The sequence below is a fragment of the Musa acuminata genome, chromosome BXJ1-8 (genome assembly GCF_036884655.1).
Source record: "Musa acuminata AAA Group cultivar baxijiao chromosome BXJ1-8, Cavendish_Baxijiao_AAA, whole genome shotgun sequence".
NCBI lineage: Eukaryota > Viridiplantae > Streptophyta > Magnoliopsida > Zingiberales > Musaceae > Musa > Musa acuminata.
In genome coordinates, this window is record NC_088334.1 from 9,177,522 (window position 1) to 9,249,116 (window position 71,595).

Below are 71,595 nucleotides of genomic sequence, written 5' to 3' on the forward strand. Positions count from 1 at the left end.
AGATCTTGACCACTCCCGCCTGGCGAGCGACGCCGACGCCGCTCATTCTCTTGCCGATCTCTAGTGAGACGAGTCAACGTTACCTCGACCAAGCGTTCGGCGAGAAGGGAAGGTTCTTGACGACTAACGGATCTCGAGGGGTGTCGCAACGGAGAGGCAAAGAGGAAGAAAGGCCACAAGGCCCATAAACTATCTTCGGAGGGGACAAATCCGTCCAAATGCTACGGGCTGTTTCAAGCAGGCCCTTCAGACGTTGGCCGTTCAATTGGGCGGAAGCCACCACTTCAGCAAACAGTACCAAACTTGAACTTGTTGAGATCGTTATTATTATTGGCGGTGTCGGTGTAGCAGAAGCCCAAGCTTCTTAGAGCGAGTGAGTTCGAGTAGGGGAAGCCAACAAGGCTGCAGGTCTTGCATCATTAGAACTGTTGTACTAGGCAACTGAGTATATATCAGAAAATTCACGTGTACACTGGATGACTCGCTTCGTCACTGCACACTAGCAGGTCATGGGAACTCCCATCTCGAAAGAGAGATGGATGTATACGCTGTGCAGTATCTCCAGGTTGGATTCGTGGACTCCTCGGTCGGCAAGCCAAATCAGATCTTAAACTACTGCTATGGTCTGTCCCCCCTTCGTCCGCTTACAGAACCACCGAGGGAGAAGAGGAGAAGCGGCCAAATGTTAAGCAGGAGCATGCATACCGATACAGACGCTGAAGTGAACGGTAAGGCAAGCTGCAGCCGCTGCTTTAATCACCGGCGTTGGGGACTGTGCTCGTCAACTTCTCTCAGGAGAATCCATGATCCAAGGGGGAGGTGAGAGAGGGAGAAGAACCAGAAGACGACGGTGGAACCAACTGAATCCAGGGAACCATTCATTAAGCTTAGAGGATTTAGCTTGTGAGACCAGCGTTCCCTAAAAGAACAACACTGATGCAGATGTAGGAGTCCTACAGAGATGAATGGATCATATGTTTTCATGTTGATACTACAGCTTCTGCTCGGACTAGACATCCAAGTGTCTTTGCTTGTTCCTTAAGATTGGGTTTCATGAGCATCTCCAATTTTAGACCGTCCACTGCTGCTGGATCCAAAGCAAAAACACCAAGTTGCACCCTGACAAGAGAACAACATGATTGACTCGCAGCAGTCTTGATTTGTCCATCTCTGCAGAACAATCTGCAGAATCCAATAAGAATTTAGTAATTCTATGTATTCGTAGATCTGGTTTTAAATAAAAGCTGCCAGTCCGGTAAAGACGATGATAAATACTGTTCACAAAAGGACAACTACAACTTTGCTCGGAATTGGTACGCAAATATAACTACAAGACAAACCCTTAATCATGTCAATACACATCACTCTGCACACAGAGAAGATGCTTTGCAGGCAGTCTTTGGAACGCAATGGGCGAAAGAAAATTACATGCACTACCATCTAAATCCTTCGGGAACATCCTTAACATGATGTGTTGCCCGTAGCACATAATCTGTTCTTGACATACTCATTATCTTGATACGTATTCTTAGACCGAACGCTCGTTCTGTACCATAATAGTTCCCATCGGATGATCATCAGTGATTTCATCAACATGTACACTATGGTTTGTGTGTTTTCATGTCCCTGTCTCTATGCATGCGTGCATATATGTATGTCTTAGCAACTACGTACAAACCAACTATGATTTCTTTATTATTTTGTAGATGATCTTGTTTAGTGTTGTTTGTCTCTTCTCACCAAAGCAGTACTGTTCCTTATAGTGTTCAAACTGGTAACGACGTCTTTAGCAAAGCAATACAGCAAAGAATTATCTCTTTAATTTATGTTGTTTCTCTTTCCATGTTGATTGAAGAGGTACTTCTCTTTCTCTGAGGAGGTAAACATCACTTTAAATTGCTTAAAATACATAATGCATAATTCTCAGCGTACTAATTAATACTAGTCTATATATTTGTCTATTTCTCACTCCTCTCTCGCACTTCCCTGCTTTGCTCTCTGTCCGACTCGCTCTCTGCATCCTCAGAGGGAGGAGAAGGGTGTATGGAGAAGCTGAAGTCTTCCTTGAAGTCACTCCAAGGAGCCATCACCAACATAAAGCCCAGTCCAACATGCATCCAAGAACCTAAAACCCAGTCCTTCAGAGAAGTAGGCATCCACTCCAGATTCTGTCGCCTGTATTGTGACTTTGCAGCCGCCTCAGCTTCCTCCTCTGATCATCTCAAGCTCAACCATCAGCCACCTATCGGTATACTTGTCCTTCAACCCGACGAGGAAAACGTCTGTAGCGACGCCCCAACCATGTCCTCCTCTTCCTCCACCTCCCCCACCCGAAGCGCTCGAGAGAACGACGACGTGGATAACCTCCCGTTGGGGCCGATAAGCTCCAAGAGGTTCTTCTTCTCCCCGCGAACCACCAACTGCATCATGGAGGAGGCCAAGCCGGGCACAGGTGTACGACAGTTGGCGGACACGAAGAGCCGAAACGCTTCCTTCTGCGATGGAAGCATGACGGTTACGATGGACTCGCAGGACCCCTACTGCGACTTCAGGGCGTCGATGGAGGAGATGGTGGCGGCGCACGAGCTGTGGGACTGGCGTTGCCTTCAGGAACTGTTACATTGCTACCTGAGGTTGAACGAGGAGAAGCAGCACAAGGTCATCGTGCTGGCGTTCATGGATCTGCTAATGCAACCCATGTCCCGAACCAAGGAAGGCCACCCTTCTGCTCCTCGCCATCTTACTTGGTATCCCGGTGAGATGTAAAGCTACCAATCAATATGGTAAGATGTGACTATTATCAAGCACTCCTCTGTGGTTTTCCTTTTCTTGGTGGAAGGGATTTTGCTTCAGGTGACTGCACTCAGAGGAGATAGGTGGTGGATAGGTTTCTAGTTAGTGGTTGGTAGCTGTATCTCCTTGCTGCTGGCTTAAGAAAGCTATTTGCTGCACTCTGCTGCTTCTTTGTATACCTATGTAAATGTCATCTATCTCGCCATGGTTTACTTGCTCTGAAAGGTCCATCAGTAGTCTCGGGTGGACGCCAGTAAACAGCTTCCGGATGAAGGTGGTCCTGCGGGAGTGATGAGGGAGTCTGGCGGCCTGCTGTACTTGATGCTCAATCCCATTGATTTCACGCTTCCGGCATGCATGGAATTTTCCTTTTACCCAAAACTCCATTGTGTGCATGTGTGCTTCGCTTAGTATTGTAGGGGGGAGGGGAGGAGGGGAGGGAATTATACCCGATCGTATCTGTTATTGCCTTGCTTTTACCCAAAACTACCATGTGCTTCGCTTGGTAGTTTTCCTTTTACCCAAAACTACCATGTGCTTCGCTTAGTATTGAAGCCTCACGCAATTATACCCGATCGTATCTGTTATTGCCTTGTCGTTGTTGACTGAGGAGTTACCACAGTTTGATTCTGTTGTGAAGGCTCAAGCTCATCTTGTTTCGTTCACATGGTAGTCACGAGAGGTGGCTGAAGTGGGGGAAAAGTCCGGCTAAAGCAATAATGAGGTATTGCTTGTTCACTTGAGATGGATTCCGCATCGGACCGAGGAAATATAGGTTTGCTCGGGATTATGCGAATGAGCTGATGCGTGTCTTGGCTTCGTCAGGATCCCTACACAAGTGGTGGGGGTTCCTAACTCTATCTTTTGATGATTAAATTAGTTTCTAAAAAGAGTGAAAACAATAGTGCCTCCCCTTTCTTTAGCCTTAGGGATCGATTTTTATACCTAAATGATCAATGAAAAAAGGTCTACAATTGATGTGGATGGGTTTTACATCCATATGGGGCTCATTTATGCACGCAGTCGATGGGTACTATTCCCTGTGGTGTGTTGCCAACGAAGGGCGACTGTAGAGGTGCTGTTTGCCAGGGTTGACGCTTGCTCGGGATAAGCAGATGATGGCCGCTTGTGTCAGGCGACCGGAAATGAGAAATAGGTTTTGTCACCCACATGCTCCCTATGGTCAACCCATGCAGCCTTTCCTTAAGCTACTGTTGGCTAGAGGCGGAAGGTCACTTCCTTATCACTCGTCGTAGAGAAGAAGAGCATGTGGGTTCTTTTGCCCATATCATTGCCTAGGTCCTAGGTAGCGGTGGGTTACTGAGTGAGTCAGGTCAAAGCCGATGTCGTCTTATTCCCTATCGTATATAGAGTTTTGTATCGTTCAGAGTACTTTCACTGTCGATAACAATTATACCCGGACAAATGTTAACATAGAATCTTTAGTTGTGTCATTATCCACATTTATTTTATTCATTTATAGCTCAGAATTATAATGGTTAGATTCACTATCGCGGCCTCCACCCTACTGTCCTGGAGTCCCTCCACCTGTCGACGTCAACACAGATGCTAGTCATAAGTGTTTTGTAAGCTAATCACGTGAGTGATTACACATGACACGCTATACAGTCTTTTTACTTATTATTATTATTGGTATTTTCTCACTTTATGTTGCATATTGCATATATTGTGATGTCCATAGATCTGTGTAATAAAAAATGGATCATGATGAGATCGCGATAATAAGATCGATTTGCCTTTAAACACAGATCATAAATAATTCTAATTGTAGGTAACTCGAGAGAGACATCGAGATAATCAAACAGATTGGCATACTGTATACCCGTCCGAGGTGGCTTATCTCATAGTTACTTATGTGGGGACACTATGATATAGTGCAGGTGCTCATTAGAGAATGAGTTCATTAATTGATCCGCTCACAGAATACTAGATAGTTACTGATATCTTATTATCAAACAGTGATTCTGTGATCCAAGTTGTGTGTCTAGTCCTTAGACTTGAGACACTAAGTATGCATTGTATGAGTACTCCGCTCTTTAATATCGAACTTATATGTTTGGAGGTTCCAGATCTAATACAATTGAATATCAGGAGTGGTAGCCAACCTTATGAGGGTAATTAAGTATCGATAGATGATCATCTACTGTCGATGTCATGAGAGAAATATCTTATATGTTATTACTCAAGCAAATCTCTAGCCATGGTCATTTGGATTAAGAGAGATAGGAGTTCTTTGGAAGAATCTGATTAGGGAGAGACTCGAGTAGGTTCCAAATGGGCCTGATAGTACCATACCCGGTATACGATCTTTGGAATATTAGATGAATGAGGAACTATAGATACATAATAACTAATAATAGATAAGTCTAATTGATTAAATTCTCATGTATCATTTAGGGGCTGCGGCGTAGTGGCATGGTATGTCCGTAGTCGATGAGTTGAGTGAGTTATTGTAAAAGATAATAATTTACTAAGTTAGAAGGAGTTCTGACAGGTATGACTCACGACCGGCTCGATATTGGGCCTAGAGGATAACATACCTATGGTAAGTGTTATGACGAGTATAGGTTCAGATATGAGATATCTACTAGAGCCTATATCTTATTAGATATCCAATAAACTCCTAAATTATTAGATCTTGTGAATAAAATCCAATAAGAGCCAATGAGAGATTATTAGGTAGATATCCACTCATCCAAAAGGCTTGAGTAGTTGGATGGAGACCTAGTACCAAATAGGGTGAGATATATTAGGGTTAAGTTGATCGATACCTCTATAAATAGGAGGGAACCAAAGAAGCATAGGCTAGAACCTTTTTGGTTATCACATCCTATTATTCCTCCCTCCCTCTCTTCCTCAACTAATAGCCCCAACTTGGTGCGTGTAGAGAGCAAGAAGGGTCGATCCCTTCTTGATCACCTGATGTGCATGAAGAGGAAAATTGTACAGCAATTTGAGAAGCGTCTTTGCTACACTGCTAGTCATAGGTACCCTACAAGCTAATCATGTGAGTGATAACACATAGTCTTTTTGTTTATTATTATTATGATATTTTCTCACTTTATATTACTTGATACATACATATATATATATATATATATATATATATATATATATATATATATATATATATATATATATATATATATATATATATATATATATATCACGATAATGATGTCGATTCGCCTTTAAATACAAACCCTAAATAATCCCGATCATAGGTTACTCGAGATGGACATCGAGATAACCAAACAGACTAGTGTGTTGTATACCCATCCATATGATAGAGGTGACTAGTCTCATAGCTGCTTGTGTGGAGACACTGGGGCTATAATGCAGGTGCTCATTGGAGAATGAGTTCACTGATTGATTCGCTCACGGAATGCTGGATAGTTGATGATACCTCATTGTCAGATAACGATTCTATTGTACCAATGGTGTACCTGGTTCTTAGATTTGAGACACCAAGGATGTCCTGTATGAGTACTCCACTCTTTAAAACTAGACTTATAGGTTTGGAAGTTCCAAATCTAGTATAACCAATTATCGGGAGTGGTAGCCAACTTAACAAGGGTTATTAAGTATTTATAAAAGATTATTCACTCTTGATATCATGAGAGGAAATCCTGTGTTCGTACCTAGACAAATCCTTGGCCAAGGTCATTCGGATTGAGAGAGAAAGAGTTATTCGGGAGAATCCGATTAGAGCGAGACTCGAGGAGAAACTATATAGGTCTGATAGCACTATGCCTGATATATGGTCTCTGAGATATTAGATAGATGAGGAACTATAGGTATATAATAATTGAGGACAGATATGTCTAAATGATTGGATTCCCCTATATCATCTAGGGACTACGGCGTAGTGGCCTAATACATCCGCAATTAATGAGTCAAGTGAGTTATTATAGAGATAATAATTTACTAAGCCGGAAAGAGTTCTGACAAGTATGACTCATGACCAGCTCGATATTAGGCCTAGAGGGTCACACACATGTGGTAGGTGTTGCGACGAGTAGATGTTCGAATATGAGATATCCGCTATAGCCCCTATCTTATTGGATATTCATTAAGTCCCGGAATTATTGGATCTTATAGGTGAGATCCAATAAGAGCTAATAAGAGATTATTAGATAAAGATCCACTAATCTAAGAGGCTTGGGTGGATGGAGATACAGTACCCAATAAGGCAGGATCCATTATGGTTAAATTGATAGGGGGCCTCTATAAATAGGAGAGAACCAAAGGGCCATAAGCTAGGTTTTTTGGTTGCCACCTCCTATTCTCCTCTCCCCTCCTCCTTAGCCAATAGGTAAAGAGATTTGAGTAGCAATTTGAGGAGCATCTTCGTAGCCCCTATCATGTAGATCATCGCTAGAGTGGAGGATGCTTGATCTCCTTCATCCTCTCCCTAGGTAATTATCTTATGCGTAATTTATGATTTCATGAGTTTTTGTGCACTAATATTCGTACGATGATAAACACTATTTGAAAATTTTGAGATTTTTATTTTATGTTCTTCCGCTGCGCATGTGATGTCGCCCCTATATTTTCCAACAACATCTACCGTATGGATCACTACTAGAGAGGAGGACAATTGACCTTCTTCATCCACTCCTATAGATTTGGGATTTTATAGGGATATACGATATCCCTAGATAATAAATCTCAGTTGATACACGTGATTTTGATTTTGTATTTTATTTTGGGCACCAATCTTTGCACGATGACGAAACTTTTTCCTTTTGAAAAATATGAGATTTTATTTTTCTGTTCTTTCACTACGCATGTGATTCTCTATCTAGGATTCCCAATAGCAGATACAGAGTGGTGAAAGGGCTAGTCGGTAAGAGATGGTGCTAGAATTGATGCAACAATGGGGGGGGGAGCAGTAGAAGCTCCGGTGACCCCAGCTTTGGGTCAAGGTTAAGATCCACCCAATAGTTTAGCGATGAGGCAACCATCATCTTTGTTATAGATATTATGATGACCACCACCATTTATGTCGATGCGACACAGTTATTGCTCGACAACTACGTCAGTGTCAACACAGATGTAAAGCATCACAGTCTCACAGACTTAGCTGGTTTTGCCTAAGTCATGCGGCACCCTTACATGTCTATCCACAAAGGTCAACCTCCTTGAAACCTTCTATGGTCCATCCTGGTGGAGTCTAGGTGGAACTCTATAAATAGTGATGTAACTATTTTTTTTAAATCAATGAATTAATCAATGAAATATTATTCTAGTTTGTTATGACAAACCCTAGGAGGTCGATCACCTCGAAGCGATCAAGGAGGCTGATCCACTCGAAGTGATCAAGGAGGCAGATCCCCTCGAAGTGATCATCTATTTTCCCTATTTTCTTCCATTTTTTCTATTTCTTTTACGATAAAACCTTAGGGTTCTATCAAACCAATGAAAATTACAAACAAACTTCACAAGCTCTAAACGATCACAAAACAAAGGATCTAAAATAGTCTACTACATACCGAGATCTCTCACAAGTGTTCACATGACACAACATTTATTTACAAGCCTAAAATGGCCACCAAACCCAACTAAATTGAGCTATTAAGCCTTTAACCGTCCATCTACATGTTGTGCAAAGCATGAATATACTAAAAGATACGGACATACATAAGCATTATATTAAACACCTTGTTTACAGTTTTGTTCGTTACATTCTCCCACACTTATTCCTTCGACGTCCTCGTCGAAGCTTTTGTCGATGCTACAACTCCTCACCTTTGCTGAGTCTTTAATCTTTTGCTCCAACTACAATGTGCCTCCTGGCTCCTAGCTGCTCTCCGTCGCTATTGTTGAGTAGTCAAACTTTTGACCCACTATGTTACTTCAACTCGCCAATGACTTTGACTATAGTGTGGGGTTGGTTGAATTGTGTTGATCCTTGTTGATTCATGCGGATCCTTTAAATGAAGGAAAAGACCATCCTTATTATGCGCTAGTCTCTCAAATGTCTCATGCTGCTTGAACTGGTGGATATTTGTTGGAGCTTTAATGAGTATCGCCTCACAAACTTTTGAAGTTTTTGAGTTCTTCCTCCATAAAATTTGCCCATCGACTATTCTTTTACTTAGTTGTCACTTCCAAGTAGTTTTGCATAACTTTCATTTTCGATTGGTATTCTGTTGGGAAATAAAGTGGATAATCTACTCTTAGTAGCACTGATTACCATTGGTGAGGATTTGACAACTATTGTCTTCCATTTTATTTGGTTTCTTCGAATGGTCTTTGAACATATACAAAGCTCCTCTACTGGATAGATAAGAGAAATGAGGTACTCGATTTTGCCCATTGTCTTAAGAGTTGAGAAGACAAAGGTTTCTTGACTTCGCTTGCCTCCTCGAGGGTTGTACTCCATGCATCGAGCTGGTTACTAGCCTTCGCCCGCTCTTTGCTCACACTTCTAGAGCACTCAAAATGTTTGCACTCCTTACGTTGAGTTAGCTATTATGATTCACATTCTCACGAACTTCTAGAATGTAGGAAGTTTTCATCCCAACTTAGAATAAGTCTCCAATAGTTTTGGTCATCTCTGGGATTGTACCGTCTTCTCCATCAATCTTGTCGCCTACTCCACTGAGTAGCAAAGGTACAGCACCATGTATTGTCTGTTTCATTCCTTGGTTGTGTACTCTTGCATGACCCGAAGTCCTTTACTTTCGGCTATCTTGATGAGAAGCTCATTGACACTAGTCTTATGAAGTTCTCTGGCCTCTGCCCTTCAACCTTGTCTTAGTACTTGGAGTTTGCCTCTGCATTCTCCACCTCCTCGGCCCCTTTCATGACCAAGCACTCTCCCCCCCTCATGAGAGCAAGGGATCGATGACTCTATGGAAGTCTCACCTCTACGGTACTATAGCGCTGTCATGCCCATGACCCTACTATCCGTCGCCTTGCATCTACGTCCCTTTCTTCATGATCAATAGATCTACCTCTATGGCATTGTGACATTCCTCCGAGTCCACCTTCATTTTAATCGATGCTTAGTTTTTGGATAGCTAAGTCCCTCTTGACTCGTCATCGCTTCCTCGTCCTTTTCGACCCTCTGCTTCAACACATCTGTGTTCTTCAAGCAGTTCCCCTTGGTCGATGGAAAGACAGTGTCACGCCCCCCCAAATTTAATTTTAATTCAGGAGATGTGAACCTAACTCAAAATTGATAATATTATAATTCAACAAACAATCCAGGATCCAATCATACATTTGAGGTCACTAAGAAAAACATTCAAGTCATTCATCTCTACAATCCACAATTCACAAAACCTGTGTAGTTCATAATCATACATCATGTCACTAGATGATTCTTAAAATCCAAATGTAACTTAACTAAACCATAACCACATCATAAATCCATAGTTGTGAGAATCTATACAATTACAAAACCAATATGTACCACATGTTTATATCATTCATTACATAATTTTAACTTAACATTCTCAAAATCATAACATGAGAGGTACTTTTCAAATATTTACAGGATACATCAATCTAGATTTATCATTGATACACACAAAAGGAACTTATACAACATCAACATATCAAGTACGAAAGATTTGCCCCAAAATCTTCTAGCTTCCCACTGCCTCAACCCAAACTACATATTTTAGCGAGCGATAAGCTATCCTGAAAAATTTATATATCAACGGGGTGCGGGGTGAGCATATAAAGCTCAACAAGCGACTAATATATCCAAAGCAAAGAGGATAGTTTTTTTTTTGTCTAATTTCATATAGAATAGGTTTTGTCTAAATAAGAGTTTATTACAAAATGTTATGACCGAAACATTGCATAGAGGTCAGATTACCGAAAAATTACAGATTCATAGCTTTGTATCAAAACGAAAGAAGGTATGGTTCTCAGTTGAAATCTTTCAAATTTTGCAGAGTAAAAATGAAAACAAAGATTAAGATTACTGTGGGATGGGGTTAGAACACTTGCCTTAAAATTATTTGAATCCAAAATGTGGGAAAATTGATGAAAAAACTCAAGCTCTTCTTCTTCTTCTTCTTCTTCTTCTTCCCTTCTCTTCTCAAACTCACGTTGGCTGCAACTCTTCAGGTTTGTTTTCTTTAACCTTTCATCTAGTTCTTTTTTTTTTTTTTTTGGGTTTTGGCTAATGTAAAAGTTGCAAGGTGTCATGCATGCATGAAAGGAGCTAGGTGTCATCTTTAGAGTAAATATAAGTGGCACCCTTAGGTTAGCTAGTGACACATGTCCATTTTTTTTTTTTTAACTTAAATCTAAATCTTTCATAAATTATATCAAACTTCTAATATTTACTCTTAGGTCACTAGCCATAAATTTTTAATATAATATTATTTAATATAAAATAATTATTAAATAATCCTTATTTTTACACACAAACCTTTTACTAAATTTTAAAAAATGGGGGATGTTACAGACAGACTATAACTCTCAGCATGGTCTCCATTATCATGTTGCGGGGTTCACAATGATTATATTCTCCTTAGCTTCCTTGGTAGCAACGTTCGCTTACTCGGCCTTTGACTTGTTAGGCTCTCTTAAGCGAGTATGAACTCTGGAGCAATCCAACTCTCTAGTTGCTACGATCATTCCTCTGCATGATCAAGTCCCTCCTATGGGACACTCTAGTACTTGCATTCAAACTTTTCCCTTGGTAGTACACAACCCCAATATATTGATAACCAAGGCTTTTATCCGATGCAAAATTCGATGCACGCATGAAAGACCCGCCTCTGCGGTACTATGACCTTCACTCCTTAAATTCATAACTCTTCTTGTCATCATGTTGTTCACCAAAGTAGAGCTCACAGTAGCTCCGGATCATATCTCCATATGATATAGTCCCTCACAGGAATATATTCGTGTGTATCACATTACTACGAACTGTTCCACCATGATCCGCTGCACCATTCGCCTCCTGGTAACATCTTTATTGTATTCTGATCCTCGTGAGATGAACTCGGATCGTGATCCCTCCATGTGTGGCCTTTGCCAACACATCGCAGGGCCTCTTTCACCTTCGATTATGTTCGTTCCTTTTGACCTTCGTCCACCCACTCTTGGGTCACACTTAGACGAAACATCACTCTAGGATAGTTCGTCGCCTAATAGCTCCCGAAGTCTACCGATTTCATTGAAATCGGTGCATCATTGTTTAGGTCATGGGCCTCTGCCCCTATCAACACAATATCCACTGTGCACTACTCCCTTTATGGCAACTTGAATGGCAGCACTGTGGCATATTCATCAAGAGTATCTACCTCTGCATCCTTTTGCCCCATGCCAAGGCCTTCTGAACAACTTCGCCTCCGTAAGTTGAGTCACCTTAGTTCCTCCGTCAAATGCTTCTCTAAGGTAAGGCGCATGTGCCTCGAAGCTCCCTTCATCTTTGGCATCATGCATGATGAGCCCGCTCAATCAGAATGAGAGACATGATCTCGCTCTTGCCTTTGCAAGAGTTCATGTCCTTGACCTCTATCCATGGAAAGCTCTATGCCTCTGCTCTATGTTTCATCTTCTATGCTAGCTCCCTTCATGCGGCTTAGGTACTTCGTCAAGTTACACCCAAGTTACTCCGCTCCTTATTTTTCATTGAGTTAATGGTGGCCCTCGCGCCCACCATTCCACAGGTCAACCCTCCATTGAGTCTGATCTCCATATCGACTCCAAGTGTATCTTCATTTGTATTATCTTGGGTCGCTCCCCCACTTGATCTCGTAATGCATTTCCCTAATGCACTATCTTAAGCCAGATCATGTGACGACTCCTCGCCACTCGCTCGATCCGTTAAGCTTTATGAAGTTATTTTGAGGTACTCCTCAACATGTGCGGTCCATTGCACCTGCCGGGACTTATCCCTCATAGATATTTATCCCATTGGAGCAACTTTTCTCTTTGTATCCTTCTCTTTGAAAGTTTCGGAAACTAACATCCCTTTGGACTACTTCGCCTTGCTGAACAAACTATGCATTGTTCTGCCTCCCGCAAAGACACTTGCTAGATTGTGATTCCACATCAATACAGCCCCTGTTGCACCCCTCAAGGCCTAGCAACATGGTGAACTCGCTACACACTTTAGCCTCCTATAGACGTATCTTTCTCATGCTGAAGAGAATGTTTCAATACTCCATGATGCCAAGTTTCGGTCGGCTTAGGATGGCCATGAACACTCCATCGTTCGCATACAAGCCTTTGCATTAGTACCGAATTCTTTAAGTTAGTAATTCCCCTCACCTTTGTGAGCTTTGCATAACCCTTTCAGTCACTGAATAACTCATTCCACCTTATATGATCACATCTTTTACCAAGCATCTCGCTTGCCTTGAGCACCATCAAGTATAATTGCCAACGTTGAGCCGTAGCTCAAACTCATCTATCCCAACCTTTGTGCGCTACGCATTCTTTCCAGCTTACTTGTCCTCGTGGTGCCTCTTGCGCAAAGGGGTTGGCCATTCCTCTGAATGCTAATCATAGATATTCGCTCCTCTAAGCAACTCCTTTTCCCTATATTTCCATGCTTGTTTTCCCCCAAACGGTTGCGCGTGCTAGTTGCCATCAATGCAGCCCTGCTAGCTCCCCCACGTTTACATGCCAAGTGTTTCTATGAGTGCTTATCCTGCTCCGATACAATCTGTCATAGATTTAGCTGGTTTTGCCTAAGTCATGCGGCACCCTTGCATGTCCGTTTACAAAGGTTAGCCTCCCCGAAACATTCTATGGTCCCTTAGGATCTACAAAAGAGAAAACGGGTTAGAGAAAATGCCCTACTCGAGATCCATAAGGAAACATTTCAAAAAATATTTCATAACCAATGCAAATTATAAACAGACTTCACAAGTTCTGAATGGTCACACAACAAAGGATTAAAAATGGTCCACTACAGACCGAGATCTCCCACAAGTGTCCACATGAAACAATCTTTATTTACAAGCTAAAATAAGCACCAAACCCAACTAAATTGGGGCTGTTAAGCCTTCGACCATTCCTTTATATGCTGTGCAAAGCATGAATAAACTAAAAAACACGGACATACATGAGCATTACATTAAACACCCTATTTACAGTTTTGTCCATGATAACAGGGCAAGCTATGATGAGGTCGACGGTGTGCTCCTCGTGAAGGTAGATGACATTGCTGTTGGGAAATCATGGGGGGCGACATCATATGCGCAGCGGAAGAACAAGAAAACAAAAATCCCCGATTCTCAAAAAGATGTTCGTCGTCGTGCGAAGATTGGTACGCAAAAATCCGCAAAATACAAAACTGCGTATAGAGATTGTGTTACCTAGGGAGATCGTATATCCCTGTTTCCTTGCAGATCCTTAGGAGAGGGTGAAGGAGGTCAAGCGTCCTCCTCTCGAGCGGTGATCCACACAGCAGGGTTGCGACGACGCTCTTCAAAACTCCAGGCCTACTCTAAGGTGGAGAGGGAGAGGAGAATAGGAAGGGCAAGCAAAGACTCTAGCCTATGAGGCTGTGAATCCCTCCTATTTATAGAGATCCCGTGTCAAACCCTAATGGGTCCTTCCCTAGTGGGTATTGGATCTGCATCCAATAAGACAAGGGCTCCGTCGGATATCTCATATCCGAACCTCTACTCATCGCAATGCCTACCATATGTGTGTGACCCTCTAGGCCCAATATCGAGCTGGCCGTGAGTCATACCTATCAGAACTCCTTCTAACTCAGTGAATTATTATCTCTGTAATAATTCACTTGACTCATCGACTACGGACGTACTAGGCCACTACGCCGTAGTCCCCAGACGATACAGGGGAATCCAATCCATTGGACCTGTCTGTCCTCAGTTACCATGTACCTATAGTCCCTCATCCATCTAATATCCCAGAGACCGTATATCGAGCATGGTGCTGTCAGACCCATACGGTTTCTACTCAAGTCTCGCTCTAATCGGATTCTCCCGGAGAACTCTTTCTCTCTCAACCCGAATGACCCTGGCCAGGGATTTGTCTGAGCAAGAACACATGGGATATTCCTCTCATGACGCCGAGAGTAGATGATCCTCTGTCGACACTCAATAGCCCTCGTAAGGTCGACTACCACTCCCAATGACCAGCTGTACTAGATCTGGGACAGCCAAACCTATAAGTCTGGTATCAAAGAGTGGAGCACTCATACAGGACATCCTTGGTGTCTCAAGTCTAAGGACCAGATACACCACTAGGACTACGGAATCGCTGTCTGACAATAAGGCATCATCAACCATCCAACATTCCGTAAGCGGATCAATCAGTGAACTCATTCTCCAATGAGCACCTGTACTGTATCCCTAGTGTCCCTACATGAGCAGCTATGAGACCAGCTGCATCCATCATATGGACGGGTATACAGCACACCAGTCTATCCGGTTATCACGATGTCCCTCTCGAGTAACCTATGACCGGGATTATTTAGGATATGTGTTTAAAGGTGAATCGATCTCATTATCGTGATCTCATCACGATCCGATTCCCATTGTACAAATCTAAGGACATCACAATATATATATGCATTTATGCAATAGTTATAAAGTGATATACGCCAAAATATAATAAGCAAAAAAGATTCTGTATCAAGTCACACGTGCCATCACTCACGTGATTGGCTTGCTGGGCACCTATGACTAGCAATTGCAATGAGAGAAAACCTTATTATTGTCAAAGGCGACCGAGCAACTATGTTGATGTTGACTCCAGCGGAGCCACCGTCGCCACTACTTATGTCGTCTGCTATTGAATGTTAAAATTATTTTTTTACCATTTTTTTTATGTTTTTATCTATAAAACTGATGTTGTTAGGGTAAATGCATCTAGATGTTTCACTTTCGTAATTATAAGAATTCCAATGTAACATTTTAAAGTATAAGGATCGAAACATTAAGGGTAGCTAACTATAAGAGGTAATATGTAATTAACCTCGACTAAACTAAGGTAGTCATAAGCATAAAATGAACCAGATCGACTTCATTAGATAAACTATACTATTAATGGTTCAAATTTATTACATTAATAGTTCAAGTGTACTTTGTATGCAGCGGAAAACTTGTAACATTCTGCCATTGGACTGTATTGTTAAAATGACCAAATTCTGATAAGGAATATTTTTGCATCAATCATAGCCCGCCAACTGACCACCATCGAGGAGCTAATGTGGAAGACATAGGTTACTCGAGAGGGGCATCAAGATACCAGACAAACTAATGTGATGTATACCCATCCATATGATAGATGCGGTTGGTCTCATAGCTGCTCGTGTGGGGACACTAGTGCTACAGTGTAGGTGCTCATTAGAGAATGAGTTCACTAATTGATCCGCTCACGGAATACTAGATGGTTGATGATACCTCATTGTCAGACAGTGATTCCGTCATCCCAGTGGTGTACCTGATCCTTATACTTGAGATACAAAGGATGTCCTATATGAGTACTCAACTCTTTGATACCAGACTTACAGATTTGGAAGTTTCAGATCTAGTGCAATCGGTCATCGGAAGTGGCAACTAACTTTTACAAGGGCTATTGAGTGTTGATAAAAGATCATTCGCTCTCGGTATCATGAGAGGAATATCCCGTATATTCTTACTCAAATAAATCTTTGGCTAAGATCATTCGGATTGAGATAGAAAGAGTTCTCCGGGAGAATCTGATTAAAGCAAGACTCGAGGAGAAACTATATGAGCCCGATAGCACCATGCTCAGTATACGGTCTTTGGGATATTATATGGATGAAGGATTATAGTCCTAGTCATAGGTGCCTTGCAAGCCAATTACGTGAGTGATAGCACGTGTGACTTGACACATAGTATTTTTGCTTATTATTATTATTTAACATTTTATCACTTTATATTGTCTGTTGCTTGAATATATTATGATGTCCATGGATTTGTGCACCAAGAATCAGATCATGATGAGATCATGATAATGAGATCGATTCACCTTTAAACACAGATCATAAATAATCTCGATCATATGTTACTCGAGAGGGACATCGAGAAAACTAGATAGATTGGTGTGCTGTATATCCGTCCATATGATGGATGTAGCTGGTCTTATAATTGCTCGTGTGGGGACACTAAGGATACAATATAGGTCCTCATTGAAGAATGAGTTCACTGATTGATCCATTTATGGAATATTGGATGGTTGATAATGCCTTATTGTCAAATAGTTATTCAGTAGTCATAGTGGTGTATATGGTCCTTAGACTTAAGACACTAAGGATGTCCTATATGAGTACTCCATTTTTTGATATTGGACTTATAGGTCTGGAGGTTCCAGATCTAGCACAATTGGTCATCGGGAGTGGTAGCCAACCTTACAAGGACTATTGAGTATCGATAGAGGATCATCCACTCTCCGTGTCATAAGAAAAATATCCTATGTGTTCTTGCTTAGACAAATCCTTGGTCAGGATCATTCCGATTGTGAGAGAAAAAGTTCTCCCGGAGAATCCAATTAGAGTGAAACTCAAGTAGAAACCGTATGGGTTTGACAGCATCATGCCTAGTATACGATCTCTGGGATATTAGATGGATGAGGAACTATATGTATATGATAATTGAGAACAGATAGATCCAATGGATTGGATTCCCGTGTATCATTTGGGGATTGCGATGTAGTAGTGGCTTAGTACGTCTGCAATCGATGAGTCGAGTGAATTATTATGAAGATAATAATTCACTAAGCCAGAAAGAGTTCTGACAAGCTCATATCTTATTGGATATCCAATAAGCCCTTGAATTATTGGATCTTATAGATGAGATCCAATAAGAGCCAATGAGAGATTATTGGATAAAGATCCACTAATCTAAGAGGCTTTGGTAGTTGGATGGAGATCCAATACCCAATATGGCAAGATCCATTAGGGTTAAGTCGATAGGGAACCTCTATAAATAGGAGGGAACTAATGGTTCATAGACTAGAGCTTTTTGGGTTGTCTTTCCTATTCTCCTCCCCTTCTCCTCCTCAAATAGAAGGCTTGAAGTTTTGAGGAGCATCGTCCTAACCCTACTATGTGGATCACCGCTAGAGAGAAGGACGTTTGACCTTCTTCACCCTCTCCTAGAGATCTATAGGGATTTATGGATATACGGTCTCCTAGGTAACACAATCTTTCATACACATAATTTTAAGTTTTATGATTTTTACGCACTAATCTTCGCATGACGATGAACATATCTTTGGAAAATTAAGGATTTTCTTTTATGTTCTTCCGCTACGCATATGATGTCACGCCCAGATTTCCCTACATATATGTATATGGTAACCGAGAACAGATAGGTCCAAAGGATTAGATTCTCTTATATCGTCTGGGGACTACAGCGTAGTGGCCTAGTATGTCCGTAGTCGATGAGTCGAGTGAATTATTATAGGGATAATAATTCACTGAATCAGAAAGTGTTCCGATAGGTATGACTCATGGCCAGCTCGATATTGAGCCCACACACACATGGTAGATGTTGCGACGAGTAGATATTCAGATATGAGATATCAGTTTGAGCCCCTATCTTATTGGATAGAGATATAGTAATCTAAGAGGCTTGAGTAGTTGGATGTAGATCCAATACCCAATAGGGCAGGATCCATTAGGGTTAAGTTGACAGAAAGCCTCTATAAATATGAGAGAACTAAAGAGTCATAGGCTAGGCTTCTTAGTTGCCACCTCCTATTCTCCTCTCCCCTTCTCCTCCTCAGATAGCAGGTGTAAAGATTTGGGTAACGATTTGAGGAGCATCTTTGTAGCCTCTGTCGTGTAGATCACCACTAGAGATGAGGACACTTGACCTCTTTCATCCTCTCTCACAGGTCTATAGGAATTCAAGGATATATAATCTTCCTAAGTAATACAACAATCTTACATGTAGTTTTCAGTTTCACGGGTTTTACGTATCAATCTTCACATAATAATGAACACATTTTGGGAAATTTGATATTTTTGTTTTATGTTCTTCTGCTGCGTGTGTGATGTCACCCATAGATTTCCCTACAGTCCGACTAAACCTTGTTAGTCGTCAGGGCTGACAAGTGATGCCCCTTATGTTGTCTTCTATTATTGACATACCATAGGGGGTCATATAGATCAGCTGTCCATATAAAATAGGCCACAAAAGGATGTATAGATCAGTTGCAGTCCCCCTCAGGCTTCCCAAGTATAAAAATTGGTCACCGATACTTGAATATGGACTAAGACCCTGCACCCTAAACCCCCTATATTTTCACTACTCTATAAAACTGACTTAATCGTCGAAGGGGTCAGGTGGGAAAATCCCTCCTCCACCAACCCCCCAACCTTTTGTGCAAGACCCCCTGAGGAGACTAGAGCCTACCGTAGCTTAACCTTGGAATGCTTAAGAGGCCACCTGGACGGTCTTATGCCTTTAGGACAAGATCGAGTTGTATCAATCCTCGGTTGATAGCATTCGGGCGATAACAAATCGCTTGTAGAAGTTTCACGATCATTCCATACTACAATTTAAGTGATGGTAGAATGCTTAAGATTTAGGAAAATGGTAGAATCACTTATCGACCTTTTATGCAGGACCCCCGAGGAGACTAGAGCCTGCCCCAGCCCAACCTCGGATACTCAGAGGCCACCTCGGAACTACTTTAGCTAACTTGTCCCCGACACTGACTTCCTCGCCCGACCACCACAAGGGCCACTCGGATGAATTATGTTTTTATGACAAGACCAAGCGGCAACGAAGCCGATTAATGGCATTCAGGCAATAACAATTCACTTGTAGAAGTTTCATGATCATTTCATACTAAGATTTAAGCAATAGTAGAATACTTAAAGATTTATGGTGACATGATCTCGCTTTGAGGAGGTCCCTTTCTCCTTTGTAGTGGAGCTCTAAGGCTTAGAAGTGTGTGTCGAAGGCTTTTGGCTTTTGAACCGCAAGACGAGCAAAAAACGCTTCTAGGCATCGAAAGCTCAACAATAGAGAGCACAAAGCTTCTACCCATTTCGAAGTCACTTTTTATCTTTTTTTGCAATGTGAACCCAATATCAACCCACTAGTTGGAGAAGAGAAGTTTAACAGACCCTTTTTACCATTAACAATTCTTTTACTATTGATAATTTTATTAAAAAATAATAAAATAATATTTATATTATTTATAATATTAATATTACTGATTTTACTTTTTTTCTCATAATTCATTATTTCATCGTCATCGTGTCAATGTTGCTTCCCTTGGTTTGTTGTTGCCTCTCGGTGTCATCCTTCCTCGGAAAAAGAAAGGAGGAGAATAAAAATAAAATATTTATATCTCTTTTTTAAAAAATAATATAAATAATAATCCGTTGGAGCAATGTCGGTGGACCAATCCGTCCCGTTTCGATGATTTCCCAATCATAGCTTAAGAAAACAATCGCCGTTAGATATAAGCTGAAGAATGGCGATTCAGAAGCCGTTCTCCTGCCCTGAAAAAGTCTTTCATAAACTCCCACCGACGCAAAACACAAACCCTTTCGGTTCTCGGCTCCTCTACCCCCGGCGATGGACGAGCTCTCGGATAGCCACCCGATCTCGGGGCCGAATGGCCGGGCCGCGGCGCCTCCGGCGGCGGAGGGCGTGGGGCTTCGCATTGGCCAGAGGGTCCACGCCGTCGGCAATCCCCGGCGGATCGGAACGGTGAGGTACGTGGGAGCGGTCGAGGGGTACGCCGGAGAGTGGGTCGGCGTTGATTGGGACGACGGTGAAGGGAAGCACGACGGGTCCCTCGGTGGGATCCAGTACTTCACAGCGAGGGGCGAGAGATCGGGGTCGTTCGTCCGCCCCAAGAACCTTAGCACCGGGATCTCGTTTTTGGAGGCGCTTCATCGCCGCTACCGAGGCAATTCGACCAAAGAAGAAGAGGGTAAGATCAACCGAGATTTTTTGCTAAGGCAACTCCTCGGTTCATGTAATCTTTGGTTAAAAGACTAAGGCAACTCTTCGGTTCGATATCATAATCATTGTGAAGGAAAGCAAGAGACGAGATAAAAGGAAAGAGAACAAAATTAGGGTTCCATATATTGCTGTCCGGACAATAAGCTCTGAGGTGTTTGAATGGATAAAAAGATGAAACTAGGGGAAAACATGGTTGGAGCATGGTGTTAATCAATAACAAATATATGATAAGTGATGCAATCAAGTGGGAATATTAGGTTGTTAGGGCTTAAGATGTGACGACTGGTATATTCATGAGTCACTCAGACAGGGTGAAAGATTGGAGCAAGCATCCCAATATGGTCCAGACACCCAATAATATTGAGGTAAGTTGAAATTGATTATAACCTTGTTACCTGGTGGTGGTGAACCTTCATATATACACCAATGCCCTGCCACTGAAACTTCATCTTGTCTGACTGGAGCTAAAATAGTTTTAAGTTATATATTTAGAACACTAACAGGTTTAACAAGAAATGAATTGCAAAAATATTGTAGGGAAGAGAAGTAAAAGAGAAAGAGCTTTCTGGATTTAATGCTAATTTGACATATGAACAATTGAGATGGCTTGCAAACATAAGAGGACACACCAGAATAGATTTTAGGGCGAGAAAAAAGAAAATTATCCACTTGTTCATTTGTTTTTGTTAAAGACAAGGAAGAATAACTATGTTTGTAGTCGGACTTAAAATTAGGCAGTAAAAAAATACGAGTAATATGATGGGATTTGAGATATTGAAGCAAGCAAGAAATCTGCAGTTGCTATACATAGCTTATTTTTAGTAGCATATGAAAAACATATGACAAAAGAAAGTAGGTATTATTAGCTTATTTTCAGTAAAGAATAAGCTTCCTTATTAGGACGATATTTTCAATCAAATTCAAGACATATGTCAATTATTATTTTTTCATAATATTTAATCAAACCTAAGATTGTCTCATTTCTTTTTTAGTTGGCTTCTTCATTCTTTCTTAGATTACTTAGATGATGCATCTAATTTTTTCAAAAATTCACAATTCACAGTATCATCTAATCCTTGTTGAGGCCTTAAGCACGTATTAATATTTAATATTTCTTCTCCTAAAACCAAATTTTAGTAATTAAATTCTATTACCAACTCTTTTTATCTTTATGACATAATTCTTAAAATTTTTATCTATAATAATGCCTACCCAAGCATATGTTTAACTTTTCTTGTATACCTTATTTATAATTCCTATGTTTTTTCTTTTTCTTGACTAATTGATTTTCTTTCTTGAATCCTATTCTTGACATGAATTTGGTGGACTTATTTTAAAACCGATGATGTGGTTATGTTTATCATGATTATGCAGATGAGATGTATGTTTTCTCAACCAGCCAAAAGCATGTATCCATTCAACTCGTTGGAAAAAATAAAATCCAGGAGAAGTTAAATCACTTTAAGGAGTTGCTTGGTGCATCTGTATCTTATTTGGGAGTTAGCTCAGCTGAAACTTCTAATGAAATTAATGCTATAGTTCCAAGTAAGTTTGTTGCCCTTGACATTTTTGTATTTCATTTCTTCCTTCGTGTTGCAATTTTAGAAAAATGACTTTTTTTTATTACTAAACATGAAACTCTTTGGAATTTTGGCTTGACATTCTTTATTATGGTAAAACTTATCAGATTAGATATGGGAGTTATACTTCCTTAGTTGGTATATGTACTTATATTTTCAGCAGGATTTGTGTCCAATAAATACGTGTAATAGTATACAAGAATGTTGTCGTAACTGTGGTTCCTCACTCAATGCTGTAATTGCAAGATTACTAACATGATTCCAATTTAGTTCTTACATAAATCCATCTTGAGCATCTCTCTTTAGACTTTTGCTTGTAGTTGTTATTAAAAGTAATAAATATGGCAATTTAACAAATAGTAGGGGCCCAAAGCTTTGCTTTGAAGGTTGACTAAATAAATGTGCGAGACATAAAATAATTATCATAATGTGAATAATTGAAAAAGAGAGGATTAAAGGTTGTTAGTCTTGAGAAATAATCCCCTTATAGTGATTATTATGTTTTCTATAACATAGAGTTAAAATTTTTGGACCATAGTTGAAAAATCATGTTCTAAATGATTGCAACAAATGTTGAAGTTTTGATCTTGCTAAATCGCATGATGATCTTCCATTTCTTCAGGTGTATCATTTAAATAGGATCCTGTTTAAGAATTTACACACAAAATATTACTGTTTCTGTGATTACAATTTTATGTCATTTTCAGTTTATCATAACTGCATCAAAATATCCATAAGCTATCAGGGTCTGATTTGCACATTGTTTTGAGAGGTATTACATGATGGATCAATCATCCTGCTTATAAGCTTTAGATAAAACTTTATATATAATGATTATGCATATTCTATATGAAGATCTTAGCTGCAATTTCTCTGTGTCTCTGTATAATTACCTGCTCGTTCTAATTACTTCTAGATGCCAACTTCAGACTTCATCATGGCTTTTGGAATGAACTTGTGGTTCAGCTTGGAGATTTTAGCTAGTATTTTGTCTACCATTTTCATTGTTGGATTTTTTCCTTCTTTAGCAAATATATGTTCTTTTTCAGATCTTGAGGAACTTGATTTGACAGGAAATCTGGTTTCAAGATGGCAGGTAGTGTTTTTATTTTAATAGCATATTTCAAGAATGCTTTTGTAGTACCCCTGACCTTGTAGTGTCAGGAACTTGATTTGACAGGAAATCTGCTTTCAAGAATGCTTTTGTAGTGTCTTGATCTTGATGAAATCTTATTTTAGACTTTACTCTTCGTACAAATTATCTTGCAAGAATTTCTTGTTTGTGTAAATGTTATCATCTTATTATCTTATTCTTTCTTTTTTTTTCTTTTTAAAGTTGGTAGACATCTCTCCTAGAATGTGTAAGACACATCAGTGTTGTTGTGGAGAAATAAACTCATTATTACAATTCTTCAATGTTCAATCAGAGTCAATGAAAATAACTTATAGCTAGAGGAAGTCTCATTATTTTTTGTCTGTCATTGATGATTGCGAATGGGACTTTCTAGTTTCTAGTCCAAACTCTAGTTTTTTCTCCATATTATAAATAAGTATAATCATATTATATGCCTACTTGTGCTTGGTCCAAATTTTATTATCTGGGCCCATGGTTCCCTTTGTAACCCCAAACTCACATGAAGTTTATTTTCTTACTCGGAAAATTTTTTCTTATCCATCATGCATAAATTATGACAAATATATCATTGGTTTTTTGTTTTGTAGTATAAGAACAGGCTCATTATAGTCATAGCATAAAGAAACATTAGAACTGAGAAGTAACCAAAAAGGATTGAATTTGATATAGTGATACAAGATATTGCCTGCATGGCACTAACATGCTACCTATGTTTGCACTAATGTAATGCCTTAGAAATGCTGATGTGGCATAATAATTGAGGACATAGTTTCTACATGAGTCCCTTATTATTTCACATGGAAACTGCATATGTGCCATGTTAACATCACATGGGATCATATGTTGAGAAACACATGAATGATTCGTGCCTACCATTTCTCATGACATTTAATGTTGCTGTTCTGTGATAACTGGAACCTCATCTGGGTTAAGGGTTACAAAATGAATCAAAGTTGGACAAACAAAAATCATGCTTAAGTACGGCTTGATGTTCATAATTGTAATTAGTCAATCTGTAAATAGTCTGCTGGGTTTTGCTTGATAAAATGGCATTCTCTTTTTCTACAATACTTAGACCATTTCGGAGATTTAGATTTGTTTCTAGATTTCAGCATTGTGCTACTTCTTTGTTATAAATTTGGTGGACATTCATGTCTTGTCACACACCAAAGGATAAGCACAATTAAGGTTTATGTGCGTATCATCCAAGAAACTAAGATGCCTAAAATGTGGTGGAAACCATATGCATATCTTGGTTTTTAGATGGATAACTCTTCTCATTGACTTGTCAGAAACCTACTTACCTTGCCATTTGGTGTCATGTTCTTGCTGTTACTTGAGTTTAGTAATGTGCCTGTACCTCAGTCTATATCAAGGTTCGCCATACCGATGTGTACCGCCCGGTACGGGCGGTACGTACCGGTCCGAGAGGCGATCGGTACGCGGACCGCCCTCTACCGGGCGGTACACCAAAAAAAGCCTGTATCGGGCGGTAACGGTCGAAATTTCGACCGTTACCGCCCGGTACCATTCGGTAACGGTCGATTTCGACCGTTACCGCCCGATACCACTCGGTAACGGTCGAAATCGACCGTTACCACACTGTAGCAGTGCTACAGTGCTCCAACGGTCAAATTGACCGTTGGAGCCATTTCTCCTCCTATTTAAACTAATCTTCTCTCCCCTATTTCATTATACACTCTTAAACTCTCTCTCAAACATTTCTTTTCTCTCATAAACTCTATAAAACAACGATTTGTGAATTCAATCGAGGTAAATTTGGGAAGATTAAGAGGAAGAACTTTCTAATCAAGAGGTATGAGTCAAACTGCTCGAGGAACTACCGATACCCAACGGTCACACTCGTCCGCCCAACGTGCAAAGGCAAAGGGGAAGGCAATAGCATCAGTTGCATCGTTGGAAAGAATCGAGTCGGGCGACGAGACACCTTCACAATCACATTCTCTTTCTCGTTCGGTCCAGAGACATGACAGCAACACGGACAGCAGTGCCTCAACAGATGATGGCGGTGATACCGGGCAGTCGTTGGTCTCGTCTGCACAACTTGAGGGTGGTGAATGGACTGAGGAGCAATATTTTACACATGCCACTCAAGATTCAGATCATGGAACTCGACAAGGTACTGGTTAAGTTTATGCGCGGAAGGGAAAGGAGAAGGGGAAGGCAGTGGATGAATATGAACAAATGCGACAGAGCATACATGATATAGACACAGAAAGAGACTCATCGTATTCACAGCCATCGTATTATGAAGAATCATATGGGCAACAACAGTATGGTGATAGTTGGTCATCCTTCTCTGAGCAACAGCATGATACAGAACAACACCAATATATGCCTCAAGAGCTGCCTCGGACAAATATGATTTATGACGATCAATCTACGATCAGTATCACATTGATGCATCAATGGCATACGGTGTATCAATACACTATGTCATGGGATCAATTTCATGATTGGGTCCAACAAAAGTATCATATTGATATGTATCGGATCGAGGACCCCGATCCACCACCCGTGGAGGCCCGTCGTTCGTTTTGGTGGTAGAATTAACAATCAGGTATATCTAGATATATGATTATTTAATTCATTTGAATTTTAGAGTTTATATTGTAACAAAATAGTCTAACAATTCAACTGATTTTTCTATAGATATTTCAATCTATAACGAGCTGAAATACGAACCTCGAACAAGACTACCTCAAAGCCCGAAAAAGATATGTGATGCTATTTTTACCAAATTTACATTGATTTTGCTAAACTTATACTATTACTATATTTATTTGTAACTTGAAAACTCTATCCTAACTTTTTTTTTAATTTTCAGGTATTTTCGGAGGGATAAATCGGTGAAATCAGGTGTACCGAGCGGTACACCTCGGTATACCGCTCGGTACGCCGTACCGTACCGTACCGAGCCAGCGTCGAAACGCCGGTACGGTACGGTTCGGCGAACCTTGGTCTATATTATAATAATGAACCAAGAATCTCATGTCAAATCATGCCAACATGGTACTGACATTTGGCACTGCACATTGCAGGAGCAGGAGCATATCAACTAGTAACTGCAATGGCATAATGCTTATCCTGATTGCCAAATACAATGTAGCTTATGTTGCAAAACTAAAATCCTTGCAATGAGGAATATAATGGCTTGCATATTGGACTTCATGACAGACTTATAAGTTAAAATGCTTTGTTCTTCTGCAGAAGCACTCCAAATTTACATTTGCAACAGAGCCACATATGATTTGTTCTATCATTAGAATGCTTAAAATACATTTTGTTAAATGACTGTGTCTAAAATGTAAATGGTTTATCATAAGTTTTAAAAAACGAAATTCAGTCCAAGTTACAAATAAAAGTGAGTTCAAACTGCATATTATGCTAAATTCTTTGCTTGATCATGTTGCAAAGGATGACTATGAGTATAATCTTAAGCATGGATTGCCTGATAAATCCCCTTCCAGTCAAAACAATCATGGTATATGACATTTGTCACTGTTGCATAAAGATCCTATAAGGTAGATCTCAAATAGTTGGGACCTCTAGCTTGTTGTTATTGTTGCTCATTCTACTGCTGAGAGTGGACATCGTTAGTGGTGCTGTTGTCTTGGAAAGTAGACAAGTGAAGTTGATTTCTGGATCTTGATTTTTGGTCATACAAATTTTTACTATTACCATAAGCATATCTTGATTGGATGATAAATCAGACATGCAGAATCTGTTAAAGGAAATTTAGGTTGCACTTTGGCTATTTATATAGTTATAATATGTAAATATCCTGTTAATTGTATGTATGGTGCGTTGTGAACCTGATTTTTGTTGCTACATAAATTTGTGGTTATAAAATGCAGAAAACACCAGTAGGTATTGAAGAATCATGTGAATTTGTTATGTTCCGTTTCTTGTGGGTTGTACCATTTGTTTCTCCACTTATTTGTAACACCATATGAAGTGAGAATATCATTGAATTATCTTTTATAAAAAGAGTACAATTTTATGTGGTCATGATTTATGACTATTGGATATTGCCTGGTGGTTGGGAACTGTCTTTTCAGTTAAAGGGATAGGCTCTTTTCTTGTTTCAGGATATTGGTACCCTCTGCGAAGCTCTACCATCTCTAAAAATTCTAAACTTGACAAACAATCTTATGGATTGTGAAATTCCTAAGCTTCTGTCACTTGTGAGCATTCGTGTTCTGGTTCTCAATAATTGCGGCATAACATGGAATCAGGTGATACATATAGTCTAAATCCATGTTTTTTTTCCTTTTCTGGCCATCTTGGTTGGTGACCATTGATATTATTGGTAGCAGGTTGAGAAATTCAAAGAATCACTTCCTGCTATTGAAGAGCTTCATCTAATGGCAAATAATTTAAGCATGATAGGGGTAAGAACTTTTATCTTTTTCTTTTTGATAAATGATTCTTCTTAGAATTAAATTATTTGTAACTTGAAAGCACTTGTTCTAATGCTTATTTTGATTTGTGATATTTCTGCTATTCTATTTGTGATATCAAGAGCTTCATCCTGTTAATGCTTATTTTGAATTAAATTATTTGTGATATTTTAATTTGTGACAATATAATAAGAAAACTTCACATTGCTGGCTATTCTTTTAATTTCTTCATCAATGATCTACCAAGATGTAGCCGAAATACTAGTTAGAAGTCCTATATACCATTTTGGCAGATTTTTATTCATAAAAAGGAGCGAGGCTTGTAAGCAATAGTTGTCTGACAGGCGACATGTAATAGCAACATTTTCATATTCTCTTATATGTTTTCTGATTCCTTATTCTGTGTCCTCTGTACATAATTCAACAATGTGTAGAAAGAAATAACCAAAATCTTATATTCTTAAACAGCCTACGTCTAGTTCTTATGCTCAAGGATTCGACACATTGCGGATTTTAAATTTGGAAGAAAACTGTATCAAATCATGGGATGAAATATTGAAGCTTTCTTATTTAAGAAGGTAAGAACATAGATGGCAAATTTACATGTCAGTCATTGTTATAGTTTTGAGCAGTCATGAAAATAAATGCATGATTGTGCAATTTGTGGTTCCTTTCTTGAAACTCCTTGACTTATTTATGGTTATGATTGCAGTTTGGAACAGCTCCATTTGAACAGGAACAGATTGAAACATATATCCTACCCTCTTGATCATCAAAGGCCAGAGTTACTGAGTGCTTGTGACATGCAAGACACGGTTATTAGGCCTTTTGAAAATTTGCAGTGCCTTCTCCTAGGTAACTTTTGAGTCTCTCTGGCATCTGTTTGTGGATTATGATATCAACTCTTTGTGATGCCTTTTGAAGTTCTTAACACATCTAGAGATCTTAACAATCTTTTTCTGAGCAATCTATGCTCTCTGGTTTTGACTAACCACTGGTAGCACATTCAGGATCCAATGAGATTGACGACTTGGCATCAATAGATTCCTTGAACCTATTCCCTAGATTGATGGTGAGCTCATTTCTTTAAACAATTGTCAATGCACAATATTGTTAGTAAATCTAGAATCATGTTTTGGATTTATATTCTTTACCTTCATTCATCTCTTGTCAAGAGCAAGAATGACCCTTATCAACTGTGCCAAAAATTACTTACCTGCAAGTTTCATGGGCCAAGACATGTACCCCTTCTGATTTATAAAACTAGGTAGCTAATTTTCAATCATGTATTCTTCGCCCAGGGTATCAAAACTTGTGCTTTGCAGGTCATCTAAGCCTTGGCCCGAGAAATATACAATATCTCTATATGAGTTTCTGTCTGCCTACATGTTGGTGAATTAATAGCTCGTCTACTCAGTTGAACATACTGTTAGGTCACTGTATATGCTAGGCTGGTGAAATTTTTATATTATGTTAGAATGGTCAAGTTTAAGGCTTCACATAGACAATTACGGTTCATTCACTCAACACATCATAAATGAAAACATACATTAAACTCTAGTGATGAACCAGTTTAGATGGATTCTTCTAGTTGAATAGTCTTTTTCCTAAATGTGTCACTTTGGTGCCTTATGTTTGTTATCAAGCCTGCTTCCAGATTCTTTTAAGCTTTATAATGATTACAAGTGAAATGTTCAGACAAATGGTCCCATCTGGCGAAAGTGCTCCTTGCTGTTGCTCCCCCCTTGAAAGTTGGAAATAGTTAAAAAAATGTGCTACCTATAGTTTTATTTTTTATTTTTTGTTCGAAGAGAGCTAATAATGCATCATTCTCTAGGAAACCACATGTTGATTCATCAGCAGAATCAACTCCATTCACCTTTTTTTTTTCTAAAAGACAAATAATTACACTTTAAGGGCAATTAAAGTGGCATAGTCTTTTAGTTAGATAAAATGTTTCTGTTTTTCTAGGTCAGTTCATATTTATCAGTTGGTGATTTGATAACCTGAGCCATAAAATAGCAGCTTTTCATTTTCTAGGAAGATCCCTGCTGCTGAAATAGGCTTGAATGGTTTCTGCAAACATCTATATTGTTCTTATTTTTACTAGTCAATGTTACTGAAAACAATGCATATTTATACTAAATAGTAAAAAGTAGCTATTGAAGAATCATATACAGCTTTGATATTGCAGCACCATTCCATGTTCTTTCATAACAGTATGTAACGATGTGTTTTGGCGTTCTTTGAAGGACATCAGGCTTTCTGAGAATCCTATAGTAGATCCAAGTAAAGGTGGCCTCCCAAGATTTGTTTTGATTGCACGTCTTGCAAAAATCAAAATGCTTAATGGGAGTGAGGTAGCATCTAAAACTTGTGTAGTGATGGATTCACAAACCGTCTTTTTTTATTTACATCAGAAATTTATTTATTGTGTACAGGTAAGCCAACGTGAAAGGAAGGAATCAGAAATTCGGTGAGTTGATTTATTTATTGCATATATTGATGCTCTGTCTAACTCTAATTTCTTATTGTTGGCATTTTTGGAAGCGACGACTATGGTTGCTCAATTAAGCAAATCTCTTGATACAATAACATTTATAAGTCAAACAATATACTATATCAGGTGGCATCATCAAGCCTAGTATCTCGATCTGTATAAGAGGGTAATTATAGATCTCGTATGTACTGACTATTTGAAAAAAAAGATGTTATACAGGTACACAATTGTTCATGCCTGCAAAGAGTGGATGTGGTTGCTCTATAATACAAGTTGTCAAATTACCCCTTATTTCTATGCATTAGAAAAAAAAATATATTGTATCATCATTATACTAAGATATGTCAATAAAATATATTATATAGCATATTTGCATCTTATCATTTGTTGCTTAGGTTGCAAAACAACCTGCCATGAGTAATTTTGCAAACAAGTGCTATTTTTTTGTAGTTGTAATGCTGCATTCTTTGGAGTTACAAGTCATCAAGGATTAAATTCTCAATCCAGTACTCGTCTTTGTACCAACATGGCATGGGTTGGTACACACACACACACACTAGAGGTGTGAAAAACTAGACGAGGATAAGTAGCGGCGACATCACGTAGTGATTTTAATAGGCGCTCGGGCGAGGCAAGGCGAGGCGAGGCCCGAGTGCCTCGCTTCATTTCCAGGCGGCGCGCTTCAAAGAGGCGGCGCCTAGGCGCTCGCCCGAGCCCAGGCGCTGGGCGCTTCGGGCGAGCGCCTGTGTTAAACTAAGCGATCAAACCATCATTTTAGGTCTGGTTCGGTCTTCGGTGCTTTAGTTGGTTCAATTGAACCAACTAAAGCACCGATATCAGCGCGACTTCCCCAACCCCAACCCTGCTCGCTGCCGTTGCCGCTGTCGTCGCTCGCCGCTCTCGCTCTTGCTGTTGCTTACTAGTCATAGGTGCCCAGCAAGCCAATCACGTGAGTGATGGCACGTGTGACTTGATATAGAATCTTTTTGCTTATTATATTTTGGCATATATCACTTTATAACTATTGCATATATGCACATATATATTGTGATGTCCTTGGATTTGTGCAATGGGAATCGGATCGTGATGAGATCACAAAAATGAGATCGATTCACCTTTAAACACATATCCTAAATAATCCCGGTTATAGGTTACTCGAGAGGGACATCATGATAACCGGACAGACTGGTGTGCTGTATACCCGTCCATATGATGGATGCAGCTTGTCTCATAGCTGCTCGTGTAGGGACACTAGGGATACAGTATAGGTGCTCATTGGAGAATGAGTTCACTGATTGATCCGCTTACGGAATGTTGGATGGTTGATGATGCCTTATTGTCAGACAGCGATTCCGTAATCCTAGTGGTATATCTGGTCCTTAGACTTGAGACACCAAGGATGTCCTGTATGAGTGCTCCATTCTTTGATACCAGACTTATAGGTTTGGCTGTCCCAGATCTAGTATAGCTGGTCATTGGGAGTGGTAGTCGACCTTACGAAGGCTATTGAGTGTCGATAGAGGATCATCCACTCTCGGCGTCATGAGAGGAATATCCCATGTGTTCTTGCTTAGACAAATCCCTGGCCAGGGTCATTCGGTTTAAGAGAAAAAGAGTTCTCCGGGAGAATCCGATTAGAGCGAGACTGAGTAGAAATCGCATAGGTCTGACAGCACCATACTCGATATACAGTCTCTGGGATATTAGATGGATGAGGGACTATAGGTACACGGTAACTGAGGACAAACAGGTCCAATGGATTGGATTCCCCTGTATCGTCTGGGGACTACGGCGTAGTGGCCTAGTACGTCCGTAGTCGATGAGTCGAGTGAATTATTACAGAGATAATAATTCACTGAGTTAGAAGGAGTTCTAATAGGTATGACTCACGGCCAGCTCAATATTGGGCCTAGAGAATCACACACATATGGTAGGCATTGCGATGAGTAGAGGTTCGGATATGAGATATCCGACGGAGCCCTTGTCTTATTGGATATCCAATAAGCCCCTGAATTATTGGATCCCATGGACGAGATCCAATAAGAGCCCATGAGAGATTATTTGATATAGATCCACTAATCTAAAAGGCTTGGGTTATTGGATGCAGATCTAATACCCGCTAGGGGAGGATCCATTAGGGTTTGACAGGGGACCTCTATAAATAGGAGGGATTCAGAGCCTCATAGGCTAGAGTCTTTGCTTGCCTCTCTTATTCTCCTTCCCCTCTCTACCTCAGAGCAGGCTTTGAGTTTTGAGGAGCGTCGTCGCAACCCTGTTGTGTGAATCACCGCTAGAGAGGAGGACGCTTGACCTCCTTCACCCTCTCGTAAAGATCTACAAGGAAACAGGGATATACGATCTCCCTAGGTAACACAATCTACTCTATACGCAGTTTTTCAGTTTCGTGGATTTTGCGCACCAATCTTCGCACGACGACGAACATCTCTTTGGGAATCGGGGATTTTGTTTTCTTGTTCTTCCGCTGCGCATCTGATGTTGCCCCCAAGATTTCCCAACACTACTGCCACTTTTGTCGCTGTCGCTGCCGCTACTCGCTTTTACCACTGCCACTGTCGTCGCTTTCGTTGGTCGCTGCTGTCGTTGTCGCTGCCATTGTCATTGCTCGCTGTTGCCGCTACCACTACCGTTCCCGATTTTTTCAGTCAGCACCCTCGATCTTCTCTTACACTCTTCTCTTCTCTTTTGCTTCTCTTATCTTTCGATTCTCTTCTCTTTCGAAAGTATACTGTTAACTGTATATTAGTAAAAGTATTTGTATTTATTAGATTAATAATATATTATTTTAATTTTAATACTGTTAATTTTTATTTATTTGAAATTATTGTTAGGTTTCAGGATAAATGACAAGTGTACAGAGCAACTCAATAAAGTCTCCAATGTCATCAAGAAGACGCAAAAGAATGAATTTTACGGGAATTTACCAGAAGACAATGCTGAACATCTCAGGGATGAAGAAGATTATTCTGTGAGTATTAACCTAAGTGGGAAAAAAATATACGACAAAAAAGGAAAAGAAGTTATGAGTACTAAGAAGGGTAAAAAAAGACCGATGGATCTATATATGATTTAAGGATCACAGAAGCAATAAGGGTAAGCAGGAGGCTCAAAATTTAGACAAACAAATATAAGTGATGCTTGTAATAAAAAAATAAGAGGAAGAACAATTCAGTACATTGCTCGCTTATTCTATCAGGCTGGTCTTCCCCTTAGTACAACTCGTTTAGACAGTTTTAAGGAAATGATTGAAGCTATTGGAAAATATGGTGCGTGATTAAAACCTCCAAGTTATTATGAGATGCGAGTTCCATTGTTGCAAAAAGAGTTGAATTATACAAATAACTTACTAAAGGGTCATAAAGAATCATGGGCAACACATATTTGCTCCATTATGTTAGATGTTTGGACTGACAGGAGGCATATATAGATCTTACAAGAGGTAAGCTCAGTTTCAAACTGGATGAGGAAAAATTGCCTGGTCCAGATACTGATTGACTGTCAGATTTGTAAATACCAGTTTCTACTGATAGGTATGGCTGAAACTTAAGTCCATGCATGGTGATCTTACAAGAGGTAAGCTCAGTTTCAAACTGGATGAGGAAAAATTGCCTGGTCCAGATACTGATTGACTGTCAGATTTGTAAATACCAGTTTCTACTGATAGGTATGGCTGAAACTTAAGTCCATGCAGGGTATACACCTTTGCAAAAGATCCAAATGCTGCAAGCACAAAGCTTGGAATCCAAAATGCAGGCAAAAAGTTTGCTTCATATATTTCTCGTAGTTTATAAGATTCTAAAGGTTAAAATTTTATTTGTTATCGGAATCTGAATGTAACTTTTAAAATCATTTTCTGGACAAACTTTCACTCCTATAACCATCGTAATTGTTGTAAAACTTGAGGATATCAGCATGTTTGAATTAATTTTGTGGTGAAGAAGGATGTTTCAGATTTCTTGGTGCTTATTCTAGTGACCCATGCAGGTATGTCCGCCTTGTCATGGCCAAGATGCAATCAGATGATTTGGAAGACTTGAGACATTTGCATCCAAGGTAATCCGTTATATTCTTGTCCGATTTTGTCAATTCAGATATTTTTTGCTGTGTATATGTGTGTGTGTGATAGAGAGAGATGCCAATTTTAGAAATTCTGATACTGTATTTTGATAGATTAACTGTTCATGGCAGAATCACCTAATGAAACCAAATTAAGTTGTGAACACATATTATATTAAGATGGATTTTTTGTATGGATACAAATTAGATTAGTTCATGTGAAGTTGTGAACCAAATATTATTTTGGAGAAATATACTAATGGAATTTGCTGCGATTGTGTTGTTCCCTTCCATTAAGGTTGCATGTTTATTCCAATTAATTCTATATCATGATAGATATAGCATGATTTATCAAAAAGTATCTCAACCCTTAACTACCAAAGCGTTATAAATATTAGGCATCTTGCCCAGAGGAAAAGCAATGTCCAGTATTGGGCCAATAATTTGAGTGATGCATCCTAGGTTTTTTTCTTAAGTGTGGAAACCGTAGGACTAGAAGGGGTAGGATTGGTTCTCATAATTATAATTAAAGTGAAATATGTTGAAAGTTTTTTTTAATAGTGCCATGCGAAGTCGAAAGTAAATGTCCAATAGCAAGTTGATCGGTTAATTCAATAAGAAATAAAGGGGAGTTAGCACTTGATTTAGTTGGTATCACCCAACTGAATACGATTCAATCGTTTAGTCATACAATGAGTCAATTTTCAAGTTTGGCCAATCTTTTTTTTTTCCAAACGAAACATTAAGTACATGAAATCACGAGTAAGTACATAAATGGCAAATGTGCAAATGTCGTGTCAGGAGCGGGGTAAAAAAAAAAGAATTCTGCTTCAAGATATCAGCACTTTTCCATGTGATAGGTTTTACAGCAATAGCAAAAAGCTTGATGCACAAACTTTTGGCATTATAGAGATGCACGTTTCTTAGATCATAGATTAAATAAATACCTCATGGTCTTACCAAATGAATCTAGGAGATAGAAAATTACAATTGAACATTTTTTCTAAGTGGTCATAATACAGGTTTGCGGAGCTGAAGGCACTGCATGGTATCGAATATGAGAGGCCATCATCTGGAATTGCAGGACCCCAAAAAATGTCTTCTGGACTTATTAGTACGAATATAAATGAATACTTGGAAGTATATAATCAGTGGCTGTAGTATTATGCTAAAGTTTCCCTTTGGCTGTGCAGGTGTTACATTGAAGTGTATTGGAGCTTCCATGGGGGAGAAGCAGCCTTTGGCCAAAAAGCTGCCGCCAACTACTACTGTAAATATACCTCTTGATCCTCAATACAGTCAATAGCATTCAAAATTTATAGCACTCATTTTTGTTGAGCAAGTGTTCACGAGTTAGAGAATCATCACTCTACATAAGGTAACAAGAGCTTAGAATCTTAACCTGAATATGTTAAAACAAGATAGGTAGTATGTTTATGCTTACACATGGGTCAGTTAAAATTTAGGGTCAATTGCATATATATCATTGTTAATTTTGGAAATTCATATTTGTCTCTATAAATTTAAAGTTACACATATATCCAGAAAATATTAGGTTCTTCCATATATACCCCTTCAATTTAAACCAAGCTAACCAGTCATGGTGATAAATAAATAAAAAATGATAAGTAAAAGACCAAAATGTTCTTATCTGTTTTGGAGATATCTGACACCCACCCTACAGGGCTGCCCCTGTACATTTTGTTTCTATATAAATTTATGATTGATTATATCTTGATACATTTGATTTTTGGACATTTTTTATTCCTCTTCTATCAGTACTGGATATGTGTCTGTCATCATCAAATGCTAATAAAAAAGCACAATTTTGCTGATCTAACCTGCCTTTCACTTTTTATTGTTGGAAAACATTGCGTAAAGAATCATTTTATTTTCTCTTATAGTATAATGATATATCTACTTGGTGACATCATCAATAATCTCTCTTCTGTTTTGAGTGGGTTTGCAACTCAATTTCACTTGTCTACCTGCAGGTTGGCAAGTTAAAGGTCCTCTGTGAAAGCTTCTTTAAACTGAAAGATATCAGGTTGAGATTGTATATTCAGGAAGAGGTACTTTTCCTTTTATAGCTTCTTTCGAATATTCTTTTCTACCATGTGGCATGTCAGTGCAACATGGCAACTATGCTTACAGCCTAGAATTATTGGTGCATGTGTATTGGTGGTAACTTTTTCATGATTGATGATTATGCTTCATCAAAATATGCAGTCTTTTCTTTTTATGGGTGTCAATTGCTGTGCAAAATGTCCCAATTTGTAAGGACTGGATGATTCTGAGATGAATTGGGGTCTTGATTGATCTGAGTTGAATTGCGGATCAGCTGATAGTTATAAAGAAACTGAAAGATGTATTTACTTTTTTTTTTTTAAAATTTTCCTGATAATGTTTCATTAGGTGAATAGCACAAACCCATGTTTCATACTTAGGTAATTTGTGGGCCTTCGACCATAATCCAGGAATTGATGTTTGAGGTTGGAGGATAACTGCATATTAGAGTTCTTTTTGACTGCATATATCTAATAAAATGAGGGTAACTCTTCTAAGTTTTAGATACATGATTGACCTAATTTTTTGCTTTGCAATAGGGATTGCCACTGCCTCTATTGCTAGAGGATGATATGACTGCCATTGTGGATCTTGGAGTAGGTACCGGGACGACTGTTTTAGTGGATGAAGAAGGTTAGAACCTAAGGTACGGCGATTTTGCTCATTCTTGTGTAAAAACTAACAGAACTATGATTGCTCTTATGAAGCTTGAAAGACTGATCTGTTATGTTGTTCATGGGTTCTTGTATAGACCGGTATCAAGATACCCCGCCGTCGGTTTTGGATACCACGCATTGGACATTGGTTTTGGAACTCCTGCATTGGATCGATCTTAGTTCAGCCTCAAGCATGGCCAGGTTAAAGAATATTAAATCTCTTTGAATTGGATAAGGCACGTCTTACTGATGTTGACTATTACCAGTATCAACAATTAAATCTGTTTTGTTAAGGAATTGGGCTTAATAAGAATACAAGCGATGCACCATCCCAGGAGGATGATGTTTCTTGGCGTCTGGTGTGAATACCTTTATCTCTAGCCATCTTCGGCGGATGAGTTGGGGCAAGACTTGACTACCTCTATGTAATTTGGCCCCGTCATGAATTATCACATTTCTTTATCATTGGTGATTACGAAAAATCTTTGAACATTTTTGATAGGAAATATTTCAGCACTAATCACGGATTGACAATTGGTCGCCATCAAGGAGTCGATGTGGAACGACCTGACACATGTTTGTGTGAAGATTAGCCAACTCAGCGAATGGTGCATCACCACGTTTGCGGATTGTATGGGTCAATGTTGGATAGTGAGGATTCAATTGAGTTGACTCGTGTCATCGGTGGTGACATACAGGTCAATTGCTCGTACAAGCACGTCGAATAAGGCATCGATAACCATTAATGACCTATGTACCCCAAGTCGATTTCGTAGGTATAAATATAGGCTCCTTGACCTAAGATTGAACTTTTTACACCAAAAAATTATTTACTAATTGAAACATTAAAGAGGTCGAGTCGTGAATTCCCCCTTCTGACGTTGAGTTGTCATGTAGGAACGTGACGTAGGTGAGACGATTCAAGTCCTGCCTTAGATCGGCTCGAGAGTTAACCCCTCAACCTGACCTCGCCTGTCTAGCCTCCTCATGTTAAGAAGCCACATTGATAACCTTGTGCTTGCGGAATAGGATCAAGTTGTACCGATCCCGAGGCCACGACATAAAGGTACATAACATTTTTAACGCTAGAAGGAGGGTTGAATATCACAAGAGCATCCACTAGTGAACTCTCTCAATGAGCGCTTCAGCAATGAGGCTCCCTCACCCTCTCACAATGCTTTTGGCCAAGGGGGGCAATTGCCCATCCTCCCACAAGTGGATGCGTCCACCTTAGCCCAGACTCTGGTGCACTACTGACACATATTAAACAATCATGGGTTCTCCCCTCTTGGAACCAACACAGGGCAATTGGTGGTCCCTGTCGAGGCTTTCGTCAATCTCACCCACTAGATGCAAGCACTTGCCGGGATGATGCAAGCCATCACCCTTGTCCTCTCCTAATTTGCCCAACAAGTGCCACCCATTCCACAGCCACAACTAGCAAACCAACTTACACTCCCACACCCCTCCAGGCTACCCTAATCGAACTACCCTCGATGCATTGAGACCATCCTCAACTAGCTAAGGGATAGCTCGAGGGCCCATGCTCCTCGACGGTGTAGTACAATGCTTTTCTTCATTGTCGCTCCCCCTCAACATTCACCGAGTCGAACACTCAAACGACAAGCTCGATGAACGACTCATTCAGAGCGCAATTGCGGCTGGTCAACCAATGCCTTGATAAGGTACAATAAGAGTTTTAACAGTTGAAGGAAGGGGCTGGCGACCACATCTCAGGTAGCTCCCCTTTGCCAAAGATATTCAGGACGAGCCGCTCCCGACTAACTTCCGCCTCCCAACACTAGAAGCTTTTGATGGCAGCTCTGACCTAAGGGAGCACACTATCGCCTTTCGAGCCCATATGGTGTTGTACAACACGTTGGACTCTTTGATGTGTCAGGTATTCCACACCACCCTCAAGGGCTCGGCTCAAGAGTGATACAATCGATTGAAGCCATGTTCGACCTCATCCTTCGCCTAGCTCACGAAGGAGCTTGAGTTGCACTTCCTAGCCAACATACGACCGAGGCCCTCCACGACAATGCTCATTGGGTTGAGGTAGAGGGAGGACGAGTCCCTTTCCCTCTTCGTCACATGCTTTGCCATCAAAATCCAAGGGGTTCCCGACGCCCACCCCGCACTGGCCATATATACTAGTCATAGGTGCCCTACAAACCAATCACGTGAATGATGATACGTGTGACATGATACACATTCTTTTTGCTTATTATTATTATTATGATATTTTCTCACTTTATATTGTTTGATGCATAAATATATTATGATATTCATGGATATATGCAATGTGAATCAGATCGTGATGAGATCACGATAATGAGACCGATTTGTCTTTAAACACAGACCCTAAATAATCTCGGTCATAGGTTACTCGAGAGAGACATCGAGATAACCAGGCAGACTAGTGTGTTGTATACCTGTCCATATAATAGAGACGACTAGTCTTATAGCGCTCGTGTGGGGACACTAGGGTTACAGTACATGTACTCATTGGAGAATTAGTTAATTGATTGATCCGCTCATAAAATACTAGAAGATTGATGATACATTAGTACTAGATAGTAATTTCGTCATCCTAGTGGTGTACTTGGTCCTTAAACTTGAGACACTAAGGATGTCCTATATGAGTACTCAACTCTTTAATATTGGACTTGTAAGTTTGGAAGTTTCAAATCTAGCACAATCGATTAATCGGGAGTGACAGCCAACCTTACGAGGGCTATTGAGTGTTGATAAAGGATCATTCGCTCTCGGTATCATGAGAGGAATATCTTATATGTTCTTGCTTAGACAAATCCCTAGCTAGGGTCATTCAAATTGAGAGAGAAAGAGTTTTCTAGAAGAATCTGATTAGAACGAGACTCGAGTAGAAATCATTTAATTCTGACAACACCATGCCCGATATATATTTATGGGGTATTAGATGAATGAGAAACTATATGTACATGGTAACTGAGGATAGATAGGTCCAATGGATTAGATTCCCTTGTATCGTTTGTGGACTGTAGTGTAGTGGTCTAATACGTTCGTAATCGATAAATCGAGTGAATTATTATGGAGATAATAATTCATTGAGCTAGAAGGAGTTCTGACAGGTTTGACTCATGGTTAGCTCAATATTGGGCATAGAGGGTCATACACATATGATAGGTGTTACGACGAGTAGAGGTTCGGATATAAGCCATTGAATTATTGGATATCCAATAAACCCTTGAATTATTGGATCTTATGGATGTGATCCAATAAGAGTCAATGAGAGATTATTGTATAGAGATCTTCTAATTTAAGAGGCTTTGGTAGTTGGATGAAGATCCAATATCAAATATGATATGATCCATTATAGTTAAGTTGATCTGAGCTTTTATAAATAGGAGAGAACCAAAGGGCCATAGGCTGGGCCTTTTTTATTGCCACCTCCTATTCTCCTCTCCCCTTCTCCTCCTTAGCCAGCAAGTGTGAAGATTTGGGTAGCGATTCGAGGAGCATCTTCACAACCCTTGCTGTGTGGTTCACCACTAGAGAGGAGGACACTTGACCTCCTTTATCCTCTTGCATAAATATGCAGGATCACAAGGATATATGATCTCCCTAGATAACATAATTATCTCATAAGTTATTTTCAATTTTACGGATTTTTGTGCACTAATCTTCGTACAACAAGGAACACCTTTTTAGGAAATCTGAGATTTTTGTTTTCCATTCTTCTATTGTGCATGTGATGTCACCCATAGATTTTTCTACAATAGTATTAGAGCTAGGTTGTTCATGTAAAAGATTAGTTTTGAACTATATGTGTTATATTTTAGAAAACCCTAACCCTCCCCTTTACTGCGTTGCACACGCAACCACCCTACTAGCGATTGGAGAGAGGGGGGAGCACGATTAATTGTGATAGAGATTTAGTACCCAAGGCAGGATCAATTAATGTTAAGTTGATATGAGACCTCTATAAATAGGAGATAACCAAAATGTCATAGGTTGTGCCTTCTTGGTTGTCACCTCTTATTCTCCTCTCCTCTTCTCCTCCTCAGCCAACAAGTGTGAAGATTTGAACAGTGATTCGAGGACCGTCTTTGTAGTCCCTATCGTGTGAAGACACTTGACATCCTTCATCCTCTCTTACAAATTTGTAGGATCACAGGGATATACGATCTCCTTAGGTAATATAACGTGATTTTCAGTTTTGTGGGTTTTTACACACCAATCTTCGTACGATGTTGAATACTTTTTTTAGAAATATGAGATTTTTATTTTATATTCTTCTACTGCACATGTGATGTCGCCCCTAGATTTCCCTATAACATAGGCTTTCATGATAGGTTTAAGAACCACATAATTCTTCTAGTCGCTGGTTGAGAGGCTACCAACGATTATTCTTGAGATGCTCCAACGGGCCAACCAATACACTATGGCAGATACACTAATTAAGGGGTGATATGAGGAATCACATAAAAGACCCTGCCAAGAGCAATCCCAAGGCCAAACCTTAGGATTACTTAGAAGAAAGCATGGTCAACCCGAGCTGTCACTCCTTGTCCTCCCCCACCTCCCGTAAACATGACAAGAATGAAGATCTTTCTCTAAATAAGGAAAAAGGGTTCCTAAAGGAACCCATACCATGGAGAGGCTCACCCGAGGGATCGGTTGAAATACTGTCAGTTCCATCGAGACCACGGCTTTGACAGTGAAGAGTACCGGGATCTAAAATATTATATCGAAGAGCTCATCCGCTGGGGGCTCCATGAACAGTACCTCCATAAACCTCGGGAGCCCTCCCCGCGCCCTCATGCTCTCATCAAGAAGCATAAAGATGTAATCATTGGTGGGCCAACTTCGGAGGGCGACAACACATCTAACATAAAACCTACACCCACTCTACAATGGAGTTAACCACCTGACTCGACCTCATCCCTTCAACCTCCTCGTCCCAAAAATTCATATGGATGACCTTAGTCTTTTGGAACATGATCGGGCTGTATCGATTCTTAAGCCACTATAAAAATACATAATATTTTTGACACTAAAAGGAGGGCTCGAATCCCTTAGCTCCCCTACAGGAGGAGCAATAATAAAAATATTTAGTTCCACAATCAAGGAGTCATAAGTCTATCCGGTTATCTTTACCCTCAAAAGTATCTTTACCCTTAAAATTATGCGGGTACGCAAAAAAACGTGGTGTCGACCGAGTCGCCGAAGCGGGCTCCACTGACACGCCGGCTCGGGGCAACGGTCATACCGCTCCTCCTCCATGTCGGCATGCACCGCGTCGGCAGGCGATCAGCCAATTCCTCGGCGTATTCCTCGTTTTCTCTCACGCGGTGGAAACGTTCCGCCGCCGCAATCTGGCTTGACACAGGACTGCCGTAGTTGAAGTAGGTCACGTCCGCGGTGGGAAATGGAAGTGGCCGCATAACGCAACCTGTTCGAATTGATTATAGTTGAGCCTAATAAATTTATGGAATGTTTATGTTTCACATGTTGGATCCATATTCATGTTTAATATGATAATTCTCATCCATTAAAAAAGACTTCTTTTGTGTTTTTTCTCGAGTGCAGCAGATATAGTCACAGTCACCAAAACTGGACTTCAAAGAATCGCCGATCCTGTGAATTCCCTAGTGCGACCGGTTCCCTTGCCTTGTTGCCTACCACTTCCTTAGCCTCGAAGCGTTCCTCCTCATCAATTACAAGCAAATTGTTCACCGCAGTACCAAATCCTCGGCTTTAACGATACCGCCCCGTTGACGGGTCAAACATCATCACCCAATCATATCAACAAGAAGACTACTCCTCCCCCACCACACACATTTATAATTAGATGCATTCCTTCTCCCTCCATGCCTCCCTCCAAGCCTTAGAGCGCAGTATGCTTAAGAATAGAAAGCCTTTGACCTCATACCTTGGAATAGAAAGTATGATACCCCAATCCAAAAGCAAAATCCCATATCGAGGAGCAGAGGGAGAGGAAGCAAGCAACAATGGTTGATCCGCCTGAGTTCTTATGCTCCTTGTTGTGTTTCCTTGCGCACCTGCAGAAGGTGGTTAGGAAGTACTTTCCCGCCATGGCTCTCTGCTCCAAGTCTCCCGGCCGTGCCTCCCCTGCCCCCGCTTTGTCGTGGAATCGGCTCGCCGAGCTGCCCGCCGTGGCCAGCAAGAGGTCCAAGGACTCTTCCGACCGCAGGGTGCGCCCCGTTGTCGACGTGGTTCCTGGAGGAAGCAAACCGGCAGGGACTTTCGTCGAAAAGGTTTCGTCCCTTCCGAAGCAAGAGAATGTGGAGTGTGAGGAAAACTCCGGTCACCCGATGGTAAAAGTTACGGCGAATAAGATACCAAGGACGAGAAGAAGACCGGCGACGATAGCCATACCAAAGCCTTCAGCTGATGCAACTTTTGGTGTTGCGGATAGGGAGGAGGATGGGGTTGAAAGGGACTTGGAAGTCGAGGGTGGTGAGTATTGTGTTGTCAGCAGGAAAGGACACAGGCATATGATGGAAGATGGCTATGCGGTCATATCCACCGTCCATGGAGACTCCAAACAGGTAATATATAATATATGAATGCATATATGTGTATATCTTTTAAGAACATTTTGAAGCTCGTTGATTGTCATATGAACCACGAGATCCTTTGTCATCTATAACACCTTATGTCCTATGAAAGAAAAGCTTCAAGCTACTTGATTCTATTTTCTCATAAGAATTTACTGTCTTTATCTACAAGTTTAATGACATTATTACTCCCAGTTGCTAGAGGAACAATTGCCTTTTTGTGTTTTTATGATGGAGGAAGCATATACAGATAGAATTTCTCATGATGTCTTAGTCTTGCTGATCTGATAGTGTTGATGCAAATTAAATGGCTTGGACTGATTCAAACATAACTTTACAAGTTGCAGAAGGACCAAGACATGGCCTTTTTTATCTTGTGAAACAGAAGATCCAAATTGTCCATTTCCTTCTCTTGCACTATTATTTGTTGCACAAGTTTGACATGTTCTCCATGTTAAGCTGCTGGTGTTACTCATCTGCAGGCCTTTTTTGGAGTGTTTGATGGGCATGGGGGGCGTGCAGCTGTGGACTTCGTCTCTGAGATGCTTGGGAAGAACATTGTGGCAGCTCTAGATGAGCCAGAGAAGGAAGACAATCAAGCAGACACGGCAATAAAAGCAGGCTATCTGACCACGGACAGAGACTTCCTAAGTCAGGTGTGTGGCTCCCAACTGGGAGATACAAAGCACTTTGAAGCATTCGAACTTGCGTTGATAACCTCAATTGCGTTGACAATATCTTTTAGTTTGAATTCCAACAAGACCTCCTTTATTGCGTTGACCATCAATCAAATGATCAGCATCAAATCAATTTAACATCATAGAAATTAGATCCTTTCACGATGTTAAAATTTCATGGTATTATTTTATTCTTACAATACTATAAAAACACAATTCAACATTTATCCACTGTCCTTAAATCTACAACAAACATTTTACTTGCATGAGATCTGTGTCATTGCTGTGAAGACAACCATTACCAAACTATCATAGTTGACGATGGATGTTTCCTTTCATTTGCAGGGTGTTAGTAGTGGAGTTTGTGCAGCCACTGTGTTGCTAAAAGATGGAGAACTACATGTGGCTAATGTGGGCGACTGCAGGGTGGTTATGAGCAGGAAGGGAGTAGCAGATGCTCTTACTGATGACCACCGAGCTGGTAGAGAAGATGAGCGTATTCGCATTGAGAACTCTGTAAGTTCTTCTTCTTCTCCTCTCTCTCTCTCTCTCTCTCTCTCTCTCTCTGATCTCGTAGCTCAGTGAGCTTACAATATTCTGAACTCTTTCTGTCTCTCCCTGAAAATTAGGGTCTTGATCTTGTAGCTTACTAAGCTTACAATATTCTGAACTTAACATGGGGTTCTCTCTTTCTCATCAATTTAGGGGTCTTCATCTTGTAGCTTAGTGAGCTGACAATATTCTGAACTCCACACAGGGGGGCTATGTGACATGTCACAATGGAATATGGAGGGTGCAGGACTCTCTAGCTGTGTCAAGAGCAATCGGCGACCTGAACATGAAGGAATGGATCATTTCTGAGCCCGAAACAAAGAGTCTTCAGCTAACTCCAGAGTGTGAGTTCTTAATACTGGCCTCAGATGGGTTGTGGGATAAGGTATACATATGACCACTACTGATCTGCTGCACTCATAATTCACATTTACCACCTAAACCTTCAGTGGTGCAACTCTTAACACATTGTGGTACCATTCCATTAGGTCGAAAACCAGGAGGCAGTTGATGTCGTCTCAAGGCAAAGCAACGCCATGAAGTCATGCAGAGACCTCATAGAAATCTCCTGCAGGAGGGGCAACCGAGATGACATTACAGTCATGGTGATAGACCTTCAGAAATTTATACAGCTACCTGGCTCGTGAAACTTCTTCTCGGTACTCCCTGTGAATTAACAACACTTTCGTGGATTCGATCTTGAGGTAGCTGATGACGTGCAGATGATGATCAGCGATACGCTCACTCCAAAGAATGCATCGCATCTTCGTAAATACTGAGATCAAGATGCCATGCTCGATGGAGGCCAATTAATCTTTAGGTTTAGGAGGATGAGAGATAGAGGAGAAGAAAAAGTGGAGATAAAAATGCAGAAGATATGGAGAAAGGGAATACCTGTAAATACACACACTTTGGTTCATTAAATTTGTCTCGATTTCTAGCCATGTCAAGTTCTTGTGAGCATAGTGACGGGTGGATGAATGATTAAGTACCTCAACAAACAAAACTCATGTTCATGTTCTGGTATAGTTTAATTAAGTTATTGATATGGGCTAATTACATATTATCACTGATAGTTAGAACTTTTTAGTATCTCGGTCTTTAGACTTGAAAAATTTACAATAGAATCTCTATAGTTATGAAAATGAAACATCTAACTTCATTTATCGATTTTATCGATAAAAAACGATAGGTAAAAAGATAATTTCAATATCTTAGTTACTTTTTCAATAGTGGCAAATGACGATATCATAGGAGGCAATGAGTGGCTATTGTGGATGAGGGAGAGCGACAACAATAGATGAGGCAAAGAGAGAGAAGAAAGAGAACGATGTAGTTATCGAATGGCCCTTTTGTCGACGCCACTCCGTAACCCCATCTTCTAGCTCTAAAGTACAATAGTCTTCGCCCTCTCCTTAACCTCCTCGTGTCGTCGCTTTATGGCCATCCATCAAGGATCTGTGGGCTTCTCCGCCTGACATGCTGTTGTGGACTCAAAGATGGAGAGGCAAGAGGTAAAGGACGAGGAGGCTATGGAATGCGAAAGAGAGGTAGTAGGATCAAGATCACAGGAAGTGCAAAGTGAGCAAACCCACAATGAACTTGCATTGAAGATGCAACAGCAAGTGTCAAGAGAGTGGTAAGCAGCACAAGTGACCTAGCAGACATAACAAGCCACAAAGAAGTTGGTGCTATGGACAAATGCATCCTAGACCCAACAAAGGAAGGTCAGGTCCAGTTTATAATAGACTGTTACCCTTTCGTCGCTTTGCATCTGTATTAGTGTTGCTTGGTAATTGTATTGACGTCGACGCAGATGCAGAGCGGCAAAAGGACAGCTCGACATCTATGTTGTTCTCTTCCTCCTCTCCCTTTACCTCATCTCTTATCGTCGTTCTCTCTTCTCTTCTACAACAACCACTCGCAGCTCCTAGCGACAATCGTCCACCACCATCGAAACATAATTGGGATATTGAAATCATCTTTTTACTCATTATTCTTGTGCTTTCATCGGTAAAACTAATAACACTAAGGTGAATGGAGATAGATGTTATACTTTCATAATTATAGAGATTCTAATGTAAATTTTTTAAATGAGATGTTAAAAAGGCCTAACTATAGGGGATAATATGTAAGTAGCCATATTTAATTAATTTAGTTTCTTTATTATTTAATAAATTTAAATAATTTAAAAATATTTTAGATATGTAATAAGTTGTCATGTACCAAAATCAATAGGAGATAAAAAAGAAAACAAATTTAAAAAATAAAATTTGATCTTAATTAAAGATTTTAAAATATTAACTATTCATTTCTACGAAATATCTTGATTAGGAATATCATCAAGAAGGAAATTTTTTTCTTCAAGTAAGCCAATAATATTATTTTTAGAGGATAGAACCGATTATATATTTAATTTGATATAATTATAATTTTTTATTTCTATGTTTTACTTGTTTTTTTCTTGTGATTATGCTTATAAAAAGACTAGAACATCAAAATGCATCATCCAAGAATGAATTAGTTAATTAAGTTTTTTCTTCATATAACATATAAAAAAGACTAAAACATTATAATGCATCTTCAAAGAATAATTTAATAAATTAAATTGTTTCTCATATAAGATATAAGTGATAGGAGGCTAAATTCTTCTCCTATTAGGAGTTGGAGGACTTGGAGCGACTCCCCTATCTTTCTTTCCCCTCATCTTCTCTTCCAAATTCAATCATCAATAACCCTGTTGAAGCTCAATCAATCTCAAGCTAACTTGTAAGTAGACTCATAGTTCGATTTGTCAACAACGTGAGCCACAAGAATGATCACTCAAGTGACTTCCTCAACTAAATGAGTGAGCTTTGACTTACCATACTTCAATATTTTTATTGCTCAAGTTAAGAGGCATACGAATCAGATTTTTCTCATCTCCAATTTTTGATTTGGCATAATAATAATAATAATAATAATAATAATAATAATAATAATAATAATAATAATAATAATAATAATAATAATAATAATAATAATAATAATAACAATAACAATAACAATAATAACAACAACAATGTTCATTGATCCATTGGCTTCAAAACTTCTAACTTCTCTCCACATTTGGTCACTCCATAAATAACCCATCAATTGGGACCTCTTCTACTTCTTCTCCTTTCTCTAGTTTTTTTTTAGCTTTTCCTTCCCTCAAATAGCTGACCTTCACACACAAGTAACTGCCTCTAACATCTCCTCCCATGTCTAACTCCTAAAAGGCACAGTACCATCCCCAATCTCACCACCATAGCAGAGCAAAGATGGAGGTGGAGAAGATCGTGGCTCTTGCCATTCTCATCGCGTTAGCTTCCGGCGTAGTCTCCGGCGATCCCGACTACCACGACGCGCTGTCCAAGTCGCTTCTCTTCTTCCAGGGCCAGCGGTCCGGTAAGCTCCCACCGGACCAGTCCTTGACTTGGCGAGCAAACTCCGGCCTCACCGACGGCTACGCAGAAAACGTAGGATTTGGCCTTCACCAGTCACCACGTCACTGCACGGATGTCGTCATACTTATCACCACCTCGTTTCAGTGAATTAACCTCTCTCTCTCTCTCTCTCTCTATATATATATATATATTTTCTCAGGTGGACTTGACAGGGGGCTACTATGACGCCGGAGACAACGTCAAGTTTGGCCTCCCCATGGCCTTCACCACCACCATGCTTGCATGGAGCGTGCTGGAATTTGGGAGGTGGATGCCCAAGGAACTAAATCATGCTCGAGAAGCAGTCCGCTGGGGCACCGACTACCTCCTCAAGGCCTCCGCCCCCCTTCCTTCCGCTCTCTACGTTCAAGTCTGCACCTCCAACCTGTCACGCATCTTAAGCTCGTTCTGTACCACCAGACTCAATCCGGCGCAATGAATCCATGGCAGGTCGGTGACCCAAAAGCCGACCATGACTGCTGGGAGCGGCCGGAGGACATGAGCACCCCGCGGTCGGTGTTCAAGGTGACTCCTTCCACCCCTGGCTCCGAAGTTGCAGCCGAGACAGCAGCGGCGCTAGCGGCCGCCTCCCTCGTCTTCAAGCACGTCGACGTGGGGTACTCGAAGAAGCTGCTACAGACTGCGAAGAAGGCCTTCGCGTTCGCTGATCAGTACCGAGGAAACTACAGCGACTCCCTCTCGTCCGTCGTCTGCCCCTTCTACTGCTCATACTCTGGGTTTCAAGTAAGCTTTTACTTCTCATCAGATTTAGGTGGAAGAGACACTGATGGAATAGTAAATGTTTAGGATGAGCTTCTATGGGGAGCTGCATGGCTGTACAAGGCCACCCGCAACTCTTCCTACCTGAGATTCGCTCAGTCTCTCGGCATCAACTACAATTCAGAGACGTTCAGCTGGGACAGCAAGATTCCTGGTGCAGCAGTGCTTCTTGCTCGAGTACATCACTCATCTGCTAAACCTTTTGAGCTTTGTCAAGATAGGAAAACAATAGTAGCAGAGATTTCTTTGTTGATAATAAAGAAATAGAAAGAGAATAAAATATATATTATCATTATCCATTACAATTTATTGATTCATTAGCTCTCAGGAATAAAGAACTCAATTTATTAATTCATTATCTATTACAATTTTTTTTAGTAAAACCAAATATAAGAATTATAAAAATTATAAAAATAAATAAACATGATCGTATCAAATAAAAAATATGATAAATCATTTCGAAAAAGATAATAATTCTGGAAAAATAATATTAATATTTTTGATAAATTCTCATATTTATAGAGATGAATATTCAATCATGATCTTCAATCTGATTTTTTTTTTATATTATAACATGACAACTTATTACATATGAAAAATATATCTGAACTAATCAGATTTTTTTAAAATAAAATATAAATTAAACTCTCTGCAGGAATCCGTGGTGGACGAGAACGAAGCAGCGTCGGGGTTCCGCGAGCAAGCAGAGAGGTTCGTGTGCAATGTGCTACCGAAATCCCCGTCGGTGATTGTCAACTACACACCGGGCGGGCTTCTGTACATGTTGAACGGAAGCAACATGCAGTACGTGACATCCACCACCTTCCTGCTTTCCACCTACGCCAAGTACCTCAAGACCTCCAGCCAAACCATGAAGTGCGGTGATGCGGTCGTCACCTCTTTGAGACTAAGGAAACTGGTGAAGAGACAGGTATCGAGTGCACGCCTTGAGCTGATGAACGTACTCCGCACCTGAGGAGCTGAGTTCTGCTGCTTGCATCAGGTGGATTACATCTTGGGAGATAACCCGAGCAGGATGTCGTACATGGTCGGGTACGGCGACGAGTTCCCGCAGCGGATCCACCACCGCGGCTCATCGATCCCCAGTTTCCGGTTGAACGCAGAAGCCATCGGCTGCGACGAGGGCTTCCAGTTCTACTACGATGATAAACCTAACCCTAACGAATTGACGGGCGCCGTGGTCGGAGGGCCAGACGAGAACGACAAGTTCGCCGACGACCGGGAAGACTATTCGCAGTCGGAGCCAACGACCTACATCAATGCTCCGCTGGTGGGAACCTTGTCCTACTTGGCTGCGAGCTTTCGACCCTGAGAGGGGTGCTTACCTTTGGTCCATCACGTAGGAGACAGATCACATCACATATAAAACTTGTTGAGCAAGGAAGCGATAGAGCTATCACACATAGGACAAGATTTTTTTTATATATATTTTACTCAAAAAAATTTTATAATTTTAAAAATTTTATATGTCATTACTCAGGTTTACGTACTTTTTTTTTCATAAGATTTTTTCAAGAATCAATAATCAATTTTATATATATATATATATATATATATATATATATATATATATATATATATATATATATATATATATATATATATATATATATATATATATATATATATAAAAGATTTAGGGGACTCCCATTTGCCCTCGGGAGAACTCTCTAACCTTTTTATTGTCTTATCGAATCATCTCATCTGAATCCTATAGCGGTTTTACCATCGAATGAGTCTACGTTGAAAGTGAATCTTGATAGACTACCTCAATAGACTCTAAACTTACCATACCATGATAGAAGATAATATTTCTCTAACTATATAAGTAAATCTCTCTATTTTATTAATGAAAATCCTCTATATTCTGTTAAGGGAAATCCTTCCTCCTAATCTATATAAATAGAAGAAGGACATGTTAATATATTTAAGTTTTTTCACTTCTTCAATAAAACTTATTCAATAATTATTCTTATTTTTTATTATTTTTATTATGGTATCAGAGCCGTGAGAAAAGCGAAGTTTTGCTCTAGCCTTAAGCCAGTTTACTTCGTTCTTGCCTTCGGTTTTCAATAATTATTCTTATCTTTTATTATTTTTATCATACCAGACAACTTTATGCATCCTTCGATTGAATTGGCTACAGAGCCATCATGAGCCAACCAGGGATCGATTTCACGACTCCTCATGGCAGGGGGGAAATAGCTTAGTTCCATGGCGCGCCTGCAAATCTACAACTCCATCTTGCAGTAATGTGTCATCGTTACAGTCATTAGCGTAGACCAGAAGGTCAAGCTTGTTGGAATGATCCATGGAGTTACGCCAAGTTCGAGAAACTAGCTAGCTTTGCACCTTCGGAATCCAAGTCGGGGTCCTGACGATGAGGCTGCTTGATGAAGACAGTGTAGCTGGGCACCACGTGATACCGCTCAGTGGAGCTGTCCATCTGGTCCGATGATCTTGAGATTCACGTTAGATCCAACACTGCGTACGTGACTTTTCAGTGCTGGGTTTATGGTTTCCATGATTTCTAGCTAGCAGAATTCCTCTGATCCAACGATCCAAACTTATGCTACGCTTACACGACCAAATCTGAAGGATTTCAGTGCCCGAGACGAGGTTGGAGTTCCTTGTCGTTGTCTCCGAGCTGCGCACATGAGATGGCTCAGTCGAGGTACAGCTTCCGAGTCATCTCCCCAAATAGGAGATGACAGCGACCTGTTGCTGCGGGGAGCTCATTTACCAGTGCCCAAGTGAATCATTTCTTACCACCACCTCAGGACAACAGACTGTAGCAGGAAGAGAACACATGCGTGCCTGTAGGTCTTCGGCAAAACAGAGGAAACCTTTGCAAGCCCAACGTATGACATGTCGAGGTGTTACTGTCAGATGATGATGATGATGATGATGATGATGATGATAATGCTTACGATGATGATTGCTATCAGCCTGGGCTTCAATCCAAGATCTGATTCATGTTCATCTCTCGAAGTCAATCCCCACCCTGCCATACGCTAAGATATGAAACGAAGGCATGCCATTGAGATCAGTAAATGAAGTCTTAGAACCTCTTCAGACACATAAATAGGAGAAACAATGTCAAAATTTTATGAGAGATCCGAACACGAAATGCCAAGGAGCTCAAAACCGATCACTTGTCTGCACATCATCGCCACATAGCTCCACATGTACAGGGCCAAATCTCTAATTATCTTACACCCTTGCTGTAAGCCAGCTGCTTACCAGACTCAACCAATGATTCCACGGACTCGTCGAGGGAAATCCATCACAGGATGCTGCAAGAATTTGGATTCTCTTCTGCGCTCTGCGAGTAGTAATAGTGTGTGGTCGTGTGAGGGTTGTAGTTCTTGTATGCATTGACTAGGTCCGCTATCATTTGCTCATGGGGCTCCTTCTTCTCCTCCTTCTTGGCCTCCTCTTTCTTCTCCTCCTTCTTGGCTTCTTCCTTCTTGGGCTCCTCCTTCTTCGCTTGCTCCTTCTTGGGCTCTTCCTTCTTCTCCTCCTTTGCAGGCCCGACCGAGACGATACCGGTATGCCAGAATTTTCTCAGTTTGCTCACCACATCCACGGGATCGACGGATCCGACCACCGTCATTTTCCTCTCTTTCATATCCATGGCTATGGAATCGATCCCTGCTCAGCACAGGATAGAGGAAAGCAGTCAATCTAAGCATCAATGCACCCTGAACTGATGGGGATCGACCTACAAAAACCAAAAGAAGAGGAAGATAGCATACCTTGAAGGGAAGAGACGGTCTTCATAGCCTTCCGTTTCTCTTTGTCATCATGTAAATCCAATTTCAAAACAATTTTCTGCAAGCGATACACGAATGATAAAAAACCAGAGAGTGACAGAGACATAAATCCTGCACTTACGAGAGAAATAACCAATCAGGCTACGGTGGTCAGATTAAAGATCTCTAGCGACAAAGAAAAAGAACAAGATCTATTCGATCAGAATCTTTCTACAAGAATAGAAGGGATGATTGTAGCGCACAACTCCAGAGAATCTACAAGAGGCCAACGGGAATAGCATGGCAGAATGCAACGAAACCAGAGAGCCGTTTAGGAGGAAGGAACGAAGAATGCACTGAAAACGGAAAAGAAAAAAAAGAAAACACCTTCATCTCTTCGAGCAGCCACAGCCCAAACGAACGACGAAGAGAAGGAGAGGCTGCGAGGGGTGGAAGTACTCGGCGATGCGGATCCAAGAAGTCTGGTCTTCTACGGAAAAGAGAGCAGCAACATGACCGAGGGAACTACAAAGGGGAAAGCGGCTGCACGCTGTCACCTTATTTGTCATCTTATTCTTCAACGATGGTGACAATTTTTCTTTCTTTTCGTATCTTTTATTTTAAGAGTCGAAGAAGAAGAAGAATCCCACTTGGAAAAATCTTGTTTATTCTATAAATCTATTTGTTTTTGTTGTTTTGTTCTTCGTCATGCACCCAATTAGCTTCGACCATCACTCGTTCACCCTTCTGCATTGCAGGCGATCTTTATATTGGAGGTAATGAATAGGTATAATTAAATGCGTATCACTAAAAGGCTTTCATGGCTTACAAAAACACGCATAAATGCCCGGTAATATGCTCGATTGTCGGAATATTAAGATATCCCCTTTGTCCAAAGTGAGATGGTCTCGCACGTCTCACTCGATATCGTTGAACATTGTGTGAATGGAGTTCGTTGTATAGGTCAGAGAGAGAGAGAGAGAGAGAGAGAGAGACGACTTCATATTCTCTATAAAAAAAAGAACGAGAAACATTTCTTCTATAACGTGTTAAAAAAAATAAAAATTTTAATAAATTTGTAGAGTTATACGTGAGAAAAGATTGAAAAGGAAACAGAATAAAATAGGAATTGAAATAGAGAATCGGATGACATATATTAGATTGATCCATAATTGAACAAAATTAAATTTCTTTTATCGAATCTATGTATATATGTTAATCTTGATCAATTTATCGATTTTAAATAAATATAATATTATTTATATTTATACATATATTATACCTCAAAGATTATATAATTTATAAGATTTCTTTCAAAATCTCACCTGATTGTAATGAGCTAAGCATAAGATATTATAACTAGTAACTATGGATCCAGCAACAAATAGACTATCGATATCATTCGGTCTTACTATTTCCTCATAATATTTAAATTAAAACTTTTTTCTAATAACTTTCATTGTTCTACGATCATTGGATCAGACTCATCATTAAAATTGAGAGAACTAAACTCCTTCAATTCTCTCATTCCTAGTGTATTCTAATTTGATGTCCCTGATCAACACTTTCATATCACTCAATTATTCAAAAGAAGATGAAGCAAAAGGATTAGACGTCATCGATATCATATATTCCTAAAAACATCAAAGTAATTTTTCATCGATTACTATAGTTTACTAGACCTTAATATATTTTGTACATTAAATATATCAAATATCTTAGAGATTCTGACACCACTCAAATACATCGATATATATTGTATCGATGATCAATCAATATATCGATAAAGATCGATAAAACAAATCATGCAAATAACAACTCTCTCTCGAAAATTAAATGAGTTGAAGTCAATATAGGGGTGTTATATTTAAACTTACACCACCACAACATTGCTAACCTTTTCAGGTGGTCTCGTCTGCCAATCTTGACCGCTAAAAAGGCACAAGCCGTTTTGGACCCAAAAAAGTATTCCGAGGTGGAATCCAACTTCGAAACGAGTGTTTGATGACCACTTAGTATCATACTTTTTTGCATGGGGAACAAGTAATTGATTCGGAACGAAGAGTTCCTTCCACACTGATAAAAATGGATGAACACTACTAATCCATTATCACATGCGAACAAGCACTGTTATCAAGATTTGGTGTGGGGTATCCCAAGAAACATCAAGTTCTATAGGTAGTACGGTAGGATTGGCCAAATAGAGACCCTTCATTCAATTCCATCCGTCCCTGTGGTACGGTAGGAAGAGGCTTGTAGTGTTCATCAAGGAGTATACATACACCTCTTATTACTTGATTCCACGATGAGCATAGGCGTTTGGGTGCTATTATATTATTGAGTGGATTAATTCGACCATACTAGTTTTCTTAGAATAATACTGTGGATTTAAATAAAAATAACAAAATAATATAATAAATTGAAAGATAAAATTGATTGAGAATCTAAAAGTACATTACATACTCTCCTAAGATTGTTTTTCATACTTGAAGTGGAGAAATCAACCTCAAGATATGATCCCGTAAGAATACTCCTATGAAATATCGTCAAAGGCGTTTCACACTAATAAAATCAAGTAAGAATAAAAAAAATAACTAATAGAAAAAAAATAGTAAGTATAAGATAAAGAAGCATCATGCACCAAAACATCTTAGGAAATTTGATTTTTTTAAACTTATTTCAATGAATAACCAACGAAATATTATCGTGTTACCTCACCAATTAGTCCATGTTCATGTTACCTCAACGAAATGGCGAAAGATAATTCTCTGCTATATACAAAAGTATAACACAGTTATACATAAACTCTTAACAAATAAAAATAGAATAATGAATTCTAAAAAATTAAATAAAAATCAAGAAAAAAAATTAAAATTGTCTGTTTTCCTTAAATATTCCATATCGAGTTTTATGACAAAAGGTCGTCTCCTGCGATGGCTGCTTTAGTTTAGCGGATGTCCATATCGGGAGCTGTGGCCTCTGCGATCTCACCATCGCGTAGTTCCCCTCCCATACGCAACAGCGCACTGTAACGAGAGGCCGAGAGGAGAGAGAGGCAGTGGCTAAGAGGTACGCACGGTTTGAAGGACTCGATCTTTTGTTTAGTTGAGAAAACCGAGCCACACGAGGATTGGAAACCTTTGGAGTTTCTCTCCCGTCAAGACAGCAATCGATGTAGACTCCACATTTAAATTATCATTGTCAAAGTTCACCGATTCTGTCAGATTGCATTTAATAATTCGAGACAAAATTCAACAAAATTTTCCTTCAATTTGCTCTATTCAATCCAAAAGTTGCCATCAAAGAAAATAATTAATTAAAGTGACACCTATAAAGATTAGTGGAAAGAATGTGTAGTACTAATTAAACTTCAATTTGCATGTCCACTTCGATTTGCGAACATCGATATCATTATCATTAAGCTAAGATTAATTATATATTTTTTTAATAATTAATTATCTTTAGTATTTCAATCGTAAAATATATAGATTAATTTACCCTAACATCATTGATTTTACCAATAGAAATGTAAAAATAAATAATAAAAAGATAATTTTAAAATTTTAGTTGATAACGACGAATGACGAAACCGCTAAGAGTCGCAAGTAACTATTATGGATGAGAAAAATGATAACAAGATGTGAAGATCATTCTATATCTGATGTTAATGCAGTTATCGAGCGACGAAAGAATTGCTCGGCATATATATCGATGTCGACAAATGCAGAACGACCATCATCTTATCTATAATAACCTCCCGCGGCTCCCAACATCATTTACCACCAAATTAGAACGAGTACTTCTCAGAGGAGATAAAAGAGAAAAATATTTTATAATTATTTTACTAAGAATCTTTCTTCATTTTTCCTTTTATCCTGGGCTCGTAAAGCTCGAGCAACCATATGAATCAATGCCTTTCGATTAAAATATTAGAGGGGATTGTTGATTAATATACGAGGATTCGAGTACGAGAACAAGACAACGGAACACGATTAAGTAATCTTTGGAACGTTGCTAATAGATCGATAGAATTGATAAGGGTAAAAATGGCGACAAGACTCACGTGACGTCAGCTGTCCTAAATAAAGCCTCACACCCCCAGGTCAATGCAGACCGGGGCGCCGACCGAGGCACACTGACGCCCTGCTCAAGCTCGGTTCTGCACGCCATGCCAACACCAATGTCAGACGCTACCAACCTGCCCCCTACAAGCGGGCATATCAGGAAACAAAAAGCTTCCCTATAAATACCCTCGCATTCTGAACGAAGAGGGGGGGACGGAAACTTCTACTTCTCCATCTAAAACCCTCTCCACGTCAACTAACTTGATCGTCGGAGGGGTCGGGCCGAGCTTCCGACCCGACCTTTGTGCAGGTACGAAGACCACGACCTCCCGCCAGGCCCCCAACGAGGGGCCACCTCCAAGAGGAGCCAACGACACGACATGCGACCACCCAGACGGTTCATCGAAGCCCACCTCGGAAAGATCCCCTCGTCAACTGGGCTCAAACCAAGCCGTGTCGGCCCCCGAGGCCACGGCTTAAAGTTGTTCACCCTAACATTTTGACGAACCTACGGTTGGGGGGTCACACCCGACTGAAGCCTCGGGGGAACATCCCCCGCACGGTGACCATCATGACGAACACCCCGCCACGACCTCAGAACAATATTGGCAAATATTCAACGACCTGAGCCTGCCGCCACCCGGCGGCGCCCCAGCTGACTCGACGCCCGTGTCGCTCGAGGCCTTTCAGGCCCTCGCTCATCAAGTCCAAGCTCTAACGGACATGGTGCAATCCATCATCACGTACATTGCTCAATCGCTGCGGCAAGAAGAGCCACACGTTCAGGCTCGCACGCCGCCCCTAGAGTCTCCCGGTTCGCCTCGGGTCTCGTCATTACCACTCGAGGATCGAGTGATGCAAACCCGAGTGACTGCCCGGAACCCGAGGCACTCTCTTCGGAATCTCTATGGGCCCAGTTATAGCTCGTCAGCCAGCGACTCGACGAGCTGCAGAAAGAGGTCCATAGGTCCAAGGGAGAGCTAAGGGAGGACGTACACCAAGGGTCTCCCTTCACGCCCGAGATACGGGATCTGACGGTCCCCTCGGACTTCCAGCTCCCCTCTCTGGACGGTTACGATGGCTCCGCCGACCCGGCGGACCATGTAGCTGCTTTTCGTGCCCAGATGGCGCTATACGGGACCTCTGACACTCTGATGTGTAGAGTGTTTCCCACCACTCTGAGAGGGCCGACCCACGCGTGGTACGGCGGCTTGAAGACCGGAACGGTCGCATCCTTCGACCAGCTCGTCAATGACTTCGAGCTCCACTTCATGGCCTACAGATGGCCGAAGCCCTCCGCGGCACTACTCCTTGGACTCAGACAAGGGGAGGACGAGCCCCTCTTACATTTCGTGGATCGCTTTGCCACGCAAATCCGGGGTTTGTCGGACTCTCACCCCTCTCTGTTAGTGCAGGCGTTCGTGATAGGCATGCGACCTTCCAGATTTCTCTAGTCCCTCGTGGAGCGACCTCCCACCACGGTGCCAGAGATGCTCCAGCGGGCTAACCGGTACATTGCAACGGAGACCTGGGCGGCCGGGAGGAGAAGGGATGACTCCCGACCGCAGGCTCTACGAGAGAGGCCAAGCACACACCGTGGCTACTCGATGTAGTCCTCGTGAAAGAAATCAAAGCCCTGCCTCGGTCTTTTCCGAGCGAAGGTTCAGTATCTGTCTTACCTCCTCTCGACTCGCTGTTAGCCCCGGCCTAAAATCCTCTGAGTCTACACGGCTCGGCCGGAGACAACCTCGGCCTTCGCTGTGTCCCTCGGCCGCAGACTGCCGAGTCCTATCTCAGCGCGGCCTTCCCGCCTGAGATGCATCCCTCGGCCCGAGTCATAGCTTCGACCCAAGCCGTGTCCCTCGGACGTAGACTGATGAATTCCACCTCAGCGTGGCCTGCCCGCCTTCACCATATCCCTCGGCCTTCACCGTGTTACTCGGTCACTCGATGCCCGAGGCCACACCTGCGCGGCCTGTCCGCCAGCGTGGTGCTACTCGGTCGCTCGATGCCCGAGGCCACACCTGCGCGGTTTGCCCACCTGCGTCGTGATACTCGGTCACACGATTCCCGAGACCACACCTGCGCGGTTTGCCCGTCTGCTTCGTGCCACTCGGTCGCACGATGCCCGAGACCACACCTGCGCGGTTTGCCCGCCTGCGTCGTGCTACTCGATCGCACGATTCCCGAGACCACACTTGCGCGGTTTGCCCGTCTGCGTCGTGCCACTCGGTCGCACGATGCCCAAGACCACACTTGCGCGGTTTGCCCGCCTGCATCGTGCTACTCGATCGCACGATTCCCGAGACCACACCTGCGCGGTTTGCCCGCCTGCGTTGTGCCACTCGGTCGCACGATGCCCGAGACCGCACCTGCCAGCTGCTAGTCATAGGTGCCCAGCAAGCCAATCACGTGAGTGATGGCACGTGTGACTTGATACAGAATCTTTTTGCTTAGTATATTTTGGCGTATATCACTTTATAACTAATGCATATGTGCATATATATATTGTGATTTCCTTGGATTTGTGTAAAGGGAATCGGATCGTGATGAGATCACGATAATGAGATCGATTCACCTTTAAACACATATCCTAAATAATCCCGGTCATAGGTTACTCGAGAGGGACATCGTGATAACCGGACATGTTAGGATCGAGAGCACTAAGAGGGGGGGGGGGGTGAATTAGTGCAGCGGAAATCTTTCAGCGATTTAAAAACAAAAGCTGCGTTCGTCCGATAAAAACGATTTCGATGTAAAAGCCGATTCTAAGATTACTTAAGATTAAGCACAGTTTACGTCCAAGCACAGTTTACGTCTAAACTGAGTTTGCGTCTAAATATAGTTTGCGTCTAAACGCAGTTTTGCGTCTAAACACAGTTTTACGTCTAAACGCAGTTTTGCGTCTAAACTCAGTTTACGTCTAAACGCAGTTTTACGTCTAAACGCAGTTTGCGTCTAAAAGTAGTTTACGTCTAAAACACAGTTTTATGTCTAAACACAGTTTGCGCAGTTTGCATATAAACACAGTTTTGCGTCTAAACTCAATTTACGTCTAAACGCAGTTTTACGTCTAAACGCAATTTGCGTCTAAACGCAGTTTTACGTCTAAACGTAGTTTTACGTTTAAAAGAATTTTACGTCTAAAACACAGTTTTATGTTTAAACACAGTTTGTGCAGTTTACGTTTAAACGCAGTTTTACGTCTAAACGCAGTTTGCATCTTAACGCAGTTTTACGTCTAAACGTAGTTTGCGTCTAAAATAGTTTCAAAGGGATCTAAACTTAGAAGCTAGTTCATAAAAGCGCAGAAGACAGTTTTGCAGAATCAAAACACAAACGTAAGCTGATCGTACGAAAAACACAGATTTACGTCTGAATGCAGATTCGAAAAGATCAGCACTTAGAACTTATTCGTAAAGGCGCAGAGAGCAGTAGTTATGTAGGAGGTTTGCAGTAATGATAAGGTACTCGAAATAAAAGCAAACCAGAGATTTAGAGTGGTTCGGTTAGTCTTGACCTACTCCACTTTTGGCTTCCTCCTCCGACGAGGTCACCGACGTCAACTAGCTGCCTTCCTTCAATGGGCGAAGGCCAACTGCCCTTTTACAGTTTCACTCCTTTTGATGGGCTCAGGAGACAACCCTTACAGAACCTTTCTCTCCTCACTTTTACAATTCAGAAGCTTAAAGAACAGAAGGAGGAGACTTAAAGGCTTTACAACAATTTTGAGCTCTTAGAATCACAGAAAGAATCAAGATTTCGGTGTGGGTCTATGTAATTTCTATGCTAAATGGGTGGGGTATTTATAGGCCCCAACCCAGTTCAAATTTGGAGCTCAAAACGATCAAATCCCGGAATTCCGGGATCAGGCGGTTGCACCTCCTGACTGGAGAGGTTGCACCGCCTGGCAGAGCTCGGAGACTGAGTCCAGGCGGTTGCACCTCTCTATCAGGGGCGGTTGCACCGCCTGAGTCTGGCTCGGAGACTGAGCCCCAGGCGGTGCCACCTCCTGACTGAGGCGGTTGCACCTCTCCTGCCAGAGCTCGAAGACCGAGCCCAGGCGGTGCTACCTCTGTCAGGGGAGGTTGCACCGCCCAGTCTCGCTCGGAGACTGAGCCCAGGCGGTGCTACCTCCTGGCTGGAGCGGTTGCACCGCCCAGTCTCCCTGGGAGACTTAGCCCAGGCGGTGCCACCTCCTGGCTTGGGCGGTTGCACCTCCTGGTGCAATCAGGGTCCGAATGGTTAGCTCCATTCGGCCCAATTTCAGTTTTTCAGGGGCCCAATTGCCCCTGGATTAAGCTAATGGGATCACCTCCCATTTCCAACTTAATCAACGTGCTAACTACGATTAAATCTAAGACAATTTCTGCAGCTTTGCTTCGGTGCGTCAATCGCTTCTTCCGGCGAGTTTCCAGCGAACTTCCGTCGATCATCCGATGAACCCTCGGTGATCCTCCTGCGGACTTCCGGCAAACTCCTGGACTTGCGACGATCCACTTGGCGAGTTCCGACGAGCTTCGCTTGGCAAGCTTCTGGACTTCTCGGATCTGTTCCCGTAGAACCTCCGACGACCGTCCGAACTTCCGTCGAACTCTCGAACTCCCAATGTGATCATGAACTTGACTCCGGCACAACTCCTGCTGCTTTTCTAACTTTCATCGTAGTTAATCCTGCACACTTAAAACAAAACTTCGATCGAGACAATTAATCCTAAGCAATTTAACCAAGTTGTCCGACATGTCATTGGTCTCTCGACGCTTCGTTCGATTCTTCGGCGCATCGTCCTCTCCTACAGCCTATTGCCCAATCGGCCAGTTGACTCTGCAACTCCGATATCCTTGGCACAATACCCGCTCTTCTTGGCCCGATGCCCGAGTCCACGGCCCGAAGCCTTCTGTCGATACGTCGACCGATCCACCGGCCCGACGTCCAATCTTCTGACATGTTCCTTCGGCACAACATGATTTTCCTGCTTTAATTGTCTCATCCTGATTGAAGCATCCTGCGTCACTCAAAACGCAGATTAAATCATAAACATATATCAAGTAGTTTCATCATCAAAATACGAGATTCAATAGGACAGACTGGTGTGCTGTATACCCGTCCATATTATGGATGCAGCTGGTCTCATAGCTGCTCGTGTAGGGACACTAGGGATACAGTACAGGTGCTCATTGGAGAATGAGTTCACTGATTGATCCGCTTACGGAATGATGGATGGTTGATGATGCCTTATTGTCAGACAGTGATTCCGTAGTCCTAGTGGTGTATCTGGTCCTTAGACTTGAGACACCAAGGATGTCCTGTATGAGTGCTCCATTCTTTGATACCAGACTTATAGGTTTGGCTTTCCCAGATCTAGTACAGCTGGTCATTGGGAGTGGTAGTCGACCTTACGAGGGCTATTGAGTGTCGATAGAGGATCATCCACTCTCAGCGTCATGAGAGGAATATCCCATGTGTTCTTGCTCAGACAAATCCCTGGCCAGGGTCATTCAAGTTGAGAGAGAAAGAGTTCTCCAGGAGAATCCGATTAGAGCAAGACTCGAGTAGAAACCGTATGGGTCTGACAGCACCATGCTCGATATACGGTCTCTGGGATATTAGATGGATGAGGGACTATAGGTACATGGTAACTGAGGACAGACAGGTCCAATGGATTGGATTCCCCTGTATCGTCTGGGGACTACGGCGTAGTGGCCTAGTACGTCCGTAGTCAATGAGTCGAGTGAATTATTACAGAGATAATAATTCACTGAGTTAGAAGGAGTTCTGACAGGTATGACTCACGGCCAGCTCGATATTGGGCCTAGAGGGTCACACACATATGATAGGTATTGCGATGAGTAGAGGTTCTGATATGAGATATCCGACGGAGCCCTTGTCTTATTGGATGCAGATCCAATACCCACTAGAGGAGGACCCATTAGGGTTTGACAGAGGACCTCTATAAATAGGAGGGATTCAGAGCCTCATAGGCTAGAGTCTTTGCTTACTTTTCTTATTCTCCTCTCCCTCTCCACCTCAGAGCAGGCTTGGAGTTTTGAGGAGCGTCGTTGCAACCCTGCTGTGTGGATCACCGCTAAAGAGGAGGACGCTTGACCCCCTTCACCCTCTCCAAAGGATCTGCAAGGAAACAAGGATATACGATCTCCCTAGGTAACACAATCTACAATATATGCAGTTTCATGTTTCGCGGATTTTTGCGTACCAATCTTCGCACGACGACGAACATCTCTTTGGGAATCGGGGATTTTGTTTTCTTATTCTTCCACTGCGCATGTGATGTCGCCCCCCATAATTTCCCAACAGTGGTATTAGAGCCAGGTTGTTCGTGCGAATGATTGGTTTTTGAACTGCGTGTGTTGTGTTTAGGAAGAATTTTGACGTCAAAATCGTTGACGTAAAAGCGAGGAAGGGCAGCAACAGTTGCTGCCCTCGATCTGCATGCCTGCAGACACCTGCTGTGGCAGCCGCAGCCGCAGCCATGCAGCACAGCGCCGGCGCATGCGCAAGCGCTGTGCTTGCAGCAGGCTTGCGGCCGGCGGGGCTGGCAGCCCGCGGGTAGAGGTGTCTGCGGCCGCTGAGCCCGCGGGCAGAGGCGCTGCGGGGCAGCAGCGCGAGCTGAGGCACCGCAGGGTAGCGACGCCTGTGGCCGCTGCTGCCACGGGCAAAAACCCCGCAGGGGCACCAACCTACAACGGCAGCATCGCCAGCGGGCGTGCCGCCCACAAGCGAGGGCAGCCCCACGCCCCTCGCCGCACAGGCCGCCGCCTGCAGGGTGGCGGCGACGGCGGCAGCAGCAAAGGGTAGTAGGGTATTAGGGCTTTCTGGGTAAAAAGATAGTTTTGCCTCTCGGAATTTGAGAAATTCCAGTTTCTGTCTTTTATCCAAATTATGAAAATACCCCTATAAATTTAGAAATTCCCTACATGTCCCTGATTTTAAAAAATATTAATTAATTAAAAGGTTTAGTTGATTATTATTTTTATTATTATCTAGTAGTCCTACATGATGATGTTTATTTATACATGTGATGTATGATGTGTGGACGGATGATCATAGACCGTATGATGTGTGTACTTGTGATTATTATTATTGAGGTCTGCGAGCCTCCATTATATTTCTCGTTTATTGTCGGGCCTGCGTGCCTATGATTAAGTTGTAATCACATGAGGAGGCGCAGCGAGAGCGTGGATGCGATAGCAGGACCCACGAGACGGACGATCGCGATGCATGAAGATGCATCAAGATGTCGACGGAACCGACGAGGACGAGATGGACGATCACAAGGCATGGAGATGCACCATTGCACACATAGATCTTGATGTGAGTGATTAGGCCTACTGGCTCGGGCCTAATCACATTAGGTTGTGGTCCATGATCATCTGGTGTAATTGATTATACATATACTAGATAAGTATACATATTTGCATGCGATGTAGATATATATTAAATATGTATATATGTGACATGTCATATTAGGAGACCAAATCTTAGAAACATCTCTCGATAATATTAAGTCGGTAAACGTGAGGCAATTAGATTGACCCACGTGGCCTTCCATCGTTATGAGTAGGAACCGATTCCCGGTGTAGGTTGAGTTGGTCGAGTCCCTCAAGACTCACCTATATCGCGATTCGCTATCTTGTTTACGACATAGATATGTCACCGGTGACCTGAGGGCATGGTATACTTGGTCGAGTCCCTCGAGGGTATATCATCAAATCAGACTCATCTTGTAACGAAGGTGTTGACATAACTGAGCATCATGGTTGGTCGAGTCCCTCGAGGCCATGGTGATTCGGAGGCTGAACAGGACGGGAATCACAAGGAGTTGTGATCGGCAAGAGTTGCCTACCTTTTAGGCTTAGTGTGATTGGTCGAATCCCTCGAGGTTACACTAAGACGCTGATTGGATCCTGATCCCCACTAGAAGTCTGCCGGAGACTTCCGTTTCACGTGCTGAGAGTGTCGCGTGACTCGTTAGTAAAATAGTGGGAGCATATTAAGATAGAAGTTCATATCTTGATAGTTTATTTCTTGCAAAATCTGCATGTTATTCATTTCTGCTGCATCTTTATTTTCAGAAAATGTCGCTTTCAAATCCCTTACATGGCATACTTGATGTCAACCGCCTCACTAGTCCAAATTATACGGATTGGCTCCGTAACTTGAGAATTGTTCTTACAGCGGAGAAAATCGTGTACGTCCTTGATACAGTGATGCCTACGCCCGAAGAAGGGGCAAGCGAGGATGAGATCGCTCGCTACGTGAAGTACATTGATGACTCCACTCTTGCTCAGTGCTATATGTTTGCCTCTATGACTCCTGAGTTACAGAGACAACATGAAAAGATGGATGCCAGATCCATTCTCCTACATGTCCGCAAATTGTTTGAGGAACAGGGAAGGACTCAGCGATATGAGATATCCAAGAGCCTCTTCCGCGCTAGGATGACTGAGGGGACACCGGTTCAGAACCATGTCCTAAAGATGATTGAGTGGATAGAGAAACTCACAAGTCTAGGAATGGTCCTAGAGGATAACTTGTGTGTGGACATTGTGCTTCAGTCCCTACCAGATTCCTTTTCACAGTTCATAATGAATTTTAATATGAACAAGCTTGAGGTGACTCTCCCAGAGCTCCTCAATATGTTGAGGGAAGCAGAGAGGACTATTAAGAAAGAGAAGCCAGTTCTCTACACTGGTGAGACCAGAAAGAAAAGGAAAGCAGAAAGGTCCCTTAAGAAGGGAAAGGGCAAGGGCAAATCAGGTAAAGCAAAGGTTGCTAAGAAAGACCCAGCAAAGGACAAAGGCCAGTGCTTCCACTATGGTAAAGATGGGCACTGGAAGAGAAACTGCAAAGAGTACCTTGCAGAAAGGGCGAAACAAAAGCTTGATGAAGCTTCAGGTACATTCATGATCAGTCTTCATTTGTCAGACTCTTATGATAACACATGGGTATTAGATACCGGTAGTGCTTATCATATATGCAATTCGTTGCAGGTTCTGGCAAGGCCTAGGAGACTAGAGAGAGGCGAGATGGACCTCAAGATGGGTAATGGAGCAAAAGTTGCTGTATTAGCTGTTGGCGAGGTCGCCCTACATCTGCCTAGTGGAGCTTTTATTGCATTAGATGCATGTTATTTTGTTCCTTCTATTATCAAAAACATTATCTCCATTTCATGTTTAACAGTTAGTGGATATAAATTTGTTTTTGAGAACAATGGTTGTTCGATATTATTAGATGATAAGATTATCACGAAAGGAACATTGCATAATGGTTTATTTATGTTAGACACCACTCTACATATCATGAATGTAAATATGTCCAAAAGGAAACGAGATGAGTTGAACAGTGCATACCTGTGGCATTGTAGGCTAGGTCACATCCATGAAAGAAGGATTCAAAAGTGGCTAAATGATGGATATCTAGATCCATTCGACTATGTGTCATATACAACTTGTGAGCCTTGTATTTGTGGAAAACTGACCAACTCTCCATTTAGTGGAACTGGAGAGAGAGCCACTGAGTTGTTGGAACTCATACATAGTGATGTATGTGGACCCATGTCAACTCATGCCATTGGAGGTTACTCCTACTTCATTACATTTACTGATGATTTCTCAAGGTATGGATATGTGTACTTAATAAAGTACAAGTCCAAGGCCTTTGAGAAATTCAGAGAGTATAAGAATGAGGTGGAGAACCAGACTGGAAAGAGTATCAAAACTCTTCGATCAGATCGAGGAGGTGAGTACTTAAGTACAGAGTTTACTCAATTCCTCAAGGACCATGGGATATTATCCCAATGGACACCTCCTTATACACCTCAACTCAATGGTGTCTTTGGAAGGAGGAATCGTATGCTATTAGATATGGTACGGTCCATGATGAGTTTCGCTGACCTACCCATCTTATTCTAGGGATATGCCCTAGAGACCGCAGCTTACCTTCTGAACAGAGTTCTAACTAAGTCGGTAGTGTCTACACTGTTGGGAAATCATGGGGGGCGACATCATATGCGCAGCGGAAGAACAAGAAAACAAAAATCCCCGATTCCCAAAAAGATGTTCGTCGTCGTGCGAAGATTGGTGCGCAAAATCCGCAAAACACAAAACTGCGTATAGAGATTGTGTTACCTAGGGAGATCATATATCCCTGTTTCCTTGCAGATCCTCAGGAGAGGGTGAAGGAGGTCAAGCGTCCTCCTCTCTAGCGGTGATCCACACAGCAGGGTTGCGACGACGCTCCTCAAAACTCCAGGCCTACTCTGAGGTGGAGAGGGAGAGGAGAATAGGAAGGGCAAGCAAAGACTCTAGCCTATGAGGCTGTGAATCCCTCCTATTTATAGAGATCCCGTGTCAAAACCCTAATGGGTCCTTTTCCCTAGTGGGTATTGGATCTGCATCCAATAAGACAAGGGCTCCGTCGGATATCTCATATCCGAACCTCTACTCATCGCAATGCCTACCATATGTGTGTGACCCTCTAGGCCCAATATCGAGCTGGCCGTGAGTCATACTTGTCAGAACTCCTTCTAACTCAGTGAATTATTATCTCTGTAATAATTCACTCGACTCATCGACTACGGAAGTACTAGGCCACTACGCCGTAGTCCCCAGACGATACAGGGGAATCCAATCCATTGGACCTGTCTGTCCTCAGTTACCATGTACCTATAGTCCCTCATCCATCTAATATCCCAGAGACCGTATATCGAGCATGGTGCTGTCAGACCCATACGGTTTCTACTTGAGTCTCGCTGTAATCGGATTCTCCCGGAGAACTCTTTCTCTCTCAACCCGAATGACCCTGGCCAGGGATTTGTCTGAGCAAGAACACATGGGATATTCCTCTCATGATACCGAGAGTGGATGATCCTCTATCGACACTCAATAGCCCTCGTAAGGTCGACTACCACTCCCAATGACCAGCTGTACTAGATCTGGGAACAGCCAAACCTATAAGTCTGGTATCAAAGAGTGGAGCACTCATACAGGACATCCTTGGTGTCTCAAGTCTAAGAACCAGATACACCACTAGGACTACGGAATCGTTGTCTGACAATAAGGCATCATCAACCATCCAGCATTCCGTAAGCGGATCAATCAGTGAACTCATTCTCCAATGAGCACCTGTACTGTATCCCTAGTGTCCCTACACGAGCAGCTATGAGACCAGCTGCATCCATCATATGGACGGGTATACAGCACACCAGTCTATCCGGTTATCACGATGTCCCTCTCGAGTAACCTATGACCGGGATTATTTAGGATATGTGTTTAAAGGTGAATCGATCTCATTATCGTGATCTCATCACGATCCGATTCCCATTGCACAAATCCAAGGACATCACTATACATATGCATTTATGCAATAGTTATAAAGTGATATACGCCAAAAATATAATAAGCAAAAAGATTCTGTATCAAGTCACACGTGCCATCACTCACGTGATTGGCTTGCTGGGCACTTATGACTAGCAATCTCCCACTTGACCTAAAGCCAATCACCTATGTGTCTGATCCCCATCAGACCCCTGTGACGCTCAAAGACAATCTGAGACAATGGCTTTGTTAGTGGATCTGCAATGTTATCTTCGGATGGAACTCTTTCCACTGCTACATCTCCTCGGGTCACGATCTCTCTGATAAGGTGGAACCTCCTCAGAACATGCTTAGATTTCTGATGAGACCTAGGTTCCTTCGCTTGAGCAATTGCCCCGTTGTTGTCGCAATATAGAGAAATCGGCTCCTCACTATCCGGCACGACTCCCAAATCTGTGATGAACTTCTTCAACCAGACTCCCTCCTTTGCTGCATCTGATGCAGCAATGTACTCCGCCTCTGTGGTCGAGTCAGCAGTGGTATCTTGCTTGGAACTCTTCCAGCACACTGCTCCTCCATTCAAGGTGTACACATACCCTGAATTCGACTTGCTATCATCGACATCAGACTGAAAACTTGAGTCAGTGTAGCCTTCAACCTTAAGGCTATTACCTCCATATACTAGTAAAAGATCCTTAGTCCTTCTCAAGTACTTAAGGATACACTTTACTGCTTTCCAGTGCTCCAAGCCTGGATCCGCCTGATACCTGCTCGTGACACTCAGAGCATGCGCTATATCAGGCCTAGTACATAGCATGGCATACATGATAGACCCTATTGCTGAGGCATAAGGTATCATATCCATGTTCGCCCTTTCTTCTGGAGTCTTTGGGGACATACTCGTAGAAAGCGATATCCCATGTCTCATCGGTATGAGACCTCTTTTGGAATTTTCCATGCCAAACCTTTTGACAATAGTTTCTATGTACCTGGACTGGGACAAGCCAAGCATCCTTTTGGATCTATCTCTATAGATTCTAATCCCCAAGATATAAGATGCTTCTCCTAAGTCCTTCATGGAGAAGTGTCTAGATAACCAAGCCTTTATTGTGGATAGCATTCCTATGTCATTCCCAATGATGAGGATGTCATCCACATATAACACCAAAAAGCTAATAGCGCTCCCACTTACCTTTCTGTATACACAAGGCTCATCTTCGTTCTTAACGAAGTCATAAGATCTGATTGCCTCATCAAATCTTATGTTCCAACTTCGGGAAGCTTGCTTTAGTCCATAAATGGATCTAAGCAACCTACACACCTTATCTGGGCAGTTCTTGGACACGAATCCCTCAGGTTGCATCATATACACCTCCTCCTCCAGGTTCCCGTTGAGGAATGCGGTTTTCACATCCATCTGCCAGATCTCATAATCATAGTGTGCTGCAATAGCCAATAGAATTCTGATGGATTTTAGCATTGCTACGGGTGAGAAAGTTTCGTCGTAGTCAACACCTTGCCTTTGACGATACCCCTTAGCCACTAGCCTTGCTTTATAGGTCTCTACCTTTCCATCTACTCCGATCTTTTTCTTAAAGATCCACTTGCAACCGATGGGTACAATACCTTCGGGTGCATCAACTAGGTTCCAAACCTTATTGGAGTACATAGAATCCATCTCAGAATTCATGGCTTCTTTCCACTTCCCGGAGTCTATACTCATAATAGCCTCCTCGTAGGTCTGAGGATCAATATCCTCTACATCCTCTGCTCTAATATGTCCCACATATCTCTCAGGAGGATGGGATACTCTATCAGACCTGCGTAAAGTTGAAACTTGTGTATTAGATACCTGAACAGACTCGGGCTGTAGAGTGGTGCTTGAGCTTGGTTCTCCAACCTCGCTCAATTCTATCATTCTCCCACTGTCTCCGTCAAGAATGTGTTCCTTCTCAAGGAACACTGCTCTCTTAGCTACAAAGACCTTTTGGTCCTCGAGATGATAGAAGTAATACCCACAAGTTTCCTTGGGGTATCCCACAAATTTACATCGCCCTGTCCTTGATTCTAACTTATCGGGGTTGTGTCTTTTAACATGGGCAGAGCAGCCCCAAATCTTAACTACTTTAAGATCAGGCTTCTTCCCTTTCCATATCTCATATGGTGTAGACACCACCGACTTAGTTGGAACTCTGTTCAGAAGGTAAGCTGCGGTTTCTAGGGCATATCCCCAGAATGAGATGGGTAGGTCAGCGAAACTCATCATGGACCGTACCATATCTAATAATGTACGATTTCTCCTTTCAGAGACACCATTGAGCTGAGGTGTATAAGGAGGTGTCCATTGGGATAATATCCCATGGTCCTTGAGGAAGTGAGTAAACTCTGTACTTAAGTACTCACCTCCTCGATCTGATCGAAGAGTTTTGATACTCTTTCCAGTCTGGTTCTCCACCTCATTCTTATACTCTCTGAATTTCTCAAAGGCCTCGGACTTGTACTTCATTAAGTACACATATCCATACCTTGAGAAATCATCAGTAAATGTAATGAAGTAGGAGTAACCTCCAATGGCATGAGTTGACATGGGTCCACATACATCACTATGTATGAGTTCCAACAACTCAGTGGCTCTCTCTCCAGTTCCACTAAATGGAGAGTTGGTCAGTTTTCCACGAATGCAAGGCTCACAAGTTGCATATGACACATAGTCGAATGGATCTAGATATCCATCATTTAGCAACTTTTGAATCCTTCTTTCATGGATGTGACCTAGCCTACAATGCCACAGGTATGCACTGTTCAACTCATCTCGTTTCCTTTTGGACATATTTATATTCATGATATGTGGAGTGGTGTCTAACATAAATAAACCATTATGCAATGTTCCTTTCGTGATGATCTTATCATCTAATAATATCGAACAACCATTGTTCTCAAAAACAAATTTATATCCACTAACTGTTAAACATGAAATGGAGATAATGTTTTTGATAATAGAAGAAACAAAATAACATGCATCTAATGCAATAAAAGCTCCACTAGGCAGATGTAGGGCGACCTCGCCAACAGCTAAAATAGCAACTTTTGCTCCATTACCCATCTTGAGGTCCATCTCGCCTCTCTCTAGTCTCCTAGGCCTTGCCAGAACCTGCAACGAATTACATATATGATAAGCACTACCGGTATCTAATACCCATGTGTTATCATAAGAGTCT

General features: G+C 41.5%; 5 protein-coding genes across 11 annotated transcripts in view; 3 read left to right on the top strand and 2 right to left on the bottom strand.

The window, feature by feature from the left end:
• The window catches only part of LOC135587443 (uncharacterized), a 5,746-nt gene extending 5,573 nt beyond the window's left edge, over positions 1–173 (bottom strand). Inside the window, exon 1 of one of the 3 annotated variants that reach the window (XM_065078859.1) lies at positions 1–173. This exon is cut by the window's left edge and continues 113 nt beyond it. In XM_065078859.1, coding sequence (XP_064934931.1) covers positions 1–46 — 46 coding nt within the window. In that variant the 5' untranslated portion in view covers positions 47–173. The other 2 variants (XM_065078857.1, XM_065078858.1) reach the window with 2 other exon arrangements.
• A 20,063-nt stretch (positions 174–20,236) lies between these two features.
• LOC103993192 (tubulin-folding cofactor E) lies at positions 20,237–37,512 on the top strand. 2 transcript variants are annotated; one of them, XM_018830802.2, is made up of 16 exons: positions 20,238–20,691; positions 22,098–22,268; positions 23,353–23,399; positions 27,551–27,697; positions 27,779–27,853; positions 28,331–28,440; positions 28,575–28,717; positions 28,873–28,934; positions 30,115–30,222; positions 30,304–30,338; positions 34,365–34,433; positions 35,459–35,550; positions 35,630–35,706; positions 36,431–36,508; positions 37,043–37,149; positions 37,255–37,512. In XM_018830802.2, the coding sequence occupies exons 1-15, from the start codon at positions 20,331–20,333 to the stop codon at positions 37,139–37,141; spliced, it is 1,674 nt and encodes a 557-aa protein (XP_018686347.2). In that variant the 5' UTR covers positions 20,238–20,330; the 3' UTR covers positions 37,142–37,149; positions 37,255–37,512. The 2 variants fall into 2 exon arrangements, 1 of the variants encoding a protein (XP_018686347.2); XR_010475878.1 differs by lacking the exon at positions 35,459–35,550 and having other exon boundaries at positions 20,237–20,691.
• Positions 37,292–45,898, top strand: LOC135587444 (probable protein phosphatase 2C 74). The gene is made up of 6 exons (XM_065078861.1): positions 37,292–37,360; positions 42,734–43,716; positions 44,208–44,381; positions 44,748–44,918; positions 45,160–45,339; positions 45,443–45,898. The coding sequence occupies exons 2-6, from the start codon at positions 43,156–43,158 to the stop codon at positions 45,599–45,601; spliced, it is 1,245 nt and encodes a 414-aa protein (XP_064934933.1). The 5' UTR covers positions 37,292–37,360; positions 42,734–43,155; the 3' UTR covers positions 45,602–45,898.
• Positions 45,899–48,279: 2,381 nt separating this feature from the next.
• On the top strand, positions 48,280–50,534 carry LOC135588965 (endoglucanase 3-like). The gene is made up of 6 exons (XM_065081293.1): positions 48,280–48,454; positions 48,582–48,791; positions 48,872–49,165; positions 49,229–49,378; positions 49,857–50,132; positions 50,205–50,534. Exons 2-6 carry the CDS (start codon positions 48,639–48,641, stop codon positions 50,532–50,534), a joined length of 1,203 nt encoding a protein of 400 aa, XP_064937365.1. The 5' UTR covers positions 48,280–48,454; positions 48,582–48,638.
• A 1,773-nt stretch (positions 50,535–52,307) lies between these two features.
• On the bottom strand, positions 52,308–53,497 carry LOC135586244 (heavy metal-associated isoprenylated plant protein 39-like). Of its 4 annotated transcripts, none has more exons than XM_065081297.1 (3): positions 53,365–53,497; positions 52,981–53,056; positions 52,308–52,876 (listed from the first exon to the last, which is right to left on the bottom strand). In XM_065081297.1, exons 1-3 carry the CDS (start codon positions 53,368–53,370, stop codon positions 52,509–52,511), a joined length of 450 nt encoding a protein of 149 aa, XP_064937369.1. In that variant the 5' UTR covers positions 53,371–53,497; the 3' UTR covers positions 52,308–52,508. The 4 variants fall into 4 exon arrangements, with proteins under 4 accessions (XP_064937369.1, XP_064937367.1, XP_064937368.1 ...); XM_065081295.1 differs by having other exon boundaries at positions 52,981–53,109; XM_065081296.1 differs by lacking the exon at positions 53,365–53,497 and adding an exon at positions 53,241–53,312.
• Between the last annotated feature and the right edge of the window lie 18,098 nt (positions 53,498–71,595).

What these genes read in the sequence shown, in the direction of transcription:
- LOC135587444 (XM_065078861.1), top strand. Translation starts at nt 43,156, where the DNA reads ATGGTTGATCCGCCTGAGTTCTTATGCTCCTTGTTGTGTTTCCTTGCG. An exon ending in TCCATGGAGACTCCAAACAG is followed by an intron (nt 43,717 to 44,207) that starts GTAATATATAAT and finishes ACTCATCTGCAG; the next exon opens with GCCTTTTTTGGAGTGTTTGA. An exon ending in CAGATGGGTTGTGGGATAAG is followed by an intron (nt 45,340 to 45,442) that starts GTATACATATGA and finishes CCATTCCATTAG; the next exon opens with GTCGAAAACCAGGAGGCAGT.
- LOC103993192 (XM_018830802.2), top strand. Translation starts at nt 20,331, where the DNA reads ATGGACGAGCTCTCGGATAGCCACCCGATCTCGGGGCCGAATGGCCGG. An exon ending in AATTAATGCTATAGTTCCAA is followed by an intron (nt 22,269 to 23,352) that starts GTAAGTTTGTTG and finishes GTTCTTTTTCAG; the next exon opens with ATCTTGAGGAACTTGATTTG. An exon ending in AAGCTTTCTTATTTAAGAAG is followed by an intron (nt 28,441 to 28,574) that starts GTAAGAACATAG and finishes TTATGATTGCAG; the next exon opens with TTTGGAACAGCTCCATTTGA.
- LOC135588965 (XM_065081293.1), top strand. Translation starts at nt 48,639, where the DNA reads ATGGCCTTCACCACCACCATGCTTGCATGGAGCGTGCTGGAATTTGGG. An exon ending in CTTCCGCTCTCTACGTTCAA is followed by an intron (nt 48,792 to 48,871) that starts GTCTGCACCTCC and finishes AATCCATGGCAG; the next exon opens with GTCGGTGACCCAAAAGCCGA. An exon ending in GCTCATACTCTGGGTTTCAA is followed by an intron (nt 49,166 to 49,228) that starts GTAAGCTTTTAC and finishes GTAAATGTTTAG; the next exon opens with GATGAGCTTCTATGGGGAGC.
- LOC135586244 (XM_065081295.1), bottom strand. Translation starts at nt 53,104, where the DNA reads ATGTCTCTGTCACTCTCTGGTTTTTTATCATTCGTGTATCGCTTGCAG. An exon ending in GACCGTCTCTTCCCTTCAAG is followed by an intron (nt 52,877 to 52,980) that starts GTATGCTATCTT and finishes TGTGCTGAGCAG; the next exon opens with GGATCGATTCCATAGCCATG.